This window comes from Camellia sinensis, chromosome 2 (assembly GCF_055761805.1).
Source record: "Camellia sinensis isolate YWXY chromosome 2, ASM5576180v1, whole genome shotgun sequence".
NCBI classification, from domain to species: domain Eukaryota; kingdom Viridiplantae; phylum Streptophyta; class Magnoliopsida; order Ericales; family Theaceae; genus Camellia; species Camellia sinensis.
Window position 1 is genome coordinate 23,758,431 of NC_138962.1, and position 60,948 is coordinate 23,819,378.

General features: G+C 35.6%; 2 protein-coding genes and 1 long non-coding RNA gene across 3 annotated transcripts; 2 read left to right on the plus strand and 1 right to left on the minus strand.

The window, feature by feature from the left end:
* The first annotated feature begins 8,664 nt into the window (after positions 1-8,664).
* Positions 8,665-15,727, plus strand: LOC114267148 (uncharacterized). The gene is made up of 4 exons (XM_082913943.1): positions 8,665-9,149; positions 13,185-13,301; positions 13,598-14,237; positions 15,380-15,727. Exons 1-4 carry the CDS (start codon positions 9,047-9,049, stop codon positions 15,381-15,383), a joined length of 864 nt encoding a protein of 287 aa, XP_082770069.1. The 5' UTR covers positions 8,665-9,046; the 3' UTR covers positions 15,384-15,727.
* Positions 15,728-26,323: 10,596 nt separating this feature from the next.
* LOC145819510 (uncharacterized) lies at positions 26,324-27,010 on the minus strand. Its single transcript, XR_014360259.1, has 3 exons — positions 26,920-27,010; positions 26,557-26,848; positions 26,324-26,459 (listed from the first exon to the last, which is right to left on the minus strand). It is a non-coding gene; the product is annotated as an uncharacterized LOC145819510 (long non-coding RNA).
* An 18,495-nt stretch (positions 27,011-45,505) lies between these two features.
* Positions 45,506-53,338, plus strand: LOC145788576 (uncharacterized). Its single transcript, XM_082913944.1, has 4 exons — positions 45,506-45,748; positions 50,794-50,910; positions 51,207-51,846; positions 52,986-53,338. The coding sequence occupies exons 1-4, from the start codon at positions 45,646-45,648 to the stop codon at positions 52,987-52,989; spliced, it is 864 nt and encodes a 287-aa protein (XP_082770070.1). The 5' UTR covers positions 45,506-45,645; the 3' UTR covers positions 52,990-53,338.
* Positions 53,339-60,948: the final 7,610 nt, after the last annotated feature.

Consider the following 60,948-nt stretch of genomic DNA (forward strand, 5'->3'; position numbering starts at 1 on the left):
CAGGTGATGACTTCTCATTATTTTGATTACTAGTCTGACTATTAGTTTGTCCATTATTTTGCATAGGCTGTTTATCTCGAGCCAATCTATACTGAAAGGAATTCTCGTTCTCTTTAGCCTGTCTTGTAACAGTTGGTTGATGAGAGTTCATTCGATCCAAAAAGAATGTTGCACATCTTTCCATTGTATACATTAGTTGCTGGCCCATAGTGTCTACTAAACCATCCCATAGATTTATTGGTTGGATAGAAGGGACAGTTGAAGGGACAGTTTCATGGCCCTGTCTAGTATATTAGACATGTGTTGTATATTTTGAAGTGCTGGTCTATTCGACCATTTGCGGAGGATCTGATGGGATAGGTGCATCCATTACATTATTCTCCTGGTTAGGTATTTCTACCTCTCATTTCACATCCTCTTCCAGGCGTTCATTTTCTTCTCTTGCTCTACGTCTAGCCATTTTAAATTGTCCCACTGGGCATGCCAAAAAATACATGTTGGCTTTTTTGGCTATTGTGTGTTAATAGTGTAAATTTAAGCGTGCCAGCAAGGATCAATTAGTCCTTACAAAATTTTAATTGCCAACCAATTATCAAACGATTGTGTTGAAGTTCTTTCAGCCTCAATGAAGAGGACTTTTGCTAGTGACTTGTTTTAGGAGAAAGTTATAAGAAATAACGAGTATAGAATAAATTAAAAAATTGAATTTCATTAAGTAAATAGGAACTTACAATGCAATGACCTAGCCTTGAAAATGTTTACATCAACAACTACTTAAAAATATTCCTAGGAAATGAAGTGCGGTACAGGAATTGAAGTGCTGAAATGTAAAAAACTAGAAAGAAATATGAAGTAAATAAATTAGTTTATGGATCTGAGTCTAGGTCCTTCATTCTTGGGCCTTCTCCTCTATTTATACTTCCCCATTGTAATCTTTGAAGTGGGCTTCCAACTGTCGAAATGCACTTCCATGATCTCTGGTTATGGCCCTGAACAATTTGCTCCTACGACGCCCTCTTTGCAGTTGCGCTTCCCTCTTGAATTTGAATTTGAATTGTGAGTAATAGTTGAGCCACGTCACTTCGCGTTTTCTAATTGCTTCCATGCGACATAAACCCACCAATACCAATATTGTCACGACCCAAACCCGCCCCTATAGGTTTAGCACCGTAACCGGCCAGTAATCCGAGATTACCGAAGGCCTGCTTAACAGTAATACAGTAATATAGAGTACAGGGGCATGACAGAAGCCAAAACAGTAAGTAAACAGTGTCCAATGAGCCGTGATAGTCTGTATGCAAAAAGACTTTTTCATACATATATACAATCAGTGCAAAACAGTTTGTACAACATTTATAATCATCCAGGTCAGGGACTTAATCCCTATTAAGACAGTACAGTACAGTGTTATCAGTCTATACAATAATACAAAACAGATACAGAGACAGACGGGGGAAATTAAAACGCCCCTAAGCCATAGCTTGAACGGGCTCGAAACCTCGCAGTGAGGCACATAGGTTGGCTTGACAAAACTGGAGTTTAACCCGACGTTTCTAGCAACGGTCCGGTGCCTGAACACCTATATATATATATATGAGCAGTGAGCTAAAGCCCAGTGAATAACATAATGCGTATAGAGGTTAAGAATGATTATCCTTACAGTATTGAAAGCAGTCAATTCAATCAGTATATCAGTTATTCACTCATTACAGTCATATGTGGTACATCCAGTAGCAAAACAGTACAGTAGGTCTTATCAGATCGAACAGTCAGTTGATGGCCATCATATCAGTAAACAGTAGTGGTTCCAACATGGGAACCGACAGAGATCTCTGTAACAGTAACAGTAACAGTAACAGTAACAGTAACAGTAGTTGCTAAGGATGACACAATACAGTTCACAATTAGGACATCATTCATTCAGTAACAGTAACATTTCAGAAAACAGTACAGTTCAATTGTTCAGAAGATAATCATATTTGAACATATCTTTACACAGTTGTTACTCACAGAGTTCTGGGCTACAGCTAAGTTAGAGCGCATCCTCCGAAAGCCAATCCTACACAGTTGCAGAATGAATACACACTAAGCTACACAGTTGGGAAAATAATAATTTAATCCCTATCTTGACTCGGTGTGGTTCTACATCTATATCCTCATCAAGATGCCTTAAACTAGGCCTAGGAATGTCTAGAATGGGATGAGGATGCAAAGATGCACTTTAAAAGCATTTTCAGAATTTTCAGAAAACAGGGGTCCCACTCGAGCATCGATTACTCCGCTCGAGCGGACATGTAGACAAAGGTTTCCTCTCGAGCGCAGACTTACCCGCTCGAGCGTACTGCAAAACAGTCAAAAGTGCTGGATAGATGAAAATTACCCTCGATTGGACGCTCGACATCCGCTCGAGCGTAAGACACAATGTCCCGCTCGAGCGTAAATTAACCTGCTCGAGCAGACTACAAAACAGAACAAAATGCTGGGAGCACGATTTCCACGCTCGAGCGCCAGTCACCCCGCTCAAGCGTGAGTTCAAAATCTGGAATTCCCATATTTGAACCTCAAGCTCAAATTCAACTTCAAGTGTATCAAATTCGATTCCTTTGGGCCCATTTCCTGGAAAACACTTGTAAATACATAGTATGACATGATTTAAAACTCAATTTGTAAAATCAAGGCCCAAAGGTGAGGGAATTAAACCCAAATTCAAACCAAACTTTCAAGAACATGATGAATGTGTAATATGCATGAATTCAACAACTTTAAAGCTTCAAATGCTAGCTCAATTGAGCTAATTCTTTCCAAAACCAAGATGAGTTCATGGTCCAATGAAAAAATATAAACGTGCATGTACCAAATTCCATGTATTCAACCTCAAAATGCTAGGTTATAAGCATGCATGCATGATTTATGCTACAATTCAACATATTAAGCCAATTCTAGACTCAATCCCCTAATTTTGACATGAATCATGCAAGAACAAGCTCAATTCATAAACAAGAGGGTGATTATACTACCTTAGGTCTCTAATGCAAGATAAGGGAGCTCAATTGCAATCTATACTTCAATTCTTCAAGTTCTCTAGTCAATTCTCCAAGTTCAACTCAATTCCTCTCACTTCCTCATTCTAGTCGGCTAGAACAAGGAAATGGCTGAAGAAAGAAAATGTTTTGGTCAAGTGTGTATGAGGCTCAAAGTGTTTAGTTAGTGGGTCACTAGGCATGGCAAAGTTGTGATTAAGTCCAAGTTTGCAATTTATCAATAATTAATCTAATTTAAACATACCAAATCACATTTTAATTACATATGCCATAAAATCACATAAATTCTAATGATCATAAATCATCAATCAATTTCAGATTCGGCCGCCGATAAGGCCTTCAATTTGCAGTTTAAAGCATAAAACATAAACAGATAATTTAACAATCAACAGATAGATATGCATTTAAACTAGCACATTCAATCGATCAGTTCAGTATTTCAATCGATTCAATTACTTATCATAATCAGTCTCAGTTTAACAGTAATCAGTGATTAATCGGTAAACGGTGGTGAGGGTTGTTACAAATATGAACTGCCGCGTGTCTGTCGTTGGTTGGAGACTTGCATTAATTTCCAAAATTACCCTTTTCAAGCCATGTGTTAAGCTACGATTGGCCTGTGCAAAATATGTAGCCAATAGCAGTTGATTGGATGATTATGAGAGAAAACATGAAATAATTATGGATTAGATGTAACATTTTGTTTTAGGCCTCGTTTGGGAACAGGCTATTTTAGTAACTTTTTTACTTTTTATGAAAAGATGTGCAGAAAAGTAGAGAGGTGATGTGATAACTTTTAGTAACTTTTTGGTTTTTTGGCTAAAATAGCCACTCTCCAAACGAGGCCTTATTACCTATTTTAGCTTATTTTGTCTTTTGTTATTTTAGCCTAATCATCTTCCCAACACACTCGAGGTGAGCATGGTTCGAATTGGGATAAAATCAGGACCAATTCGTTATCTATGGTTCCTGAAAAATTAGAATCAATCCAATGCGTTTAAATCGTGGAACCAATCCGAACTAATCACGAATTGGATCGATTTAGAACAACAGATTTCCATAATTAAATAACAAAAATATATATATATAACATTTTAATTTCATAAAAATATAAAAATAGTATCAAACAAAAACAATAAAGCTGGATACACATTACACAAAACAGAGTTCTCCTCTGTATTAAAATTTGACATAGCATCAAACAAAAGCGATAAAACTGGATACACATTACACAATGCAGAGTTCTCCTCTGTATTAAAACTAAACATAGCATCAAATAAAAACAATAAGAAAACTAATTTTAGACAAACATAGGCAAAAAACTCCATGAACATAAGCAAAAAAACTCCATGAACAAAAGCAACAAACAAACAAAAGCATAATAGTAGTAGCACAACAGCAACAACAAACAAAAGCACAGTAGCAGCACAATCGATATCACAGCAAGCTAAATCACTTTCTAACAACTATGTTGACATTGGTTAGAGTTGCAAAAACATTAATGTTAGTTTAAAGTAAAAAATAACACAATACATGAATGTAATTTAAATGATAAATTGAATATTGGAATTCCATTACCTTTTTTTATATCCTCCAAATCTACAAAGCTTTCTTCCATCTCAAGTAGCAATGGCAAAGCACGCAACTAATCTTGTGTACAAATTAAACTTTCAACAAGCTTTGGAGTAAGAGAACTACAAAATTGATCAAGGATAGGACCTCCAATACTGAAAATAGACTCGGAAGCAACAGTAAAGACAGGAATGGCCAAAATATCCCTTGCAACTTGAGGAAGAACTTTATATCTTGAAGAATTTGTCTTCCACCAACTTAATATGTCAAAGTTTGCAGCTTCCTTTTCACAAATTCTTCCAAATACCTATATACTTCTGACTTGCCTCCCTCATCTTCTCTTTCCTCCAAAAGCTTTTAAAATTTTGTTATAAAAGACACTTGGTTGTCACTTGCACCAATGTTTACTTGATCAATAATGTCTACCTCATGAACCATTTCATTGGAAGACAAAGCAATTGTTTCAAACTGTTTATACTCATAAAAAATGTTATTCAAAGTCTCTCTTACTTTTTGAGTGAGCTCATTCACCATGGCAAATTGATAAACTTCAAAATAACAAAACCTCACATATTTCAACTTATAACAAGGATCTAACACAACAACAATTAATAACATCATATTATTTTTTTTTCAATTTTTCCCCAATACTTGTCAAATTTAGTCTTCATTTTTATTGCCATGGCTTTTAAAGAAGGATCTAAACTCTTTCCCCATTCAGTTAAGGAACTTTCTATAGCACAAAATTTAGTGAAGTACAAGTTAGAAGTGACATACAAAGAACCAGACAAGTGAACAGTTGCATCATAAAACTTTTGCAAAAATTGTGTAAAAACACGAGCATCTTCCTAATCTTGAGTGGTAGGGGATTCATGATTAAGTTATAATTTGAAATGTGGATCCTCATCCTCTAATCTCTCAAATACTTTTGAAACTTTGTTGCAACATCTAGCATTAGATATGTGGAGTTCCACCTAATTTTGAAACGTTGTTGCAACATTTTGTAGAGATGTCCATAAATCTGTAGTGAGACAAAGTCTATAGTTTGATTTCTTCAACAATTTTTCAGTTTTCTCTACTCACTAGAATATAAATCCACAATATCCCTTGCCATTGTAAAGCGTGAAAACTTTTTGAAATTAGGTTGCATCACACTACAAAATTGACGAAATCCTTCATGTTCTACAAACCTAAATGGTAATTCATTAGTGATTACCATTTTAACAAGTGAATCCCTACATGCTTGTTGATCAAATTTTCAAACACCAAGTTTTTTTTCACCTTCTGTTACATATTGAAATGCCAAAGCCTTTATTTTTTATTTTCTTTATTGTGAGGACTCTTAGGATAGTTTGCAATGTGTTTTCTCAAAGTGCTAGTTCCATTTGCACTAATCCAAACATAAGAAGCTTTACAATGGTTACATTTAACACATGTAGCAGTCTTACTCCTTTCTTTAAAATTTTTGATAAAATGCTCCCAAACTTCAAAATATTGTCGAGCTTTTTGCTTAGGAGAAGGGGGCACACCTTTGAACCAGAAGGAGTTTCAAGCTGAGGATCATGCTCTGGCTCAGACTAAGACCGAGAGAGGTCAATGACATCATTTGTCTCTCCAATACTTGACATATATCAAACAAGAAAAAAAATATACATCAAAAAAATAGGATTAATATTATTAGAGAAAATAAAAAAATAATAAAATAAAAACAGAAATAAAAAACCAAATAAATAGATCAACATGAACTTTTTACTTACATTTACCAAATCCATTGAAGAAAAGATCAACAAAGATGAGATGAACAATCGATTTGAGAGTGTAGAGTTCGCTGCATATCTCCGATTTAAGATTAAATCCACCGATTTGGCATGAAATCCACAAATAATTAACAGAGTGTTAAAGAGAGAGAGCTCACCGAGAGAGAGAGAGAGCTTACTGAGTCTGAGAAGAAACCAACAAAAACAGAGTGTCACCGAGAGAGAGAGAGAGATAGAGAAAGAGACCAAGTTGCTACCGATCTAATCTGATGTGGAAATCCACCGATTTGATCTGAGATGAAATCAGAAGAATAGAGAGAGAAAACTCAGTCTGAAAAAGAGAAAATAGAGAGCTTACTGAGTCTAAGAAGAAAGAAACCAACAAAAATAGTGTTATCGAGAGAGAGAAAGAGAGAGAGCTCACCGAGAGCGAGATAGAGAAAGAGACCAAGCCGCTACCGATATGATCTGAGATGGAAATCCACCGATTTGATCTGAGATGAAATCACAAGAATAGAGAGAGAATTCAATCTAAGAAAAGAAGAGGGAGAGAGAGAGAGTATCGAGAGAGAGATGAGAATGTAAGAGACAGTGGCGTGTGATATGTTGAATTAGGGTTAAGGTTTAGCTTTTATATGGAATAAGAAATGATATTATGTGAAAGGGTCTATAGTAGAAATATAGACTATTTGTATACGGTCCGGATCGGTTTTAATCTGGAACTGTGGGGCTCAATTCGGAATCGATCTGTGGCCTACGGATTTTTAAATTTCCAATCTAGAATCTAACCACAAATTAAAAAAAATCAATCCAAACCTATTGGATTGTATTGAACTGGATCGGATTACGGATTATACGGATTTCTTGCTTAGCTCTACCAAACACCCCCCAATGTATATACAATTTATTACTTTTTTGCAATTTTTTTAAAACTTACACTGATTTGAAATTCTTAAAAAATATGCATATTTATTAAACGCACTCTAATATATCAACACTCTAATTAATTTCAATCTTACCTCATTCCACTCTACTCCACTCATCTATTTATCCATTCATCATTGTTGTTGACTTGTTACCCCTTTTCCATCACTACTCCTCGGATCCAGTGTCACTGTTATACGTAAAGCACAACAGTGACTATTGAGCGGCCCGTGGAACTTATTTCGGATCTTATTTTGATGATCCAAACCGTTGAAAATATAGAAAATATCGCGAACAATATACTTGTAAAAAATCAAGTTAATCAGATATCAATAACTTGTTCATCAAATAACATTTGTATTTAGTTTGATACATACATATTCATTTTTTTTATATAATGATGTTATTTGATGAATAGGTTATTGATATCTGATTAACTTGATTTTTTACAGGTATATTGTTCCCGATATTTTTAAAATTTTCAACGGTTCGAATCATCAAAATAGGATCTGAAATGAGTTTAATGGGCCGTACAATAATCACCGCTATGCTTCACACACAGTAGTGACACTGGCTCCCTACTCCTTGATACCTCCTTCGCAACGCCTCAATATTTCCTTTCCTTATCTTAATCCTACCCCTTTTGGTTCCCTTTTGAATCTCCTAGTTTTCTCTCTACCATCAATATTACCCTTTGTCGCCTCTTTCCTTTTTCTCCTTTGCATCCATCACTTAGGGTCTTCTCTCTTCACTATTTGTCATCAATATGATGTGTTTTAATATGTTAAAATTTGAAATTTAATTTGTTATAACTTGTACTAAAATTTGAGATTTTAATATATAAGAATTTTGATTGATACATTTTTAATTATGAATATTGTGAATAATCCATAATGGAATTGAATAGATGACCAAGGGAACATAGTTTGGTTGTGGAAAATTATTTGGTAGTTTAGGGGTGTTACTTGTCATTGCCTTTCACCAATCACCGATTACCAATCACCGATCAATATATCGTTATTGTTTTTTCATGACCAACACAAAATCGTGACTCTCATATTCTCTACCAATTATAACACATGTAGAGTACCATGTGATCGTATCCCAGAACTACTAAATAAATTCTCCTTAGTTGTGTAGAGACATTTATGATGTCATTAATAATGATGAAAATTAATTAAGTTCAATTATTACGATTTACGCATTGTTGAGGCAGAATACATATTTTTTATATTTGGAATAATATAAAACGGAAGTGAACGAAAAACATTTCTATGGTCAACAAAATTTACTTTTAAAAAATATTTTTTAACCTAAAATCTTGCCAATATTATCACATTACCAATCCTACTATCATCTCCGCCACCACACCATCATTATCAGTCACCACCTCCACCTTCACCCCACTGCCACCATCACCCAATATTTTCAGTAAATATTTTTATAATTTTTTTTTTTGATAGTAACTTGAGTTCATTAAAAAGTATTTTTCTTCTAAACAAACTATTATATTAAAGACTTTTATAATGAATACTAATGTTTTCATGCTATATTAATTCAAAAATACATATTACCATTTTATTCTCTCCCTGTGCATTAATTCCACAATGCCCAATCAAAACCCACACATCTTTCCATCGACGCATTGAAATTCGAGGAAAAACATAGATAATAAAGCCGAAACAAGCTGTAAGATTAGAAATCTGCTTCAGTTTTCATCTGTTTTAGTTTGGCAATTGACACTCGGAAAAAATGATCGCTGTGCAAAGTTTTGATGAACCCAAAACAACCACTTTCGGTGACCCCATTTGGCTCAGGCTTTTGGAAACTCTGTTTCCAAAATCCCACTACATTGGTTCGATTTCTTCTTTTTCTCTCTTGGGTTTTTTTCTCAGTCCCTTGATTTGATTGTATTTTTTTTGCACATTAAGAAGTTTATTTTTTACTTGTTTGTCTTTTGTGCTCCACATATGTGTAGTTAAAATCTCTTGTTAATTTTATACAAGGCTTGTTAATTTTATACTAGTGTATGTGAGTCTTGCAGATCACATGTTTGATGAAAGACTTCAATGGTTGTTGAGAACATAGGAGGACAATTCACTTTCTTTTACTCTGTTTATTGGGGCCCAATAGATTTCTAATCTCCAAATTAATGGAATTGAAATTTGATTGGAAACATGAACCTTCTGTTAAGATAGATATATGCGCGTGACGATGCATGTTTGATAATCGGTAAACGTTTTGTGGGTTTGACACGAATACCATGGGATGATGGACGGCATTAATAATAGAGTGGGGATATTTGTACTATATTTGAACTATATTTGATTATAATATGATGATGAGATAAGAGGGGAGAATTATTTTTAGATTAACAATGCCATGGGGGCGGTGGATCGCTAAACCTACCATTTTGGGTGATTAGCAATCCCATCAGGCTAGTAATCTCAAGCCTATTGCCAAACAGACACAAGTTTAGCGAACTACAAAAAATGTATGGGTTCCATGTGGTTCTACATTTTTGTTAATCTCTATCAAACTAGGTTGAAGGCCTCCAAGCAAGTTATCAAACATGGCCATAGGTGTGTAAAGCCATTGCTTATTCATCTCAAAATAGCTCAAGAATAAAGTAAAGAAGAAAAGAGAATTAATTACTTTGTTTCTTTAATGAGAAAATGATTGTTTGAATGAAGTTTAATTCTTCTTGTTTCTTCTATTTGTGTTCTATTAGATCAACAATTGATATGCAATATTTGGAGGTAAATGATGATCAAGATCACCCTGGACTGAAACTGGCCAAGTTGGTGGCCGGTTGTGATTGGCCACAGTTGTGTGATCCACAAACCTACAGCCAATTACAACTGATCACTTTGGTGTGTTTTGGCTCAGGAATGGGCCTGAATAGAAAAATTCATATTTCTGAAATAACAATAATTTTCTATAACTATGAAGCATGGACACCTTTCTGGAGGTCACATACCGGTGTCGGACACGTTTTGGAAACATACATGCTTGGACACGCTCTGGACACATGTTGGATACGCTGGAAGGAATCAAACAAGCTAGGGACACACTTGGGACATGTTATGACACACTAGGGACATATTGGGGATCCATTTTTAAAATTTTTAATTTAAAACTATTATTTTGAGTGAGGCAACATACCAAGGTTGATGAATTTGATGAGAATAAATATTTGACATAGAATAAATATATAATATTAAAAAAACGTGACATGTAATAATTATACAAAATTATATGTTTTGCATGAGTCCCTGACGTATCGTGTCCTACATTTTTGAAAATTTGCATGTCCACGTGTCCGTGTCGCGTCACGTGTCCATGCTTTGTAGGTCTGAAATGCTGATATATATATTAAAAAAAAAAAATTTATCTGAAATGATATTCTTTTTATTTTCTTCATTGTGCTTGTATCATAGACCAGTAATTTGCAGCTGTTGGAATCCTCTCCTCCTTGGAGTTGCTGGTTGCATCTTAGTGTAGACTTATTTGTTAGCGTTAAATAGAATAGTGATTCTAATTGGTTTATATCTGTTTATTTACTTATTTATTATATATATACATATCTTCCATGCATTTCCCAATTTGTTTCCTGATCCGTTGGGTATGTTAGATGCTCTTCCAATTCAAAACTTCACAAAATGTATCTTCCCCTATAGTTAGTTTTGACTTGTACTGTAAGAGTTTACGATGTTCTCCTCCTCTCTGTTTCTGATTAATGCACTGATTTCTTCAAATACTTTTCCATTTGAAAATAGACAGAAAATGTTGTTGTAAAGATCTTCTATGAACTTTGACAAATTTATTGTGAATCTAAAACCACTTTAAATTCATTTCTCATTTCTTTTACTTCCATTTTTTAGTTTCATCCATTATAGATTGCATCAACTTTTCCTTTTCTGATGGAAGTTGCCTAGTACCATGGATAACTTTTCGATTTTCCTGTATTGGTATAATCTTCTAACTTGAATTTATATCTTGTTTTTGGCTTTGCTTCTTAATTATTATTTTTATTTCTGCACATGATCAGTTTTAGACCTTTGACCAGTCTTTTATGTGAATGTTTCTCTTTGTCCCACCATTTTTTTAGTCAGGCTTTGTCTCACTTCAAAATCAGCACTTTTTCCTAGTGTAACTGCTGAAGACGTGTACTATCATTATTTTTTTTAAAGAAAATTTGATTTACACTAAACTGGTCAAAATTTGCTCTTAACGCACTTCTGATGATCTTCCTCAATTCGTGTATATCAATCTCCTCTCAATCTCTTCATAAAGTTTTTTCATTAATCAAAACTTAAATTCTCAACATATGGGAGTTTACTTCAGGGCTGGTGGTGTTGGCGTAAATTTTCTTTCCCTTCGTTTTGTAAATGACACTTGGGTATTACCTAGTGAGGTCATTAGCCGTTTCTATAGCAAGACCACTCCAATCCGGAGTTATTAGTCTTTTCGACTTCTGTTAGGGGCATACCATTGTAACCGATTATGCCGTTTTCCTCATATTCTGCTTCTTTTCAGGGTTTCTTTTCCGTTACGGACCTGTTTCATTTACTTCACCTTGTCTTTCTGTATTTCATTTTTGTAATTTAAAACACGAGCAAGGGTATTAATGGCAACTCATGCTAAAAAATAAGGTTACTTTGTGAAGATGAAAAATTGGCAAGATAATAAAACCCACCCCAAATGCTCTTTCACACCGACTCGCTTTCCCTTTTCTTCAATGACTTCTTCCTCAATTCTCAAGCCTCAAACCCTATGAAGGTCCGAGGGATTTGAATTCAACCTATATGTAGGTAAAAGGAAGAAGGTTTCAGTTGGGTAGCAACGCACTCACAATAGAAGTTTGAAATCATCAAACCCTAGCTCAAGAAGAAGATAAGAGGGATTTGATTTCCTTCCAAGTATCATGTATTCTCTTTTATTCCATCACATACACACATGCACATATTGCTTCTGATTTACTATTAGTGATTATCCCTTTTAGTTGATTTGTTTTTCTTTTTGCTAATCTTCTTGTTGAATGAAATGGTTGAATTTTTTATTTTTTATTTTTTATTGTTGAGATTTTAGGGTTTAGGCCTATATCTATGGTTCTCTCCATTTAGAGGCTAGTATATTGGAGATTTTACTAGGAAAAAATTGAACCGTTGTTATATATATATGAAGAGTGCATGGTATTTTAAAACTGTAAGCTGAAAATTCTGTCAGAAGCTGTTTCTATTCCAATGGAAAACCTAAATTGATGACAGGAACCCATTTTATCTCTTTGGTAAATTATGGTTTCATCAAACTTTTGTAAGTTCATTTAGTTTCTTTTATTCCCTTTTTGTTGCCAGTTGATGCAATTGAATTTTCAATTTAGATCTCTTGAAAATAAATATGTGACCTTGAGCTGGGCAATACTTTTTATCAGTTTCAAATTTGTTTTGTTAGTTTTCTTATCTTTCCATTAATTATTTCTCACACTGTGTTGATGAAGATTAATTTGATTTGAAACTATAGAAAGATGTGATACCGGCCTCAAATGAAGGTAATTTTTACTACTCCTAAAGGGGGGAGGTGCTGGGTTTAATTTCAATTATGCATGAAAGTGAGAGCAATAAAAAATGTAAAATTGTTTAAGCCTATTAAGTTAGGGCACACGCTAACGATATCCATTATTTATTTTTTTAATCTTGGTTTAAATTTTTTGATTGGAATGTGTTCTCTTCCTTTTGTATTTGATTTTGAGCCAAAGATATGCTAGTCCAGACCTGAATAATTTATTATTATTATTTTTTTTATAGATGTGTGAACAACTTTATTTCTTTGTCTTAACTTGCCTTCTCAAAGTTTTCTAATTTTTATTTTGTTCTGTACATTATTACAGGACAATTTCTTGCTCTCAAAGTAAGAATCAGAAGAATGACAGACCATTTCTTCCGGAGGACATCTTCTTCCACATCCTTATTTTGCTTCCTGCTGAGTTTCTGCATGACTGTGGGAGGTATGTATGCAAGGCATGGGCTAAAATTATTCGCGACCCTGCTTTTATCAAGGCACACCTCCTTCAATCGAAGGGTGGTTTGTTCATCCAAAAGTGTTGTAGGCCATATCCAGCCCTTTTCCTTGAGTTAAAAGGTGGAGAATTCAAAGAGACATCTCTTAATCGCTATTTTCCCGGCCAAATGGTCTCTAGTAGTGGGGGTTTGTCACTTTTTTATGGCTCACATCCTCAGAAATTTCTTTATGTCGGAAATTATGTTACAATGCAGTACGAGAGCTTACCTTTTCCTATTGCAGCAAATGAGCTTCTTCCCGCTTGTCATATTGCATTTGTTCCTCACACTGGGGAGTACAAGGTGGTATGCCATTGTGTAAGCTTGAGAGGAGTACATAGATGGCTCGTGTTAACTGTGGGTAAAAATATGTTGTGGAGAAAACTTGAAACTCCATTAACAGGAAACAACCTAGATTATGTGGAACGCACTTCTGTCACTATTGGAGGGGTGTTGTATTGGTCCCAGAGGAGCAGTGGAATTTATGCTATTGACCTTCGTGATGAATCTTCATACTCCATTCAAGTTCCGAATGAATATGTTGAGGAGTCCTACTGGCTACTTGAATTGGGGCATCGTTTATCTTGTCTTGTGAACCATCAGAGAGAGATTCATGTATGCATACTGAAGGACATGTATCGCAGTGAATGGGATAAACTTTACAAAGTCAGAGAAGTAATAGACACAGAGAAATTTTCATTTCAGACATTCATACCTGTTGGCTGGATGGACAATGGCCAATTATTGATCTTCATTATTCGGAGGTTTGGTAACTGGAAGGAAAGGTTGATAGGGGCTTACAATGTGAAGACGGGAGAGACAAAAGCTTTCAATGATTTCGACACTCAGTTGATACATCTTCACACCAATGGCCTAGCTTCATGGTAAATAAATATGCTTTCATTTCATAGCTATGAACATTTACTTTGGCTTATTGGCTATGAGGTCCTTTTTGTTTATACTTTTGAATCTGGGAAAATTACATTGACCTCTCCCGAGTAATGAAAATTTTACAGCTAGCTCATAGTTTTGGACTAATTACACTGTATTATCTTGAAATACAAATTCCATAGAATTTTGGCCCAAACCGTAAGAGGAAGGGGTTTGTGTCATTTGACATTAGTACATATTTAAATACAAAATACCTAAGGCTAATGCAATAATTTCATCACCTCCATTAACACCTGTAAGGTTTAACTGTGGGGTTTAACACCTGTAGTTTCTCCATTACATGAGGGAGGTCTGTGTAATTTACCTTTGAAAATTTTATAAGAAAATTTGAGAACTCTATTAAGATTTTTATTTTCTCGTAAGTTGTACCGTATTTGTAGTATCCTGTTGGGTGCAGTATAGAATATATAAGTAGATATTATGACTTCTCTTTTCCTTTTCTTTTTCTTTTGTCATTCATTACAAAAGATACAACACAAGCCAGAGGGGATTTAGAATTATGTCAAGTGTATTCCAATAGAACTCTTGATGTGCAAAGCAATCGTATTTATTTCATTAATTTGCAGACTGAAGAGTGGTGACAACATGTTTATGCTTAGAAAAATAAAGAAAAAAAAATTCAGTGATGTCTGGCATGCGAAAATGACCACTATATTGACAAGCAAACAAGCTTCAATAAGTACAAAAGGTTGGTCTCGAGACAGAAAATCAGTAAATTGTGATTAACTGCGAGCAAAAAGTCCCACAGTAGTTTGTAAATTTTTTTCTTCTTTTTTTTCTAAAACCAGTAGGTCGACTCATCTGGACTTGTTTTCTGGTATCATAGCACAGTTTATGTTGGGGTATCAATGAAAAAACTGAGAAAAATAGAACATAGATATTTACATTACATTTTCTTTGGTACATATATAGGAAACAGTTATTGTCACACCATACTTAACATTATTTTCCTCTCTCTCTCTCACACACACACAAACACGTCACATGCCCTCGTATTCAATAGGAACACATTATATTTCCTCATTGTTTTGGATCCTTAAAAATATGGATGGTCTTATTGTCGGACCACTTGCAGGTAGGCAGCGTTTGCAGTGGAAGGAAAGGAGAGAAGATTTGCAGCAGTATTTGGGGCTCGAAAGCTATTTCTCTCCGCAAGTGAATAAAAGACTATACCAGCTTGGTGTCCAAGCTGGTATGATAATTCTCTTGCAATTTGTTTTGTGTGACAAAGAGTTTGCTATATAATAGTCTTGGAAGTTACTTTAGGCAACTAGTAAGGTCTTGAACCCTAAATAGTAAGCGGTTGGTGCTTTGGTTTTTTAGTTTTTGTTTTCTGCTGTCCTAGTTTGCTTTTGTTTATGACATGTGAAGTTATTTGGTACTATCATAAAACAATTTAGTAGCTATGTGCATTTTCCTTCTACCTTAGTGTGTATGTGTTGTGCTTGCTTTTCTTATGAATGTTTCTTAGGGAGGGACTCGGAGCGGGGAGGGTTGGGAAGGAGCTGTGGGGTAGTGAGGGTGGCGGCCAAACCACCAGAGGTTGGTGGTGGGTGGTGGCTAGGTTCAAAGAAAGGGGTAAAGTTGGAAATATGATGGGGGTTCAAAGAAAAATAGGTTAGGAGCAATTTTAGTGGGTGTTTGGAAAGTTGTTATTTTAGTAGGCTATTGTAGATTTTGGTTATTGTAGTAAGTTAAAATTTTTATATTTGAGAAGATGATTGGATTTTTTTTATAGTTAGATGTGATGTTTGTGAGAGAAAAAACGAAATGATTATGGATTTGATGTAACATTATTAGCTATTTTAACATATTTTATCTTTTTGTGAATTTTAGCTCAAAAAGCAAAAAAATAGTCTTTGCCAAACAAGGCTTTAGAGAGTGGGGTCCAAACAGTGGGGGTTGTCTAAATAAATAAAAATAATAAATAAATAGAGAGGTGGCAATAGCAACACTATTTTGATGAAGGTTCACATTCCATATTCAGTTATGCTGTTTTGTATGTAAATTATGTATAATTTTTTTTTTTTCTTTTTGTATATAATTACTACTATTTTGAAAATAATAGACCACTTTGACACATTCTTTGATTTGAAATGAGAAGACCAAAATTTACCACATAATTTGCATAAATTTTCTCTTTATATATATCTATTGTTTACTTTATTCATAATGGTTTGAAATTGTACTTTGAGAGAGGTTGGTAGTGAGGAGGTTGATCGGTCTTTTAATATTTGTTAGCAGCAACACCTCTAGTTAGTCTTTCACAAAACATGTAGTTGTGTGTCTAACTAATGGTGTTTCTTAAATTTTCTAAATTATTTTTATTTTTTTCAGTCTATGTAAGTGTAGAAATTTATATCCATTTTTTATAATATTATGCATGGATTGAATATATCATGGCAAATTCTTTAGAAAAAATGGTGTTTCTACAATAAAATTTGACAAGTGAGATTTCGATTAAGTGTTTACATAATCAGTCTAACTTGAAAAAGAAAATGATCAGAAAATAGTCAAGAAAACACAGGTTGCCTTGACAGGACAAAAGGAAGATTTGTAGCTCAACATAATTCCTTACTATTGGATGGGTACATCACCAACATGACTTTTCAAAAAGATTGAATAACTTTCCCTTCTCTTGATTAGTTACAACTTGTCAATCTCATCGACTCAAATTATCAAGTCAAAGCATGAAACAACCATTCTGTACGGATCTTCTTTTTCGATGTCACATACTTATATTTCAAATCACATTTCTACCATATGATGAACTCAAAAAAGACTCATTCTTTGATAAATAGTTAGCTTGGGACAATTGAAAACTCGAACAGAGATCCTCTGTATATCCCAAGCCACATCTAACAATTAGGCCAAAGAGCCCATCTTGTGATAGAAAGCTGACTTGGGACAGTAGAGAATGCAGACAGAAAATTTGGCCTCCAACTAGAGCTGCTATTACCTGTAAATACATTATTGGACTTCCAACACCGACAGACCAATTGTCAATCTGAAAACCATAACAGCGAAGTTTTTAACCACCCATCAAATGTATGAACATGATAAAGGGAAAATAAGCCCAAAAAAAGAAAAAGTAGGAAAGGAAACAAGTAAGGTCGATGCAGATTGACTAAGGTGTAGGTATGATTTCAGTGGAGCAAAACAACTGTCTGACAGAATTTATTGAGGAAGTTGAGACGCAACTTATGGGGTTATGAATGGCTCAATCTTCCTTGTATTGGGAAACTAGGCTGATGACTTATGAAAAATATATGATGAAAGAAGTTGGCATTGCTCCATCCTCCATTCTCAATTGCCAAGGTCTGAAAAACGCATTTCTGTGGCTTAACCTTGTGGCCATCAAAGATCTGAAAAAGGTGTTTTATGGCTTAACCTCTTGGCCATCAAAGAGAGATTCAATGCAAAAGGCAAACAAAATACCACAAGAAGGTGAACTTAAATGCCAAATAAGACAATCTAGAAACATTTCAGAGACCCCCACATTCCAAAAGAATTGTGATAACCTAAATGGTCAACGATATTAATTACTGAAGAAAATCCTTACAAAATATATTCAGGAAAAAAAAAGAAGAAAAAAGAGTGAAAACGATGAGCATTCTCACAGTCCAGAATTGCAAGGGCTGTCCGTTGCTATGCCAGAAAGAACTTGCTCAGCTCCAAAATACAGTTATCAGTGCAAAGATTATCCTCCAATTCAAACTCTGACGTTCCATTTTCAAATTCAGTCTTGGCACTCGCAACGAGACGGGTTTCTGTTGACTTTTGGCTTCCACCGTAGCAGCATCTTCACTCCCAGCCTTTGATGCGACTTGTAACTGTTCAGGCTTGGGATCTTGATGATCCCGGCTCTCTGAATTGGACAGTTGAGCTGAACCCGATGTGGGTACCACTCCAGGTGCTGATGCTTGGCCAGGAGGAAACAACAAAGGTGCCAACTGATTAAAAAGGCCTTGAGAATCATGAACACCTTGATAAGATTGAGGACCCAAGGAAGTTGAAGCATCAGGGTTAGGTGGGTAAAGTGCTTGAAGCGCTGGATAAAGCGCCTGAAGTGCCGGGTAAAGCGCTTGAAGTGCTGCTTGTCCGAGCATAGCTTGGTGGCCCTGAAACCGTTTTGTGTTCGCAACATGCTTTTTACCAGTCAAATGACATTCAAAAACCACCTGCGAGTCGCACTTAACATTGCACAACTCACATACCAAGGGAACGACTTGTTTGGGTTTGGGAGGCTCAACTGGTCTTCTCAACCCTTCACGAGTTCTCATCCACTTACCGCCCCGCCCACCTCTCATCTTACGCTTGAAACCAAGCCCTCGACCTTCTGTTGATGCTGTTTCCTCTGAAATTTTTTTCTGCTCAGTCTCAACTTTATTTTCAGTAACGGCTCCAGAAGCCAAATTATCTTGTGTTGTGGGGGTTGTTTATCCTCAGCTCCCTCGACTTTCTCAGGCTGAATAGGTACTTCTTGTTTCACTTCAACAACGGTCGTTTGCTCGTTCTGTCCAACAAGGAGGCTGTTGAGTTTCTGTAACTCTTCATATACCTGCAAGTTCTTTCTATGTCTTTTACCGTTCTTATGCTGTTCGAGAATGTCAAGAGTGTTGCAATCAACCCTACAGAGTTCACACTGTTAAAATCTATCACCTACTCCACCTACTACACCTACAACCAAACCTACCATCACCTACTCTACCTACTACACCTACCACCACCTACTCCACTACACCTACATCTTCTATATAAGGAGCCCCTCACCATTTGTAATATACAACGCATTAATCAATAATATATCAATTTTTACATGGTATCAGAGCAAGGTTAAGACCTTCGTATTTCTCGCTTCACCGGCGGGCGGCAACCTCGCCTTGGCCGCCCGCCGGACCTCAACCTATTCTTATCTACACCAAGCAACAAGGCTTTTCCGATCACACCAGTCTGAAGCCCACAAACTACAGCCACGGCCCCACCTATAGCTACCCATTTCCAATCAAAGCCGCCATTATCTCTAGTGAGTCCCGCTATAAAGGCTCTGCCTTTCTCATCTTCCTTGGAAGAAGTTGGCTCCAAAGCAATCTTTGTGGTCTTACCTGCCATCACCGCGCTTCGGGACAGTGAGGCCTCTGATTTCCTTGCTTGCTGATATGCTCTGAAGGCAGAGTGCAACTTCTTCACCGTTCCCCACATCCCGTGACGGACTCCTAGCTTTGCCACATCTTTGGGGATTCCCATGTCCTCGTAATGATGGGCACTTGTACTGTTTAATATGCTCAGCCCTAGCCGGGGTAATCTTCACACACTTGCCATGGAACCACTTCTCACATATGTCACAACAGATCCAGAATTCATCCGATGCATAGTTCTCCCCACACGCCCCACACAAGGTCTCTCTCTCCTCTTTTGTAGTCTCATCTTTCTTTCTTTCTTTCATTCTTTCTTCTCTGAAACTACGTGCTTTTTCTTCACTCAAAACCTTGCAAATCACAGCAAATCACATGCATTTATTCTCTCCCTCTCGGCAGACCTATGCACATGGGCACACACTCATTCACACTGCCACATACACACACATGCACGACATCCCTCTCTCTCATCTTTTCACACTTTCAAACCCACTTCAATCATATCCCTCCTTTCTCTTAATTTATTCCACCCACGTTATTTCACCCTTTTCTTTTATTTTAATATATATATATATATTTATAATATATTTCCCCTATCCCTACCATTGTTAGTGAGCATCACCCGTTTTTCATTATCTTATTATTATTATTATTATTTTTTTATATTCCACAAAAAAAAAAAAAAAACAACACAAAAAAAAACAAAAAAACTCACACCACTGTTTTTTCTTATCACCCATCCACAAATATTTTTTATCTATTTTCTTTATCCATTGTTTTATTTTATTTTATTTTTATTATTAAACAAAACTACACCACAAATAACACCCACAACATTCCACAACCTTGTCATTTTATTCATATCAGGGGATCAAACCCGATCACAATTTTACATCAAAAAAAAAAAAAAACACAAAAAAAAAAACAACAACAATAACAACAAAACAACCACATCCACAGGCAGGATATTTCTTCTCTACTCTGCCGCCGGTCTCTTCTTCTTGCCTCCGTCCTGGACGGCCCTTGCCGGTGTTGCCTCCGTGTTTCCCACTCTACTGGGCACGATCACTACTCCCTGCTCCTCCACTGCAGTATATGGCGGCCCTCCAAATCGGAACATCACGGTGGCCTTCCGCTTCAGCTCCTTATTTTCCGCCTTTAGCACACTTATCTCTGCTCGCGCATCCTTATACATGCGCTGGAGCAGAGCCAGTTGGGCGTTTAACTGCTGCACCTCATTTGTCCTACTCTGAAGCCGGTGCGACAAGTTTGTGACCGCCGTCATGGTCTCCACGCATGACTTCAATGTATACTGATTGGCTTCCATATCCGTTTGCACTGCCATTTTTTGCTCCACAGACCGCATCGAAAAGTTCAACGGAGCAAAAGCAGAGGTGTTTGGTTGAGGTTCACTGGCCACCGCACCAGTTATCTCTCTTGTTGACTCGTTGAGGTCGGGAAAGAGAGTGAGCAGACCACGGGAAGACGAAGCCATTTTCTGGGCAACAGAGTGTTACAGAGTATTACAGAGTTTCTCTCTCAGCAACCGCAGAGTTTTTCAGAGGTTTTTTTAGCAGGTTTTGTCTCTGCCTCAGCCTCAGCATCCGTCTTAGTTAAATAGCCAAGGCAGACACGCGCATCGCGCGCCACTTGATGCCAGACGACAAAACGGGCGCGCAAGCCAAGGTAGTCCCGCGTCTAGACATCATGTCCGGCACACCTTTTTATGGATTGGGCACGTCTTTTGATAGCACGCCTTTTGACAGATTGGGCACACCTTTTGAGGGTGCGACTTTTACAACAGTCCGACATGACCCCATAAACTGTCCCGACATTTGATTCCGGTCAGCTTTTATAACGGTCCGACATGACCCCCTAAACTGTCCCGACATTTGATTCCGGTTAGCTTCTCCATCGGTCCAGTGTGACCACGTCACCTGTCCAGACTTTATCTGTTACAACGGTCTGCCACAACCATCCAGTGTCCTCTACAACGTTATGACACAACCATACAGTGTCCTCTACCACGTTATGATACCACCATACAATGCCTTCACCAACGGTCTGACACGACCATACAGTGTCTCCCATCCTCTTTTATTTTTATGTATTTTCTTTTTTTTGTTACTCTCTCCAAACTCAAGTTGGTTAGTTCCTATCCCCCTTGAGTTTGCGGGGGGCTGTTAAAATCTATCACCTACTCCACCTACTACACCTACCACCAAACCTACCATCACCTACTCTACCTACTACACCTACCACCACCTACTCCACTACACCTACATCTCCTATATAAGGAGCCCCTCACCATTTGTAATATACAACACATTAATCAATAATATATCAATTTTTACACACACCATGCCATACGTGGAGGTGGCCACACTGGAGTAGTATTTGCAGCAAACGGTGCCTGACCAGTACCTGATGATTCTTCTTGCACAAATGTTGTTAGCTCGTGCTGGAAAGGGCCCACCACGACCCCTACCCCGTCCTCTACCACGAAAAGTGGGACCTGAGCCACGCCCTCTAAATGGCCTACCACCCCTTCTACCTCCACCTGTATATGGAGTTTGCCCGATTTGCAGAATACCATTCAAGAATATATGTGTACTAAACATTTCAATGACATTTACAAGATAAAAAAAAACTAACATAAGGAGGGTAAGTAACCAATTTGAATTGCAGCATGCGGGGTCCATATCATAGAACAGCAATCAAAGGCATTTGTACCACAATCGGAAATGGTTAATGTCACGGGTTTGTCATACTTGGAAAATGTCTAAACATTAGTTTCTCATCTTATGAATTACAAAAGTTGTCCAATAAGGGGAAACCAGGTAAGTAATTACAAAATATCTAAACAACAGTAGAGCATGTGTTACGGTCTAAAATTTTTCACTTTCCAACCCTAAAGATTTAAATGAAAAGTGTAATTAAAGAACAAGTTCAACTTTCACCCAATATATGAACCATCACCAACCCCTGGGTCCACTGAGATAGGAATGTTCCTTTAATAAAAAATAATAGGAGATGAAGTTGTTCAGATAAAAATAAATAAAATTCATCCACTGTGACAATAAATAGCAGATAACACAGTCGCAAGGAACATAGAAGAGCATAAACAGAGCCTGTGAAGATATATTTATATGTTAGTGATGTTAAAAGGAGGTAGTGACTAATTATCACAATTAAATCGATCTTATCAGCCATAAAATTATAGAATTTGATACATATAGAAAATAAATAGCATAAGAGACATAAGATAAGCCCAAAGAAGGAAACTATTTTGGCCATAGGTGAATATTAATAAAACATGGTCAAATCACACGTACAAAAAACATGCCAAATGGTCCAAATATGCCAAAAATCATACAAATTCAAAAAATGGAAAAAAACAATATAAGCACATTGAAGCATGTTGTGACAGCATGCTTGATCAGTTCCAGAACGTGTACGATTTTAAATTTCTTCCCAAAAATTTTACACTCGTTAGTATTCTCATTTGTGCTTCCAAAAGTGCTTGAGTTCTATCATGTTCAACGCAGTACCATGTTTAAAATCGAAACAACTTCTCTGGATGAATCACTCGTTATAAACAAATAATATTTTTGTGGAACATCGCATTAACATGTTCCATTAACTAATCTAATGAGATGGAGTTTTGTAGTGACCTCAATCTCCACTGATAATTCATATTGTAACACATGTTACAACTAAGCCAAAAAAAAAAAAATTTGTTAGAATTAGAATATATTTATATATGTATTTTATAAAATATATACACGCTCCCATAAACACTACCAACCTTAAGAACTTCTATATGCTCTAGATCCCTCGCACCCTGCTGTTGTCCCCACCACCGCTTTGTGCAACCTAGGTATATCATTTAGAAACAAAATCAACATAATATTTGTCATGAATCATGATATTGCCGTACTTTATAGGAGTTGCATTTTGGCATATAATCCTAATGGGATATTTCTTTTTTGTGATTGTATCGGTGCTATTTTAATGCCCATGTCAAGTCATGCAAGGTGTATAAAAGCTTTCCCTCATAAATTTATGGATAATGAAAATTTTAGAGAAAGCTCTATGAAGCAACTGACTGAGTCTATTTTGCTGCATATACAAACAATATAGTCTTTGTTTGGTGCAGCTTATTGTAAGCTAAAAGTTAATAATTAGTCAGCAGAAGCTACAAGCACCACTTCCCCAACTTCTAGAGAATCAATTTTTTCAGCTTATATAAGTTATTTATGCCTAATAAGTTGTAAGTAGAAGTTGTATCAAACAATCTGATATAAATTCTCAAATTATAATAAACTATAACCAGGTCATGTAAGCTGTAACCATGGTTGTTAGAATTGTACGATTCACGATTCGATTCATATGATTTGATATGAATTTCAACAAAAACTATTTGAATCATGTTGTTGAATCAGAATTGAGTGAATCGTATGATTCATCTTTACGATTCGCTACAATTCATTGTGATTCACTGCGATTCACAGGATTTACTGCGATTAAGTTTTATTTCTATTTTCGTTTGCATAATGCATGAAACGTCATCGTTTTCACCAAACTATGAAGATATATAGAAGAAATTAATTAATTATATTGATATACGTGATTTTATATGGATATACATATATACAATTTAGTCATATTGATAATTTATTTTATTTTAAACACTATGTATTTTTATATGTATATAAATATAAAAAACTATATATCATATTAAATAAAAATAAATCTTACGACTCACAATTCGATATGATTCACGATTAACTATTTTAGCAAAATGATTAATGATTCAATTCTTGATTTGACCACATTGGCCGTAACAAACACCCCCATAAGAAGGTAAACAAAAAAAATTTGAACCGAGCATGATTTCTTGAAATTCATTTTGAACATTTTTGCCCACTTAAGAAGCACAGGTTGGACATGCAACATGGACATGTTAACATGACAATATTCAAAAAATGCAAGACATGACACGTGGGTACATGTATGAAATATTTTGTTTTATATACTTATTATATGTCATGTATGAAATATTTTGTTTTATATACTTATTATATGTCATGTATATGCATATGTCATTCAAAAATAATAAAGAAAAGCAATATAAAACTTATTCTTATAAATTTACATTTTTTTTTTCTTTTGTAATTGTATTCTCCGCTTTTTGTTCAAACTTATAATCATGGTTATCAAAATCACAATATGGAGATCCTAAACTACCAAAACAACTCAACTCGTCAAGGTTTTGAAAAGCGGTTGCGGTTGACGTAACGGTAGCGGTGATGCGGTTGCGGTTGCGGGGTGTAAAGGCCGTAGCGTAACGGTTGCGGTTACCGAAACTGTGAATTTTTTTATTTTTCGCACAATTTGCAAAAAACTTACCGATACGCATATTTTTTTTTTAGAATCATATTTATTGGGTTTTAAAATAAATTTTGATAAATTTTTCATAATTTTTAAGTATGATCCAATATATTTCATATTTTTAAATCACTACAAAATGTTTTTTTTTACATTTTATTTCAATAATTAATGACTTTATATGTCATAAATCCATATTCCACTTGTGGAAAAATTTTCTTTTATTGGACTTAGATGTATAAAATTATTTTTAATTATTATACTTGTGGAGGCATATGTACATTTTAACTCAAATAATTTTATAAAAGTATACATCCTTAATGGAAGAACTTGACAAAGTACATAACATCATAGCATAAATCACAAATAACAGAGAGTACATTTTACATAATGTTACTACTAAAATTACATAATGTCACAATCAAAATGAGTGACGTGGTGTATCTTGGGATTCAGATTGTTGAGCTTGATTGTTGCTGCTACTTTCACCCTACCAAAATGAGTGACGTGGTGCATCTTGGGAATCAGATTGTTGAGCTTGATTACTACTACCTTCACCCCATCCGGTAGGAAATGTATAAGTAAATGTGCAAATCATGTCATCCCTTTCTGTTTCGTGCACTGGGAGAGAAAATGGATACCTTCCCAGAAAAGGATCAACATACTCTTGTTGGGCTTGTTGATAATTTGGCAAACCGTATCCTACAGGACCATGTTGTTGAGGGGGCCAAGGATAATTTTGTTGAGGTGGGTAAGGATAGCTCTAGCTATCACTGCTATAGGATGGGTAAGGGTGATATGGATAACTATGGCTACTATCAGATGAATCAAGTTGTTGTTCTCTATTTCTTATTCTTCTTTCATTCCTACGTGTATCACTACCACGAAACCTCCTAGGTAGTTAGGGTAAAGGTGCAACAGGTTCTCCAATATCATAATGTTTCCCAACATCACATAATCCAAATCCTCCAATAAAATCTTCCCTTCCTGCACCAAAACTAGTACCATCACCGCCATCACCACCATTGTCACCGCCACCACCACCACCGTCACCGTGAGAAGTGCCTTCACCATCACCATCATCACCTCCTCCATCAGATGGTGTTAAACCACCACTATTATCACTTTGAGTTGGAGTAGGAGTTGAGCTTTGAGAAGTGCGTCGAGCTTGATATCTATGGGTGCCACCACCATCGTTTCCATCGTTGCCATCACCGCCATCGCCATTGCTGTCATTGCCACCACCAACATCATCATCTGAGACCAAATCTAGCCATTCAGAATTATTCACACCATCTAGTAAAGGATTTTCCCTTTCTTCTATCCATGGATTTATTGGATCATCTTCTTCAAATATGTAATCCAAGTTAATAAGATTAACACTCCTATCAACCTCCTCTTGGCTGCTTCTTTTAACGTGTCTCGATTTTAATCTCATGTTGTAGGTGATGAAGACTAATCTTTGAATTTTCTTATATTTCAATCTATTCCTCGTCTTCATATGGATGAGACTAAAAGTACTCCAATTACGTTCACAGTGAGATGATGTGGTGGTTTGACTTAATACTTTCACAGCTATTTTTTGAAGTTCAGGAGCACAACTGCCATGAATAATCCACCACTCAGCTGCACAAATTTGCATTACATTAGACATAAGTCAAAATATGATAAAAAATTATTTAAGTATTTATATATTGTAAATTTGTAATTTTGAAACTAAAACCTGGATTTGATTGTTTCCATGCTCTTTGTGCTAAAGGAGTACCAAAAGTTCCCTGTTTATCTCGAAACAGCAACAACTACAATTTGGACAATCATTACAAGTAACATTTGCAAAAGTAGATTATTACTATTAAAATTTAAATAATTGGTGCGTACTTGATTTGTTGCTTTCACTTGAGCATCCATATTAGGCTCCAGTCTGGTAATTACTTTTTTAAGTCCATTCATCACTTCTCTTATCATTTCATTGGATGAGGTAACACCATATTGGAATTGAGGATTTAAAAAATATCCTTCAAAAATAAGAAGGCAATTAATAATTGTAAATAAATATACATTTTATAATTGAAATCATAACACTTACCAGCCGCATGCAAATCTTGATGCAATTGAAAAGACCATCGAGTATCAATAATTTTCCAATACTCGGTGTAGTAGCGACAATCTCTTTTAATTACCAACTTTGCTCTATCTATAGCTTCATATATAAAACCCATTGTTGGCTTCTCATCCCATCAACCAACCTCAATACTCTGACTAGGGGCTCATGAACTTTACAAAGCTCTGTTACTTTCTGTCAAAACTCCTTTCCCAAAATAATTTTTTTCACATTGTAAGCCTGCCCAGTCTTTGCCTTCCCCCATCTAGAATTCTTCCACTCATCACTATTAAACATAGCTCTCAATTGTTGTTTATATCTAACAATACTCTCAATGGCATTAAAATTTGTAGCAAATCGAGTGATGGCAGGTCGAATCAATTCTCTACCTCCAGTGAATTTTCTCATTAAATCCAACACTCATCCACTATTATAAATGAAATTGGTGATGGTTTTACCATCTTCAATCACCTTTGCTACACTTTTCTTATTGGCTATGTCTTTTAGCATGAGATCGATACAATGTGCTGAACAAGCTGTCCAATATAAATGTTTCCTTTTTCTCATTAACATTTTACTAGCAGCTTTCAGTGCAGGTTCATTATCAGTTACCACTTCAACAACGTATTGTTCTCCAATTTCATCAACAACTTTATCTAACAACCCAAAATAATATTCAGCAGTCCTACTAATAATATTAGAGGCATCAATTGATTTGTGAAATATAGTACCTCTATTGCAGTACACTAAGAAGTTGATGATGTGTTGCCGAGTTAGACTGCTCCAACCATCACACATGATGGATACACCTCTCTCTGCCCAAATTCCCTTGAATGATCCTATCCATTCTGTCATTTCATCATGCTCCATGCCCAAATATACTTCAAAAACATCATAAGCACTAGGACCCTTTACTCCTGGCCCTACTTCAGTAGCAACATCAAGCATTGGTTGTGTATACTCTGAATCAACTGCATTGAATGAAATACGATTATAGAGTATAAACTTGGACACTGGCCGTTCCAATCTCTCTTTTAACTTCTGTAAATTCATTGTAGAGATTTTTCGCTGCTTTGTACTCTTGCACTTTTGGAGTTCTACATCCATTGCCCTCAACCTTACTTCAGGAGCATTGGGCTTAATCCAATTACGTCTACTCCCACCAGTTTCACGCACAGATTGTGATCGACGAAAAACATTAGCAATACCTGACCCCTTTGGCATTCTTTGAGCACTACCCCCTGCACCAGAACTACCGCCTACATCGTATTGTGATCCATGACCTGCAACACCTCGTCTAAATTGTTGCATTTCCTCCCATTATTGTTGTGAACGAATACTTGCTTGTCTAGCCCTGGTCATCTCTAGATCATAGTCAGAGTCATCATCTCGAAGATCTACAAAATCTCCCCCTTCATTTTCATCATAGAGATCATCTCCCCTAATATGGGCTTCCAATTCAGTTTTTCTCTTTTCCTTGTCTGCTTTACTCATTTTCTTATTTTGTAAAAGTTTCATCATTTCTTGCATCACGTCTCTACTAACATTAGGACAAGAATGCACTTGTCCTGTTTGATGTGCTAAATGTTGTTTGAAACGCGTAATCCCACCTTTAATGTGATGTCCACAAAATTTATAAATAATATGATGCCCAGTGCCTTCAACTTGAGTTTCAAATTTTCAACCAATATCATCACTTGAGGGTTCATCATTGGCACCCTTTTGTCGTGGCATTTTTGAATTTGAATTTGAATTCTGCATCATTGATACATTTTTTAAATTTATTTTTAAATGAAATGATTGTAAAAAAATATTTAAAATTAAATACTAAATAAAATAATTATAAAAAAATGCAACCGCTATTTATACATTTGGATTTTACATGCTAATATAATCATATAAAAATTAAAAAATAAATTATAAAAATATTTTTAAAAAAAGAAAATTTTGCCATAAAAATTGTTGTCACAACAATTTTTGTCATTAAAAAAAAATTGTTATCACAACACATTACAATAAAAAAAATAAAAAAATATTTATAATTAAATGTTAAATGAAATGATTATAAAAAAAATTCAACCACTATTTATACATTTGGATTTTACATGCTAATGTAATTAGGAATAAAGACATTTTTCACGGCATTAATTGAGCTATTGTTTTTATTTTTATTTTTTTATTTTATAGAAAGACATTTTTTAAAAAAATAAATAAATTTGTGCTATCAAATTTGTTGTCACAACACATTACAATAACAAAATTTTAAAAAAAAAATATTTCAAATTAAATATTAAATAAAATAGTTATAAAAAATGCAACCACTATTTATACATTTCGATTTTACATGCTAATGTAATCATATAAAAATTAAAAAATGAATTATAAATAATTTTTTTTGAGGTATTGATTTTTTTTTAAAAAAAGGCATTTTTAAAAAAAATAAAATTATGCCTTTAACAGTGTTGTAATAACAAAATAAAAAATATTTATAATTAAATATTAAATGAAATGATTATAAAAAAAAAATGCAACCACTATTTTTACATTTGGAGTTTACATGCTAATATAATCATATAAAAATTAAAAAATAAATTATAAAGAATTTTTTTTGAGGTATTGATTTTTTTTTCTTTTGAAAAGATATTTAAAAAAAAAATAGTGACTTCAACATTGTTGTCACAACACATCACAAAATAAAAAAATAAAAAATATTTATAATTAAATATTAAATGAAATGATTAAAAAAAAAATTGCAACAACTATTTATACATTTGGAGTTTACATGCTAATGTAATCATATAAAAATTAAAAAATAAATTATAAAGAAAAAAATTCTTACATAGTTATTTTTTGGGGTTCAATCACTTGAGTATTTGTTATCTTTTTGAATAGCCTGCAAGAAAAAAAAAATTCAATAAAAACTAACATATATAAAATGTATTAATATAATTATAGGTGTTATGATTTTTAGATATTATAAAAAAAATCAATCACTAATTATTATATATAAAATACTAAAAATAAATGCATAGCTCTAGATATATATATATATATATATATTTAAAAAAAATCAATCACTAATTATTATATAAAAATACTAAAAATAAATGCATAGCTCTAAATATATCACATAAATTTGGTAAGTTTTACAAAATTTAAAGTCTGAAAATCATTGTTAAAAAAAAATAATAAAAAAAAAAAATTTGCCAGACCACGGATGTATCTTCCCCAGGAAGCTGCACAAACAAAAATAAAATAAAATAAACAAATGCTATATTATATTATATAATTTATATACCTTCCCAAGGGTGTATCTTCACCAGGAAGCTGCACAAACAAAAAAAAAAAAAAAAAAGAAGAAGTAAACAGAAATGCACAGAAATGCTATATTATATTATATAATTTATATACCTTCCCAAGGGTGTATCTTCCCCAGGAAGCTGAACAAACAAAACAAAATAAAAAAAGACGTAAACAGATCAGAGGAGATGAACTTGTATCTTTCCCAAGAAGCAGCACTTCGGTTGAAAACGTAAACAGATCAGAGGCAGCACTTAAATTTTGTGTTGAAGAACAAAGGGGCAGCCGGAGAGTTACTGATTTCAACACAGAACAGAGGCAGTCTTGAAGATTCAACACAGGTTCATCTCCTCCCTTTTCCCTCTTCTCTCTTCTCTCTTCTCTCTCTCTCTCTATTTCTCACTCATATCATCCGTATTTCAGATCTAAAAATTTGTGGATGGATACGCCTCACCTCGAAGTGGTTCATGTGCTGTAAAGACAAAAGAGAAAAGAAATTGAACCAGTGCTGTAAAGACAAAAGACAAAAGAGAAAAGTGAAGATTGAACCAGTGCTTTGCTCTTTTGTCTTGAATTTGAATTTGAATTGTGAGTAACCGTTGAGCCATGTCACTTCGCGCCTTCTAACTGCTTCCATGCGACATAAACCCACCAATACCAATATTGTCACGACCCAAACCCGCCCCTATAGGTTTAGCACCGTAACCGGCCAGTAATCCGAGATTACCGAAGGCCTGCTTAACAGTAATACAGTAATATAGAGTACAGGGGCATGGCGGAAGCCAAAATAGTAAGTAAACAGTGTCCAATGAGCTATGACAGTCTGTATGCAAAAAGACTTTTTCATACATATAGACAATCAGTACAAAACAGTTTGTATAACATTTACAATTATCCAGGTCAGGGACTTAATCCCTATTAAGACAGTACAGTACGGTGTTATTAGTCTATACAATAATACAAAACAGATACAGAGACAGACGGGGGAAATTAAAACAACCCTAAGCCATAGCTTGAATGGGCTCGGAACCTCGCAGTGAGGCATATGGGTTGGCTTGACAAAACTGGAGTTTACCCTGACGTTTCTAGCAACGGTCCAGTGCCTGAACACCTACATATATATATGAGCAGTGAGCTAAAACCCAGTGAATAACATAATGCGTAAAGAGGTTAAGAATGAATGTCTTTACAGCATTGAAAGTAGTCAATTCAATCAGTATATCAGTTGTTCAGTCATTAAAGTCATATGTGGTACATCCAGTAGCAAAACAGTACAGTAGGTCTTATTAGACCGAACAGTCAGTTGATGGCCATCATATCAGTAAACAGTAGTGGTTCCAACATGGGAACCGACAGAGATCTCTGTAACAGTAGCAGTAACAATAACAGTAACAGCAGTTGCTAAGGATGCCACAATACAGTTCACAATTAGGACATCATTCATTCAGTAACAGTAACATTTCAGAAAACAGTACAGTTCAATTGTTCAGAAGATAATCATGTTTGAACACATCTTTACACAGTTGTTACTCACAGAGTTCTGGGCTACAGCTAAGCTAAAGCGCGTCCTCAGAAAGCCAATCCTACATAGTTGCAGAATGAACACACACTAAGCTACATAGTTGGGAAAATAATAACTTAACCCCTATCTTGACTCGATGTGGTTCTATATCAATATCCTCATCAAGATGCCTTAAACTAGGCCTAGGAATGCCTAGAATGGGATGGGGATGCAAAGATGCACTTTAAAAGCCTTTTTAAAATTTTCAGAAAACAGGGGTCCCGCTCGAGCGTCGATTACTCCCCTCGAGCGGACATGCAAACAAAGGTTTCCGCTCGAGCGCAGACTTACCCGCTCGAGCATACTGCAAAACAGTCAAAAGTGCTGGATAGGTGAAAATTACGCTCGATTGGACGCTCGACATCCGCTCGAGCGTAAGACACAATGTCCCGCTCGAGCGTAAATTAACTCGCTCGAGCGGACTGCAAAACAGAACAAAATGCTGGGAGCACGATTTCCACGCTCAAGCGCCAGTCACCCAACTCGAGCGTGAGTTCAAAATCTGGAATTCCCAGATTTGAACCTCAAGCTCAAATTCAACTTCAAGTGTATCAAATTCGATTCCTTTGGGCCTATTTCCTGGAAAATACTTGTAAATACATAGTATGACATGATTTAAAGCTCAATTTGTAAAATCAAGGCCCAACGATGAGGGAATTAAACCCAAATTCAAACCAAACTTTCAAGAACATGATGAATGTGCAACATGCATGAATTCAACAACTTTAAAGCTTCAAATGCTAGCTCAATTGAGCCAATTCTTTCCAAAACCAAGATGAGTTCATGGTCCAATGCAAAAATATAAACGTGCATGTACCAAATTCCATGTATTCAACCTCAAAATGCTAGATTATAAGCATGCATGCATGATTTATGCTACAATTCAACATATTAAGCCAATTCTAGACTCAATCCCCTAATTTTGACATAAATCATGCAAGAACAAGCTTAATTCATAAACAAGAGGGTGATTATACTACCTTAGGTCTCCAATGCAAGATAAGGGAGCTCAATTACAATCTATACTTCAATTCTTCAAGTTCTCTAGTCAATTCTCCAAGTTCAACTCAATTCCTCTCACTCCCTCACTCTAGTCGGCTAGAACAAGGAAATGGCTGAAGAAAGAAAATGTTTTGGTCAAGTGTGTATGAGGCTCAAAGTGTTTAGTTAGTGGGTCACTAGGCATGGCAAAGTTGTGATTAAGTCCAAGTTTACAATTTATCAATAATTAATCTAATTTAAACATACCAAATCACATTTTAATTACATATGCCATAAAATCACATAAATTCTAATTATCATAAATCATCAATCAATTTCAGATTCGACCGCCGATAAGGCCTTCAATTTGCAGTTTAAAGCATAAAACATAAATAGATAATTTAACAATCAATAGATAGATATGCATTTAAACTAGCACATTCAATCGATCAGTTCAGTATTGCAGTCGATTCAATTACTTATCATAATCAGTCTCAGTTTAGCAGTAATCAGTGGTTAATCGGTAAACAGTGGTGAGGGTTGTTACAGTCTCCCCTCCTTATAAAGAGTTTAGTCCTCTAAACTCGAGTTACCTTCATTTTGGAAGAAAACAGGATTCAAAGGGAATAGTTTAGGATATCTCTTGGCCATGTCATCTTCCCTTTCCCAAGTGGCATACACGCCACCATGGTTTTGCCAGTCAACTTTCACTAACGGAATCTCTTTGTTTCTCAACTTTTTGATCCGTCTATTTACAATCTGAACAGGCCGTTCCTCGTAAGTGTAGTCATCACTCAGCACTACACGAGTAGGTTCTATCACATGGAAAGGATCCCGGAGGTAGTTCCTCAACATAGAAATGTGGAAGACGTTATGTATATGCTCCATTTCAAGAGGAAGCGCTACTTGATACGCCACAGGATTGATTTTCTCAATAATCTCATACAGTCCGACATATCTCGGCGCTAGCTTGCCTTTGACTCCAAAACGAGTCTGGCCTGTCATCGGTGTCACTTTCACAAAAACGTGATCACCTACTTCATACTCTTTGTCTCGTCTTCTGACATCTGCATAACTTTTTTGTCGGTTCTGTGCGATTTTCAGTCTTTGGTGTATCAGTTTTACTTTTTCAATCGTTTCATATACAATCTCGAGCCCAAGTAAAGGCCCGTCTCCAACTTCTACCCAACAAATCGGAGATCTACATTTTCTGCCATACAATGCCTCAAAAGACGCCATACCAATACTTGAGTGATAACTGTTGTTGTAGGTGAATTCGGCTAATGGCAAGTAGCTTTCCCAGTTTCCCTGAAAATCAAGGACACACATTCTCAGTAAATCCTCCAGAGTCTGGATGGTTCTTTCTGACTAACCATCTATCTAAGGATGATAGGCACTACTCAGTCTCAGTTCAGTACCCAATGTAGTCTGTAGGCTTTGCCAAAATCTCGATGTAAACTTCGAGTCCCTATTAGAAACAATGGACACAGGCACTCCATGCAATCTAACAATCTCATCAATATAGAGTATAGCCAATTTGTCCGCATTATAAATTATTTTGACAAGTAAGAAATGAGCAGATTTAGTCAGTCTATCAACTATAACCCAAATTGAATCCATACCTTTACTAGAGCGAGGCAAACCAACAATGAAATTCATGGTGATATATTCCCATTTCCACTTCGGTATAGGTAAGGGCTGCAGTAAGCCTGCGGGTCATTGATGTTCGGCTTTAACTTGTTGGCAACGAAAACATTTTGATACAAAATCAACAATATCCTTCTTCATTCCCGACCACCAGAAATTCAATTTCAAGTCTTGATACATTTTTGTATTTCCTGGGTGGATAAACAGTTTCGAATTGTGGCCTTCTTACAGAATTCTTCTTTTCAGTTCAGAGTCATTCAGTACACACAATCTTCCCTGAAATTTCAGTACATTATTTTCAAATTTGAAGTCCGGTTTCGGTTTAGGTTCCCGCTCTTCAATGATCTTCTTCAAGAAGTCATCCTGTTGCTGTTTCTCTTTAATCTCTTCAATTAGTGCCGGTTGAGCAGAAATAGCAGCTATTGTTCCACCTTGTTCTCGCAAAACAATCTCAATTTCTGATTTTTCAAGGTCACAAAGCAACTCTTTCTGTCCAGTGAGTAAACAGGCTAAGTTCCCAATCGATTTCCGACTCAATGCATCGGCAACGGTGTTGGCTTTCCCCGGATGGTACAAAATCTATAGGTCATAGTCTTTAATCAATTCTAGCCATCTCCGCTATCTCATGTTCAGTTCTTTCTGTGTGAAGAAATATTTCAAACTCTTATGGTCAGTATATACTTCACATGTAGCCCCATAAAGGTAGTGACGCTAGATTTTCAATGCAAATACTACTGCAGCAAGTTCCAGATCATGGGTCGGGTAGTTCTTTTCATGCGGTCTCAGTTGTCGGGAAGCATAGGCAATAACTCTCCCATTTTGCATTAAAACACATCCCAAACCCTTATGAGAAGCATCACTAAAAATGGTAAAACCATCCGCACTTGAGGGTAGGGTAAGAACCGGTGTAGTCACAAGCCGAGTTTTCAACTCTTGAAATGCTGATTTCCTTTGGTCAGTCCAGTCAAATGATATCCCCTTTTGAGTCAATTGTGTCAACGGTAAGGCAATTTTGGAGAAATCTTTGACAAATCTTCTGTAATATCCAGCTAATCCCAAAAAGCTTCGGACTTCTGTAACATTTGTTGGTCTAGGCCAATTCACTACTGCTTCAACCTTCTGTGGGTCAACTGAAATTCCATTCTTGCTAATAACATGTCCCAAAAACATAACATGATCAAGCCAAAATTCACATTTAGACAGTTTAGCAAAAAGTTTCTATTGTTTTAGGGTCTGTAAGGCAAGTCTCAGATGATGTTCATGTTCTTCTTTACTCTTGGAATAAATCAGAATATCATCTATGAATACAACAATAAAGTCATCGAGGAATGGTTTAAAGATTCTGTTCATGAGGTCCATAAATGCAGCAAGTGCGTTGGTAACTCCGAAAGGTATAACTAAAAATTCGTAATGTCCATACCTCGTTCGGAAAGTAGTTTTATCAATGTCTTCTAGTTTAACTTTCAGCTGATGATAATCGGATCTGAGATCAATCTTAGAGAAAACTTGGGCACCCTGTAATTGATCAAATAAGTCATCAATACGCGACAATGGATATTTATTTTTCACAGTTACCTTGTTCAATTCACGGTAATCGATACAGAGTCTCAGTGAGCCGTCTTTCTTTTTCACAAATAAGACAGGTGTGCCCCGCGGTGAAGTACTAGGCCTGATGAACTTTTTGTCTAACAGTTCTTGCAGCTGAACTTTCAGTTCTTTCAATTCGGTAGGTGCCATTCTGTATGGAGCTTTAGATACTGGCTGTGTACCCGGAATTACATCAACAGTGAACTCAATCTCCCTATCAATCAAATCCCCTGGGAGACTATCTGGGAAAACATCTGGGAATTCTTTGACTATAGGAATACTGTTCACATTAGCATTATCATCAGTAGGTACAGCCAATACATAACACAGATACCCTTTACATCCCTTCTTAATCAATTTGCAGGCTTTCATGGATGAAATCAGATATGGGGGAGGTACTACTCCAACCCCGTTAAACACAAATTCGGGTAAACCAGGTGGATGAAAAATCACTTGTTTAGTTACACAGTCGATAGTAGCATGATATTTTTGTAACCAGTCCATCCCCAATATTACATCAAAATGGTTAATGTTCAATGGCAGTAAATCAATATACAGATGCATATCCCCAACAATAATTTCACATGTAGGGTATATATAAGCACAAGTCATAGATCCCCCAACAGGTGAAGATACAGCTAACAGATAATTCATGGGTTCTAATGGTCTATTCAATTTTCGCGAAAAGGCATGCGACACGTATGAATGTGTAGACCCCGAATCAATCAGTACATAAGCATTTTGAGTACAAATTGAGAGGATACTTGACACAACGGTCTCGGTATTTTGTACGTCTCCCGGTACGAGTGCGAACATTCAGCCTTGCCTCATAGGCTCTTTCCCAGTAGCTTTGGGGTTGGGTTTTGGTGGAGCAGTTGATGCTGTGCCGCTGGCTGCAACTTTACTATTGCCCTGAGGAGCAGAGGGGCAATCTTTTACCATGTGGCCCACCTTGCCACACCTGTAACAAGCACCAGATAATTTATAACAAACCCCTTTGTGTTTCTTACCACATTCGAAGCAGGGCGGTATGGAACCACTTCCCTGACTGGAATTGGTGGTTGACCCTGAGTTTAGCTTTTTGTTCAATGAATTGTTTCTGCCCTTCTTGAATTTAAAACCTCATTTCCTCCCGCGTCATTCAGTTCCTGATGTTTCAGTCTGTTTCAATGCCTCAATGTTTGCTTCAGCCATGATGGCTCTGTCAAGAACATCTACATACTTCAACAGTTTCAGTACATTTATTATGTCAAGAATTTCCACATTCAGGCCGCCTTCAAACTTCTTAGCCTTTTTGTAGTCGGTGTCCACCATGTGTGGTGCATATCTAGCAGGTTCGGTGAACTTTGTTTCATACTCAGCAACAAACATAGTACCCTGTCTTAGCTGTTCAAACTCAGTCACTTTTCTGTCCATGACACATTGAGGGAAATACTTTTCGAAGAAGGACTCCTTGAATTGAGCCCAGGTCATGACAGTATTTGGATCACGGATTAACATCCACTACCTTCTAGCTTCTTCTTGCAAGGTGAAGGTAGCTAGCAATACTTTATGTGCTTCAGAGCACGGAAACACTTCAAATAATTTTTCTATTTCAAGAACCCAAGCTTCAGCCTTTAAGGGTTCAAGGCCTCCCTGAAAGGATGGCGGTTTCATCTTGCTAAACTTCTGGGTAAGAGCAATTATATCCCCATCATTAACATTCGGTTCCAGCTGTACCGGAGGAGGAGGTGGGGGCTATTGGTTCTGTTGTTGTTCTAGTCTTGCGGTTAGTAGTTCCACCATTCTCTTCAACCTCGCCATTCTTGCCTCAGAGGATTCAGTTTCATTAGTAGTGCTTGCATTATCCATTTCACTATATGCAACATAGTAATAATAAACATAGGAAGTTGCATACTTTAAACATTTAAACATAAGCAGTTATATGTTTCAACACATTAACACATATCCATGTCATGTCCACACACACTTTTCATGCTCATGTGATGCCCTAATTGCTCTTCTAGGACACCCTATAGCTCATTTGGACACGTGTGTGCGGTATAACTCGTGGTTAAGTATCGCTCTGATACCACTCTGTCATGACCCAAACCCGCCCCTATAGGTTTAGCATTGTAACCGGCCAGTAATCCGAGATTACCGAAGGCCTGCTTAACAGTAATACAGTAATACAGAGTACAAGGGCATGACGGAAGCCAAAACAGTAAGTAAACAGTGTCCAATGAGCTGTGACAGTCTGTATGCAAAAAAGACTTTTTCATACATATATACAATCAGTGCAAAACAGTTTGTATAACATTCACAATCATCCAGGTCAAGGACTTAATCACTATTAAGACAGTACAGTACAGTGTTATCAGTCTATACAATAATACAAAACAGATACAGAGACAAACGGGGGAAATTAAAACACCTCTAAGCCATAGCTTGAACGGGCTCAGAACCTCGCAGTGAGGCACATAGGTTGGCTTGACAAAACTGGAGTTTACCCCGACATTTCTAGCAACGGTCCGGTGCCTGAACACCTACATATATATATAAGCAGTGAGCTAAAGCTCAGTGAATAACATAATGCGTAAAGAGGTTAAAAATGAATGTCTTTACAGTATTGAAAGCAGTCAATTCAATTAGTATATCAGTTATTCAGTCATTACAGTCATATGTGGTACATCCAGTAGTAAAACAGTACAGTAGGTCTTATCAGACCGAACAGTCAATTGATGGCCATCATATCAGTAAACAGTAGTGGTTCCAACATGGGAACCGACAAAGATCTCTGTAACAGTAGCAGTAACAGTAACAGTAACAGTAACAGTAGTTGCTAAGGATGCCACAATACAGTTCACAATTAGGACATCATTCATTCAGTAACAATAACATTTCAGAAAACAGTACAGTTCAATTGTTCGGAAGATAATCATATTTGAACATATCTTTACACAGCTGTTACTCATAGAGTTCTGGGCTACAGCTGAGCTAGAGCGCGTCCTCAGAAAGCCAATCCTACACAGTTGCAGAATGAACACACATTAAGCTACACAGTTGGGAAAATAATAACTTAATCCCTATCTTGACTCGGTGTGGTTCTACATCTATATCCTCATCAAGATACCTTAAACTAGGCCTAGGAATGCCTAGAATGGGATGAGGATGCAAAGATGCACTTTAAAAGCATTTTTAGAATTTTCAGAAAACAGGGGTCCCGCTCGAGCGTCGATTACTCCGCTCGAGCGGACATGCAGACAAAGGTTTCCGCTCGAGCGCAGGCTTACTCGCTCGAGCGTACTACAAAACAATCAAAAGTGCTCGATAGGTGAAAATTACGCTCGATTGGACGCTCGACATCCGCTCGAGCGTAAGACACAATGTCCCGCTCGAGCGTAAATTAACTCGCTCAAGTGGACTGCAAAACAGAACAAAATGCTGGGAGCACAATTTCCACGCTCGAGCGCCAGTCATCTCGCTTGAGCGTGAGTTCAAAATTTGGAATTCCCAAATTTGAACCTCAAGCTCAAATTCAACTTCAAGTGTATCAAATTCGATTCCTTTGGGCCCATTTCCTGGAAAACACTTGTAAATACATAGTATGACATGATTTAAAGCTCAATTTGTAAAATCAAGGCTCAAAGGTGAGGGAATTAAACCCAAATTCAAACCAGACTTTCAAGAACATGATGAATGTGTAACATGCATGAATTTAACAACTTTAAAGCTTCAAATGCTAGCTCAATTGAGACAATTCTTTCCAAAACCAAGATGAGTTCATGGTCCAATGCAAAAATATAAACGTCCATGGACCAAATTCCATGTATTCAACCTCAAAATGCTAGGTTATAAGCATGCATGCATGATTTATGCTACAATTCAACATATTAAGCCAATTCTAGACTCAATCCCCTAATTTTGACATGAATCATGCAAGAACAAGCTCAATTCATAAACAAGAGGGTGATTATACTACCTTAGGTCTCCAATGCAAGATAAGGGAGCTCAATTACAATCTATACTTCAATTCTTCAAGTTCTCTAATCAATTCTCCAAGTTCAACTCAATTCCTCTCACTCCCTCACTGTAGTCGGCTAGAACAAGGAAATGGCTGAAGAAAGAAAATGTTTTGGTCAAGTGTGTATGAGGCTCAAAGTGTTTAGTTAGTGGGTCACTAGGCATGGCAAAGTTGTGATTAAGTCTAAGTTTACAATTTATCAATAATTAATCTAATTTAAACATACCAAATCACATTTTAATTACATATGCCATAAAATCACATAAATTCTAATGATCATAAATCATCAATCAATTTCAGATTCGACCGCCGATAAGGCCTTCAATTTGCAATTTAAAGCATAAAACATAAACAGATAATTTAACAATCAACAGATAGATATGCATTTAAACTAGCACATTCAATCAATCAGTTCAGTATTTCAGTCGATTCAATTACTTATCATAATCAGTCTTAGTTTAGCAGTAATCAGTGGTTAATCGGTAAACAGTGGTGAGGGTTGTTACAAATATGAACTGCCGCGTGTCTGTCGTTGGTTGGAGACTTGCATTAATTTTCAAAATTACCCTTTTCGAGCCACATGTTAAGCTACGATTGGCCTGTACAAAATATGTAGCCAACAGTAGTTAATTGGATGATTGTGAGAGAAAAAATGAAATAATTATGGATTAGATGTAACATTTCGTTTTATTACCTATTTTAGCTTATTTTGTCTTTTAGTGTGTTATTTTAGCTCAATCATCTTCCCAACACACTCGAGGTGAGCATGGTTCGAATTGGGATAAAATCAGGACCAATTCGTTATCTACGGTTTCTGAAAAATTAGAATCAATCTAATGCGTTTAAATCGTGGAACCAATCCGAACTAATCACGGATTGGATCGATTTAGAACAACGAATTCCCATAATTAAATAACAAAAATATATATATAACATTTTAATTTCATAAAAATATAAACATAGTATCAAGCAAAAGCAATAAAGCTGGATACACATTACACAAAACAGAGTTCTCCTCTGTATTAAAATTAAACATAGCATCAAACAAAAGCAATAAAACTGGATACACATTACACAAAGCAGAGTTCTCCTCCGTATTAAAACTAAACATAGCATCAAATAAAAACAATAAGAAAACTGATTTTAGACAAACATAAGCAAAAAACTCCATGAACAGAAGCAACAAACAAACAAAAGCATAGTAGTAGTAGCACAACAGCAACAACAAACAAAAGCACAGTAGCAGCACAATCGATATCACAGCAAGCTAAATCACTTTCTAACAGCTATGTTGACATTGGTTAGAGTTGCAAAAAAATTAATGTTAGTTTAAAGTAGAAAATAACACAATACATGAATGTAATTTAAATGATAAATTGAATATTGGAATTCCATTACCTTTTTTTATATCCTCCAAATCTACAAAGCTTTCTTCCATCTCAAGTAGCAATGGCGAAGCACGCAACTAATCTTGTGTACAAATTAAACTTTCAACAAGCTTTGTAGTAAGAGAACTACAAAATTGATCAAGGATAGGACCTCCAATACTGAAAATAGACTCGGAAGCAACAATAAAGACAGGAATGGCCAAAATATCCCTTGCAACTTGAGGAAGAACTTTATATCTTGAAGAATTTGTCTTCCACCAACTTAATATGTCAAAGTTTGCAGCTTCCTTTTCACAAATTCTTCCAAATACCTATATACTTCTGACTTGCCTCCATCATCTTCTTTTTCCTCCAAAAGCTTTTAAAATTTTGTTATAAAAGACACTTGGTCGTCACTTGCACCAATGTTTACTTGATCAATAATGTCTACCTCATGAACCATTTCATTAGAAGACAAAACAATTGTCTCAAACTGTTTATACTCATAAAAAATGTTATTCAAAGTCTCTCTTACTTTTTGAGTGAGCTCATTCACCATGGCAAGTTGATAAACTTCAAAATAACAGAACCTCACATATTTCAACTTATAACGAGGATCTAACACAACAACAATTAATAACATCATATTATTTTTTTTTCAATTTTTTCCCAATACTTGTCAAATTTAGTCTTTATTTTTATTGCCATGGCTTCTAAAGAAGGATCTAAACTCTTTCCCCATTCAGTTAAGGAACTTTCTATAGCACAAAAATTAGTGAAGTACAAGTTGGAAGTGACATACAAAGAACCAGACAAGTGAACAGTTGCATCATAAAACTTTTGCAAAAATTGTGTAAAAACACGAGCATCTTCCCAATCTTGAGTGGTAGGGGATTCATGATTAAGTTCTAATTTGAAATGTGGGTCCTCATCCTCTAATCTCTCAAATACTTTTGAAACTTTGTTACAACATCTAGCATTAGATATGTGGAGTTCCACCTAATTTTGAAACGTTGTTGCAACATTTTGTAGAGATGTCCATAAATCTGTAGTGAGACAAAGTCTATAGTTTGATTTCTTCAACAATTTTTCAGTTTTCTCTGCTCACTAGAATATAAATCCACAATATCCCTTGCCATTGTAAAGCGTGAAAACTTTTTGAAATTAGGTTGCATCACACTATAAAATTGACGAAATCCTTCATGCTCTACAAACCTAAATGGTAATTCATCAGTGATTACCATTTTAACAAGTGAATCCCTACATGCTTGTTGATCAAATTTCCAACCACCAAGTTTTTTTTCACCTTCTGTTACAGATTGAAATGCTAAAGTCTTTATTTTTTATTTTCTTTATTGTGAGGAGACTTAGGATAGTTTGCAATGTGTTTTCTCAAAGTGCTAGTTCCATTTGCACTAATCCAAACATAAGAAACTTTACAATGGTTACATTTAACACATGTAGCAGTCTTACTCCTTTCTTTAAAATTTTTGGTAAAATGCTCCCAAACTTCAAAATATTGCCGAGCTTTTTGCTTAGGAGAAGGGGGCACACCTTTGAACCAGAAGGAGTTTCAAGCTGAGGATCATGCTCTGGCTCAGACTAAGACCGAGAGAGGTCGATGACATCATTTGTCTCTCCAATACTTGACATCTATCAAACAAGAAAAAAAAAACACATCAAAAAAATAGGATTAATATTATTAGAGAAAATAAAAAATAAATAAATAAATAAAAACATAAATAAAAAACCAAATAAACAGATCAACATGAACTTTTTACTTATATTTACCAAATCCATTGAAGAAAAGATCAACAAAGATGAGATGAACAATCGATTTAAGAGTGTAGAGTTCACTGCATATCTCCGATTTAAGATTAAATCCACCGATTTGGCGTGAAATCTACAAATAATTAACAGAGTGTTAAAGAGAGAGAGCTCACCAAGAGAGAGAGAGAGAGAGAGAGAGAGAGAGAGAGAGCTTACTGAGTCTGAGAAGAAACCAACAAAAACAGAGTGTCACCGAGAGAGAGAGAGAGATAAAGAAAGAGACCAAGTTGCTACCGATCTAATCTGATATGGAAATCCACTGATTTGATCTGAGATGAAATCACAAGAATACAGAGAGAAAACTCAGTCTGAAAAAGAGAAAATAGAGAGCTTACTAAGTTTAAGAAGAAAGAAACCAACAAAAATAGTGTTACCGAGAGAGAGAAAGAGAGAGAGCTCAACGAGAGAGAGATAGAGAAAGAGACCAAGCCGTTACCGATCTGATCTGAGATGGAAATCCACCGATTTGATCTGAGATGAAATGACAAGAATAGAGAGAGAATTCAGTCTAAGAAAAGAAGAGGGAGAGGGAGAGAGAGAGTATCGAGAGAGAGATGAGAATGTAAGAGACGGTGGCGTGTGATATGTTGAATTAGGGTTAAGGTTTAGCTTTTATATGGAATAAGAAATGATTTTATGTGAAAGGGTATACAGTAGAAATATAGACTATTTGTATACGGTTCGAATCGGTTTTAATCTGGAACTGTGGGGTTCAATTCGGAATCGATCTGTGGCCTACGGATTTTTAAATTTCCAATCTGGAATCGAACCACAAATTAAAAAAAACCAATCCAAACCTATTGGATTGTATTGAACTGGATCAGATTACGGATTATATGGATTTCTTGCTTAGCTCTACCAAACACCCCCCAATGTATATACAATTTATTACTTTTTTGTAATTTTTTTAAAACTTACACTGATATGAAATTCTCAAAAAATATGCATATTTATTAAACGCACACTAATATATCAACACTCTAATTAATTTCAGTCTTACCTCATTCCACTCTACTCCACTCATCTATTTATCCATTCATCATTGTTGTTGACTTGTTACCCCCTTCCCATCACTACTCCTCGGATCCAGTGTCACTGTTATGCGTAAAGCACAACAGTGACTATTGAGCGGCCCGTGGAACTCATTTCGGATCTTATTTTGATGATCCGAACCGTTGAAAATATAGAAAATATCGCAAACAATATACTTGTAAAAAAAATTAAATTAATCAGATATCAATAACCTGTTCATCAAATAACATTTGTATTTAGTTTGATACATACATATTCATTTTTTTTATATAATGATGTTATTTGATGAATAGGTTATTGATATCTGATTAACTTAATTTTTTACAGGTATATTGTTCTCGATATTTTTAAAATTTTCAACAGTTTGAATCATCAAAATAGGATCTGAAATGAGTTTAATGGGCCATACAATAATCACTGCTATACTTCACACACAGTAGTGACACTGGCTCCCTACTCCTCAATACCTTCTTCCCAACGCCTCAATATTTCCTTTCCTTATCTTAATCCTACCCCTTTTGGTTCCCTTTTGAATCTCCTAGTTTTCTCTCTACCATCAATATTACCCTTTGTCGCCTCTTTCCTTTTTCTCCTTTGCATCCATCACTTAGGGTCTTCTCTCTTCACTATTTGTCATCAATATGATGTGTTTTAATATGTTAAAATTTGAAATTTAATTTGTTATAACTTGTACTAAAATTTGAGATTTTAATATATAAGAATTTTGATTGATACATTTTTAATTATGAATATTGTGAATAATCCATAATGGAATTGAATAGATGACCAAGGGAACAAAGTTTGGTTGTGAAAAATTATTTGGTAGTTTAGGAGTGTTAATTGTCATTGTCTTTCACCAATCACCAATCAATATATCGTTATTGTTTTTTCATGACCAACACAAAATGGTGACTCTCATATTCTCTACCAATTATAAGAGTACCATGTGATCGTATCCCATAACTACTAAATAAATTCTCCTTAGTTGTGTAGAGGCATTTATGATGTCATTAATAATGATGAAAATTAATTAAGTTCAATTATTACAATTTATGCATTGTTTAGGCAGAATACATATTTTTTATATTTGATACAATATAAAACAGAGTAATGATTCATCCCCCTTTTCCCCCACCCCCTTTGACCCTTCTCTAAACAAACTATTATATTAAAAACTTTTATAATGAATACTAATGTTTTCATGCTATATTAATTCAAAAATACATATTACCATTTTATTCTCTCCCTGTGCATTAATTCCACAATGCCCAATCAAAACCCACACATCTTTTCATCGACGCATTCGAGGAAAAACATAGATAATAAAGCCGAAACAAGCTTTAAGATTAGAAATCTGCTTCGGTTTTCATCTGTTTTGGTTTGGCAATCGACACTCGGAAAAAATGATCGCTGTGCAAAGTTTTGATGAACCCAAAACAACCACTTTCGGTGACCCCATTTGGCTCAGGCTTTTGGAAACTCTGTTTCCAAAATCCCACTACATTGGTTCGATTTCTTCTTTTTCTCTCTTGGGTTTTTTTCTCAGTCCCTTGATTTGTTTGTATTTTTTTTGCACATTAAGAAGTTTATTTTTTACTTGTTTGTCTTTTGTGCTCCACATGTGTAGTTAAAATCTCTTGTTAATTTTATACAAGTGTATGTGAGTCTTGCAGATCACATGTTTGATGAAAGACTTCAATGGTTGTTGAGAACATAGGAGGACAATTCACTTTCTTTTACTCTGTTTATTGGGGCCCAATAGATTTCTAATCTCCAAATTAATGGAATTGAAATTTGATTGGAAACATGAACCTTTTGTTAAGATAGATATATGCGCGTGACGGTGCATGTTTGATAATCGGCAAACGTTTTGTGGGTTTGACACGAATACCATGGGATGATGGACGGCATTAATAATAGAGTGGGGATATTTGTACTATATTTGAACTATATTTGATTATAATATGATGATGAGATAAGAGGGGAGAATTATTTTTAGATTAACAATGCCATGGGGGCGGTGGATCGCTAAACCTACCATTTTGGGTGATTAGCAATCCCATCAGGCTAGTAATCCCAAGCCTATTGCCAAACAGACACAAGTTTAGCGAACTACAAAAAATGTATGGGTTCCATGTGGTTCTACATTTTTGTTAATCTCTATCAAACTGGGTTGAAGGCCTCCAAGCAAGTTATCAAACATGGCCATAGGTGTGTAAAGCCATTGCTTATTCAAAAAGTGTAAGTAACATAGAATCTAAAAGCATATCTATGTGACCTTCCAATTGTGTGAAGCAAACTTTTTGCACACTTTTACACGTATGATATGTGTGTCAGAGGTGTAGTTACACATTAACCAAGACAGCATGTTTGGTAATTTGTGTTTACTAGTAATTAAGATCTGTATGAAGAAGAAGAGAGAAGAAGGATGAAAAAAAGAAGAGAGAGGTACAGAGCGAGTGAGAGTATAGTGTACCCCTTGTTCATTCTTGTGTTGGAAATTTCTTTCAAATTATTGAGTCTATAGTTCTTTTTTATAGTTGAGTTTGGAGAAGATTGAAGTTGAAGACTAAAACTATAATTAGAAAACACAGACAGACTTTGTTGAGAAGGTAAGATGTATTGCATTTGCGTCATTTAGTGGCTTTTTATCTAATGCTAGGCTAGTAGGGTTCGATTTAAATTGAGTTGATAACCTTAGATAATTTAGTTTTGAACCTAAGAAACATGGGTTCGTACACACGACATGACACATACAAGCTAGAGTGCCAATTTTTAAAACAACACGCCATGTGGTAAATGTGCACAAAATGTATGGCTTTATATATTTATTATGTGTCATCATGAATATTTCATCTAAAGATATGAAAAATAGAAGATAACACTAATTTCTAAAGTTTAAAAGACGAGTATTTAATAGGTATAAATCTATGTTGTTATTCTTTTATCACTAGATCCCAAATTATTTTGTTCAAACTTATAATGAGTTTCCAAGTATGTCTAAGGGATGGACACATGTGTCTCCCAAGTGTTTGAAATGTGAAGGGAAAAGATATAAAAAATAAAAAGGTATGTTTGTGTCTGACACATGCTATGAAGTGTCCAACGAGTGTCAGTGTTTGACATAGACATGCCACCTTCAAACACATTGGTATTGGTGCAATACAATCAAAAATTGAAAAATACCTATTTAATTAATTGTGGTTTTTTTTTTTTTTTAGACTTTAGTGGTAGAGGTCTCTTGTTGTCTGTTCTCTCTGTTACTTTCCGATTTATGTAAATATGTTTGGTTATATCGTAATCAATATTCATCTCAAAATAGCTCAAGAATAAAGTAAAGAAGAAAAGAGAATTAATTCCTTTGTTTCTTTAATGAGAAAATGATTGTTTGAATGAAGTTTAATTCTTCTTGTTTCTTCTATTTGTGTTCTATTAGATCAACAATTGATATGCAATATTTGGAGGTAAATGATGATCAAGATCACCCTGGATTGAAACTGGCCAAGTTGGTGGCCGGTTGTGATTGGCCACAGTTGTGTGATCCACAAACCTACAGCCAATTGCAACTGATCACTTTGGGGTGTTTTGGCTCAGGAATGGCCCTGAATAGAAAAATTCATATTTCTGAAATAACAATAATTTTCTGTAACTATGAAGCATGGACACCTTTTTGGAGGTCACATACCGGTGTCGGACACGTTTTAGACACATACATGCTTGGACACGCTCTGGACATGTTGGATACGCTGGAAGGAATCGGACAAGCCAGGGACACTTGGGACACGTTATGACACACTAGGGACATATTGGGGATCCATTTTTAAAATTTTTAATTTAAAACTATTATTTTGAGTGAGGCAACATACCAAGGTTGATGAATTTGATGAGAATAAATATTTGACATAGAATAAATATATAATATTAAAAAAACGTGACATGTAATAATTATACAAAATTATATGTTTTGCATGAGTCCCTGACGTATCATGTCCTACATTTTTGAAAATTTGCATGTCCACGTGTCCGTGTCGCGTCACGTGTCCATGCTTTGTAGGTCTGAAATGCTGATATATATATTAAAAAAAAAAAATTGTCTGAAATGATATTCTTTTTATTTTCTTCATTGTGCTTGTATCATAGACCAGTAATTTGCAGCTGTAGGAATCCTCTCCTCCTTGGAGTTGCTGGTTGCATCTTAGTGTAGACTTATTTGTTAGCGTTAAATAGAATAGTGATTCTAATTGGTTTATATCTGTTTATTTATTTATTTATTATATATATACATATCTTCCACGCATTTCCCAATTTGTTTCCTGATCCGTTGGGTATGTTAGATGCTCTTCCAATTCAAAACTTCACAAAATGTATCTTCCCCTATAGTTAGTTTTGACTTGTACTGTAAGAGTTTAGGATGTTCTCCTCCTCTCTGTTTCTGATTAATGCACTGATTTCTTCAAATACTTTTCCATTTGAAAATAGACAGAAAATGTTGTTGTAAAGATCTTCCATGAACTTTGACAAATTTATTGTGAATCTAAAATCACTTTAAATTCATGTCTCATTTCTTTTACTTCCATTTTTTAGTTTCATCCATTATAGATTGCATCAACTTTTCCTTTTCTGATGGAAGTTGCCTAGTATTGGTATAATCTTCTAACTTGAATTTATATCTTGTTTTTGGCTTTGCTTCTTAATTATTATTTTTATTTCTGCACATGATCAGTTTTAGACCTTTGACCAGTCTTTTATGTGAATGTTTCTCTTTGTCCCACCATTTTTTTAGTCAGGCTTTGTCTCACTTCAAAATCAGCACTTTTTCCTAGCGTAACTGCTGAAGACGTGTACTATCATTATTTTTTTTAAAGAAAATTTGATTTACACTAAACTGGTCAAAATTTGCTCTTAACGCACTTCTGATGATCTTCCTCAATTTGTGTATATCAATCTCCTCTCAATCTCTTCATAAAGTTTTTTCATTAATCAGAACTTAAATTTTCAACATATGGGAGTTTACTTCAGGGCTGGTGGTGTTGGCGTAAATTTTCTTTCCCTTCGTTTTGTAAATGACACTTGGGTATTACCTAGTGAGGTCATTAGCCGTTTCTATATCAAGACCACTCCAATCCGGAGTTATTAGTCTTTTCCACTTCTGTTAGGGGCATACCATTGTAACCGATTATGCCGTTTTCCTCATATTCTGCTTCTTTGCAGGGTTTCTTTTCCGTTACGGACCTGTTTCATTTACTTCACCTTGTCTTTCTGTATTTCATTTTTGTAATTTAAAACACGAGCAAGGGTATTAATGGCAACTCATGCTAAAAAATAAGGTTACTTTGTGAAGATGAAAAATTGGCAAGATAATAAAACCCACCCCAAATGCTCTTTCACACCGACTCGCTTTCCCTTTTCTTCAATGACTTCTTCCTCAATTCTCAAGCCTCAAACCCTATGAAGGTCCGAGGGATTTGAATTCAATCTATATGTAGGTAAAAGGAAGAAGGTTTCAGTTGGGTAGCAACGCACTCACAATAGAAGTTTGAAAACATCAAACCCTAGCTCAAGAAGAAGATAAGGGGGATTTGATTTCCTTCTAAGAATCATGTATTCTCTTTTATTCCATCACATACACATGCACATATTGCTTCTGATTTACTATTAGTGATTATCCCTTTTAGTTGATTTGTTTTTCTTTTCGCTAATCTTCTTGTTGAATGACATGGTTGAATTTTTATTTTTTATTTTTGAGATTTTAGGGTTTAGGCCTATATCTATGGTTCTCTCCATTTAGAGGCTAGTATATTGGAGATTTTACTAGGAAAAAATTGAACCGTTGTTATATATATAGGAAGAGTGCATGGTATTTTAAAACTGTAAGCTGAAAATTCTGTCAGAAGCTGTTTCTATTCCAATGGAAAACCTAAATTGATGACAGGAACCCATTTTATCTCTTTGGTAAATTATGGTTTCATCAAACTTTTGTAAGTTCATTTAGTTTCTTTTATTCCCTTTTTGTTGCCATTTGATGCAATTGAATTTTCAATTTAGATCTCTTGAAAATAAATATGTGACCTTGAGCTGGGCAATACTTCTTATCAGTTTCAAATTTGTTTGGTTAGTTTTCTTATCTTTCCATTAATTATTTCTCACACTGTGTTGATGAAGATTAATTTGATTTGAAGCTATAGAAAGATGTGATACCGGCCTCAAATGAAGGTAATTTTTACTACTCCTAAAGGGGGGAGGTGCTGGGTTTAATTTCAACTATGCATGAAAGTGAGAGCAATAAAAAATGTAAAATTGTTTAAGCCTATTAAGTTAGGGCACACGCTAACGATATCCATTATTTCTTTTTTTAATCTTGGTTTAAATTTTTTGATTGGAATGTGTTCTCTTCCTTTTGTATTTGATTTTGAGCCAAAGATATGCTAGTCCAGACCTGAATAATTTATTATTATTTTTTTTTTATAGATGTGTGAACAACTTTATTTCTTTGTCTTAACTTGCCTTCTCAAAGTTTTCTAATTTTTATTTTGTTCTGTACATTATTATAGGACAATTTCTTGCTCTCAAAGTAAGAATCAGAAGAATGACAGACCATTTCTTCCGGAGGACATCTTCTTCCACATCCTTATTTTGCTTCCTGCTGAGTTTCTGCATGACTGTGGGAGGTATGTATGCAAGGCATGGGCTAAAATTATTCGCGACCCTGCTTTTATCAAGGCACACCTCCTTCAATCGAAGGGTGGTTTGTTCATCCAAAAGTGTTGTAGGCCATATCCAGCCCATTTCCTTGAGTTAAAAGGTGGAGAATTCAAAGAGACATCTCTTAATCGCTATTTTCCCGGACAAATGGTCTCTAGTAGTGGGGGTTTGTCACTTTTTTATGGCTCACATCCTCAGAAATTTCTTTATGTCGGAAATTATGTTACAATGCAGTACGAGAGCTTACCTTTTCCTATTGCAGCAAATGAGCTTTTTCCCGCTTGTCATATTGCATTCATTCCTCACACTGGGGAGTACAAGGTGGTATGCCATTGTGTAAGCTTGAGAGGAGTACATAGATGGCTCGTGTTAACTGTGGTTAAAAATATGTTGTGGAGAAAACTTGAAACTCCATTAACAGGAAACAACCTAGATTATGAGGAACGCACTTCTGTCACTATTGGAGGGGTGTTGTATTGGTCCCAGAGGAGCAGTGGAATTTATGCTATTGACCTTCGTGATGAATCTTCGTACTCCATTCAAGTTCCGAATGAATATGTTGAGGAGTCCTACTGGCTACTTGAATTGGGGCATCGTTTATCTTGTCTTGTGAACCATCAGAGAGAGATTCATGTATGCATACTGAAGGACATGTATCGCAGTGAATGGGATAAACTTTACAAAGTTAGAGAAGTAATAGACACACAGAAATTTTCATTTCGGACATTCGTACCTGTTGGCTGGATGGACAATGGCCAATTATTGATCTTCATTATTCGGAGGTTTGGTAACTGGAAGGAAAGGTTGATAGGGGCTTACAATGTGAAGACGGGAGAGACAAAAGCTTTCAATGATTTCGACACTCAGTTGATACATCTTCACACCAATGGCCTAGCTTCATGGTAAATAAATATGCTTTCATTTCATAGCTATGAACATTTACTTTGGCTTATTGGCTATGAGGTCCTTTTTGTTTATACTTTTGAATCTGGGAAAATTACATTGACCTCTCCCGAGTAATGAAAATTTTACAGCTAGCTCATAGTTTTGGACTAATTACACTGTATTATCTTGAAATACAAATTCCATAGAATTTTGGCCCAAACCGTAAGAGGAAGGGTTTTGTGTCATTTGACATTAGTACATATTTAAATACAAAATACCTAAGGCTAATGCAATAATTTCATCACCTCCATTAACACCTGTAAGGTTTAACTGTGGGGTTTAACACCTGTAGTTTCTCCATTACTTGAGGGAGGTCTGTGTAATTTACCTTCGAAAATTTTATACGAAAATTTGAGAACTCTATTAAGATTTTTATTTTCTCGTAAGTTGTACCTTATTTGTAGTATCCTGTTGGGTGCAGTATAGAATATATAAGTAGATATTATGACTTCTCTTTTCTTTTTCTTTTTGTCATTCATGACAAAAGATACAACACAAGCCAGAGGGGATTTAGAATTATGTCAAGTGTATTCCAATAGAACTCTTGATGTGTAAAGCAATCGTATTTATTTCATTAATTTGCAGACTGAAGAGTGGTGACAACATGTTTGTGCTTAGAAAAAATAAAGAAAAAAAAATTCAGTGATGTCTGGCATGCGAAAATGACCACTATATTGACAAGCAAACAAGCTTCAATAAGTACAAAAGGTTGGTCTCGAGGCAGAAAATCAGTAAATTGTGATCAACTGCGAGCAAAAAGTCCCACAGTAGTTTGTAAATTTTTTTCTTCTTTTTTTTCTAAAACCAGTAGGTCGACTCATCTGGACTTGTTTTCTGGTATCATAGCACAGTTTATGTTGGGGTATCAATGAAAAAACCGAGAAAATAGAACATGGATATTTACATTACATTTTCTTTGGTACATATATAGGAAACAGTTATTGTCACACCATACTTAACATTATTTTCCTCTCTCTCTCTCTCTCACACACACAAACACATCACATGCCCTCGTATTCAATAGGAACACATTATATTTCTTCATTGTTTTGGATCCTTAAAAATATGGATGGTCTTATTGTCGGACCACTTGCAGGTAGGCAGCGTTTGCAGTGGAAGGAAAGGAGAGAAGATTTGCAGCAGTATTTGGAGCTCGAAAGCTATTTCTCTCCGCAAGTGAATAAAAGACTATACCAGCTTGGTGTCCAAGCTGGTATGATAATTCTCTTGCAATTTGTTTTGTGTGACAAAGAGTTTGCTATATAATAGTCTTGGAAGGTACTTTAGGCAACTAGTAAGGTCTTGAACCCTAAATAGTAAGCGGTTGGTGCTTTGGTTTTTTTTGTTTTTGTTTTCTGCTGTCCTAGTTTGCTTTTGTTTATGACATGTGAAGTTATTTGGTACTATCATAAAACAATTTAGTAGCTATGTGCATTTTCCTTCTACCTTTGTGTGTATGTCTTGTGCTTGCTTTTCTTATGAATGTTTCTTAGGGAGGGACTCAGAGCGGGGAGGGTTGGGAAGGAGCTGTCGGGTAGTGAGGGTGGCGGCCAAACCACCAGAGGTTGGTGGTGGGTGGTGGCTAGGTTCAAAGAAAGGGGTAAAGTTGGAAATATGATGGGGGTTCAAAGAAAAATAGGTTAGGAGCAATTTTAGTGGGTGTTTGGAAAGTTGTTATTTTAGTAGGCTATTTTAGATTTTGGTTATTGTAGTAAGTTAAAATTTTTGTATTTGGGAAGATGATTGGATTTTTTTTATAATTAGATGTGATGTTTGTGAGAGAAAAAACGAAATGATTAGGGGTTTGATGTGACATTATTAGCTATTAGCTATTTTAACATATTTTGTCTTTTTGTGAATTTGAGCCCAAAAAGCAAAAAAATAGCCTTTGCCAAACAAGGCTTTAGAGAGTGGGGTCCAAACAGTGGGGGTTGTCTAAATAAATAAAAATAATAAATAAATAAAGAGGTGGCAATAGCAACACTATTTTGATGAAGGTTCACATTCCATATTCAATTATGCTGTTTTGTATGTAAATTATGTATAATTTTTTTTTTGTTTGTATATAATTACTATTATTTTGAAAATAATAAACCACTTTGACACATTCTTTGATTTGAAATGAGAAGACCAAAATTTGCCACATAATTTGCATAAATTTTCTCTTTATATATATCTATTGTTTACTTTATTCATAATGGTTTGAAATTGTATTTTGAGAGAGGTTGGTAGTGAGGAGATTGATCAGTAACACCTCTAGTTAGTCTTTCACAAAACATGTAGTTGTGTGTCTAACTAATGTGTTTCTTAAATTTTCTAAATTATTTTTATTTTTTTCAGTCTATGTAAGTGTAGAAATTTATATCCATTTTTTATAATATTATGCATGGATTGAATATATCATGGCAAATTCTTCAGAAAAAATGGTGTCTCTACGATAAAATTTGACAAGTGAGATTTCGATTAAGTGTTTACATAATCAGTCTAACTTCAAAAAGAAAATGATCAGAAAATAGTCAAGAAAACACAAGTTGCCTTGACAGGACAAAAGAAAGACTTGTAGCTCGACATAATTCCTTACTATTGGATGGGTACATAACCAACATGACTTTTCAAAAAGGTTGAATAACTTTCCCTTCTCTTGAGTAGTTACAACTTGTCAATCTCATCGACTCAAATTATCAAGTCAAAGCATGAAACAACCATTCTGCACGGATCTTCTTTTTCGATGTCACATACTTCTATTTCAAATCATATTTCTACCACATGATCAACTCAAAAAAGACTCATTCTTTGATAAATAGTTAGCTTGGGACAACTGAGAATTCGAACAGAGATCCTCTGTATATCCCAAGCCACATCTAACAATTAAGCCAAAGAGCCCATCTTTTGATAGAAAGCTGACTTGGGACAGTAGAGAATGCAGACAGAAAATCTGGCCTCCAACTAGAGCTGCTATTACCTGTAAATACATTATTGGACTTCCAACACCGACAGACCAATTGTCAATCTGAAAACCATAACAGCGAAGTTTTTAACCACCCATCAAATGTATGAACATGATAAAGGGAAAATAAGCCCAAAAAAAGAAAAAGTAGGAAAGGAAACAAGTAAGGTCGATGCAGATTGACTAAGGTGTAGGTATGATTTCAGTGGAGCAAAACAACTGTCTGACAGAATTTATTAAGTTGAGACGCAACTTATGGGGTTATGAATGGCTCAATCTCCCCTGTATTGGGAAACTAGGCTGATGACTTATGAAAAATATATGATGAAAGAAGTTGGCATTGCTTCATCCTCCATTCTCAATTGCCAAGGTCTGAAAAAACGCATTTCTGTGGCTTAACCTTGTGGCCATCAAAGATCTGAAAAAGGTGTTTTATGGCTTAACCTCTTGGCCATCAAAGAGAGATTCAATGCAAAAGGCAAACAAAATTCCACAAGAAGGTGAACTTAAATGCCAAATAAGACAATCCAGAAACATTTCAGGGACCCCCACATTCCAAAAGAATTGTGATAACCTAAATGGTCAACGATATTAATTACTGAAGAAAATCCTTACAAAACATATTCAGGAAAAAAAAAGAAGAAAAAAGAATGAAAACGATGAGCATTCTCACAGTCCGGAATTGCAAGGGCTGTCCGTTGCTATGCCAGAAAGAACTTGCTCAGCTCCAAATAAAGTTATCAGTGCAAAGATTATCCTCCAATTCAAACTCTGACGTTCCATTTTCAAATTCAGTCTTGGCACTCGCAACTGGTTCAGCTTCAGGCTTTATCGAGAATCTGAGACTTGTTTCTGTTGACTTTTGGCTTCCACCGTAGCAGCATCCTCACTCCCAGCCTTTGATGCGACTTGTAACTGTTCAGGCTTGGGATCTTGATGATCCCGGCTCTCTGAATTGGACAGTTGAGCTGAACCCGATGTGGGTACCACTCCAGGTGCTGATGCTTGGCCAGGAGGAAACAACAAAGGTGCCAACTGATTAAAAAGGCCTTGAGAATCATGAACACCTTGATAAGATTGAGGACCCAAGGAAGTTGAAGCATCAGGGTTAGGTGGGTAAAGTGCTTGAAGCGCTGGATAAAGCGCCTGAAGTGCCGGGTAAAGCGCTTGAAGTGCTGCTTGTCCGAGCATAGCTTGGTGGCCCTGAAACCGTTTTGTGTTCGCAACATGCTTTTTACCAGTCAAATGACTTTCAAAAACCACCTGCGAGTCGCACTTAACATTGCACAACTCACATACCAAGGGAACGACTTGTTTGGGTTTGGGAGGCTCAACTGGTCTTCTCAACCCTTCATGAGTTCTCATCCACTTACCGCCCCGCCCACCTCTCATCTTACGCTTGAAACCAAGCCCTCGACCTTCTGTTGATGCTGCTTCCTCTGAAATTTTTTTCTGCTCAGTCTCAACTTTATTTTCAGTAACGGCTCCAGAAGCCAAATTATCTTGTGTTGTGGGGGTTGTTTATCCTCAGCTCCCTCGACTTTCTCAGGCTGAATAGGAACTTCTTGTTTCACTTCAACAACGGTCGTTTGCTCGTTCTGTCCAACAAGGAGGCTGTTGAGTTTCTGTAACTCTTCATATACCTGCAAGTTCTTTCTATGTCTCTTACCGTTCTTATGCTGTTCAAGAATGTCAAGAGTGTTGCAATCAACCCTACAGAGTTCACACCATGCCCTACGTGGAGGTGGCCACACTGGAGTAGTATTTGCAGCAAACGGTGCCTGACCAGTACCTGATGATTCTCCTTGCACAAATGCTGATGGGTTGTTAGCTCGTGCTGGAAACGGCCCACCACGACCCCTACCCCGTCCTCTACCACGAAAAGTGGGACCTGAGCCACTCCCTCTAAATGGTCTACCACCCCTTCTACCTCCACCTGTATATGGAGTTTGCCCGATCTGCAGAATACCATTCAAGAATATATGTGTACTAAACATGTCAATGACATTTACAAGATAAAAAAAACAAACATAAGGAGGGTAAGTAACCAATTTGAATAGCAACATGCGGGGTCCATATCATAGAACAGCAATCAAAGGCATTTGTACCACAATCGGAAATGGTTAATGTCACGGGTTTGTCAAACATTAGTTTCTCATCTTATGAATTCCAAAAGTTGTCCAATAAGGGGAAACCAGGTAAGTAATTACAAAATAACTAAACAACAGCAGAGCATGTGTTACGGTCTAAAATTTTTCACTTTCCAACCCTAAAGATTTAAATGAAAAGTATAATTAAAGAACAAGTTCAACTTTCACCCAATATATGAACCATCACCAACCCCTGGGTCCACTGAGATAGGAATGTTCCTTTAATAAAAAATAATAGGAGATGAAGTTGTTCAGATAAAAATAAATAAAATTCATCCACTGTGACAATAAATAGCAGATAACACACTTGCAAGGAACATAGAAGAGCATAAACAGAGCCTGTGAAGATATATTTATATGTTAGCGATGTTAAAAGGAGGTAGTGACTAATTATCACAATTAAACCGATCTTATCAGCCATAAAATTATAGAATTTGATACTTATAGAAAATAAATAGCATAAGAGACATAAGAGAAGCCCAAAGAAGGAAACTATTTTGGCCATAGGTGAATATTAATAAAACATGGTCAAATCACACGTACAAAAAACATGCCAAATGGTCCAAATATGCAAAAAATCATACAAATTCAAAAAATGGAAAAAAAACAATATAAGCACATTGAAGCATGCTGTGACAGCATGCTTGATCAGTTCCAGAAACGTGTACAATTTTAAATTTCTTCCCAAAAATTTTACACTCGTTAGCATTCTCATTTGTGCTTCCAAAAGTGCCAGAGTTCTATCATGTTCAACGCAGTACTATGTTTAAAATCAAAACAACTTCTCTGGATGAATCACTCGTTATAAACAAATAATATTTTTGTGGAACATCGCATTAACATGTTCCATTAACTAATCTTATGAGATGGAGTTTTGTAGTGACCTCAATCTCCACTGATAATTCATATTGTAACACATACTACAACTAAGCCAAAAAAAAAAAAATGTTAGAATTAGAATATATTTATATATGTATTTTATAAAATATATACACGCTCTCATAGACACTACCAACCTTAAGAACTTCTATATGCTCTAGATCCCTCGCACCCTGCTGTCGTCCCCACCACCGCTTTGTGCAACCTAGGTATATCATTTAGAAACAAAATCAACATAATATTTGTCATGAATCATGATATTGCCGTACTTTATAGGAGTTGCATTTTGGCATATAATCCTATTGGGATATTTCTTTTTTGTGATTGTATCGGTGCTATTTTAATGCCCATGTCAAGTCATGCAAGGTGTATAAAAGCTTTCCCTCATAGATTTATGGATAATGAAAATTTTAGAGAAGCTCTATGAAGCAACTGACTGAGTCTACTTTGCTGCATATACAAACAATATAGGCCTTGTTTGGTGCAGCTTATTGTAAGCTAAAAGTTAATAATTAGTCAACAGAAACTACAAGCACCACTTCCCCAGCTTCTAGAGAATCAATTTTTTCAGCTTATTTAAGTTATTTATGCCTAATAAATTGTAAGTAGAAGTTGTATCAAACAATCTGATACAAACTCTCAAATTATAATAAACTATAACCAGGTCATTTAAGCTGTAACCATGGTTGTTAGAATTGTACGATTCACGATTCGATTCATATGATTTGATACGAATTTCAACAAAAACTATTTGAATCATGTTGTTGAATCAGAATTGAGTGAATCGTATGATTCATCTTTACGATTCGCTACAATTCATTGTGATTCACTGCGATTCACAGGATTTATTGCGATTAAGTTTTATTTCTAATTTCGTTTGCATAATGCATGAAACATCATCGTTTTCACCAAACTATGAAGATATATAGAAGAAATTAATTAATTATATTGATATACGTGATTTTATATGGATATACATATATACAATTTAGTCATATTGATAATTTATTTTATTCTAAACACTATGTATTTTTATATGTATATAAATATAAAAAACTATATATCATATTAAATAAAAATGAATCTTACAATTCACGATTCGATATAATTCACGATTAACTATTTTAGCAAAATGATTAACGATTCAATTCTTGATTTGACCACATTGGCCGTAACAAACACCACCATAAGAAGGTAAACAAAAAAAATTTGAACCGAGCATGATTTGTTGAAATTCGTTATGAACATTTTTGCCCACTTAAGAAGCACAGGTTGGACATGCAACATGGACATGTTAACATGACAATATGCAAAAAATGCAAGACATGACACGTGGGTACATGTATGAAATATTTTGTTTTATATACTTATTATATGTCATGTATATGCATATGTCATTCAAAAATAATAAAGAAAAGTAATATAAAACTGATTCTTATAAATTTACATTTTTTTTTTTCTTTTGTAATTGTATTCTCCGTTTTTTGTTCAAACTTATAATCATGGTTATCAAAATCACAATATGAAGATCCTAAACTACCAAAACAATCCAACTCGTCAAGGTTCTGAAAAGCGGTTGCGGTCGCCGTAACGGTAGCGATGACGTGGTTGCGGTTGCGGGGTGTAAAGGCCGTAACGTAACGGTTGCGGTTACCGGAACTGTGAATTTTTTTATTTTTCGCACAATTTGCAAAAAACTTACCGATACGTATATATTTTTTTTTAGAATCATATTTATTGGGTTTTAAAATAAATTTTGATAAATTTTTCATAATTTTTAAGTATGATCCAATATATTTCATATTTTTAAATCACTATAAAATATTTTTTTTTACATTTTATTTCAATAATTAATGACTTTATATGTCATAAATCCATATTACACTTGTGGCAAAATTTTCTTTTATTGGACTTAGATGTATAAAATTATTTTTAATTATTATACTTGTGGAGGCATATGTACATTTTAACTCAAATAGTTTTAAAAAAGTATACATCCTTAATAGAAGAACTTGACAAAGTACATAACATCATAGCATAAATCACAAATAACAGAGAGTACATTTTACATAATGTTACTACTAAAATTACATAATGTCACCACCAAAATGAGTGACGTGGTGTATCTTGGGATTCAGATTGTTGAACTTGATTGTTGCTGCTACCTTCATCCCACCAAAATGAGTGACGTGGTGCATCTTGGGAATCAGATTGTTGAGCTTGATTACTACTACCTTCACCCCATCCGGTAGGAAATATATAAGTAAATGTGCTCATCATGTCATCCCTTTCTGTTTCGTGCATTGGGAGAGAAAATGGATACCTTCCCAGAAAAGGATCAACATACTCTTGTTGGGCTTGTTGATAATTTGGCAAACCGTATCCTACAGGACCATGTTGTTGAGGGGGCCAAGGATAATTTTGTTGAGGTGGGTAAGGATAGCTCTGGCTATCACTGCTATAGGATGGGTAAGGGTGATATGGATAACTATGGCTACTATCAGATGAATCAAGCTGTTGTTCTCTATTTCTTATTCTTCTTTCATTCCTACGTGTATCACTACCACGAAACCTCCTAGGTAGTTGGGGTAAAGGTGCAACAGATTCTCCAATATCATAATGTTCCCCAACATCACATAATCTAAATCCTCCAATAAAATCTTCCCTTCCTGCACCAAAACTAGTACCATCAACGCCATCACCGCCATTGTCACTGCCACCACCACCACCGTCACCGTGAGAAGTGCCTTCACCATCACCATCATCACCTCCTCCATCAGATGGTGTTAAACCACCACTATTACCACTTTGAGTTGGAGTAGGAGTTGAGCTTTGAGAAGTGCGTTGAGCTTGATATCTATGGGTGCCACCACCATCGTTTCCATCGCTGCCATCACCGCCATCGCCATTGCTGTCATTTCCACCACCACCATCATCATCTGAGACCAATCTAGCCATTCAGAATTATCCACACCATCTAGTAAAGGATTTTCCCTTTCTTCTATCCATGGACTTATTGGATCATCTTCTTCAAATATGTAATCCAAGTTAATAGAATTAAAACTCCTATCAATCTCCTCTTG

Coding starts and splice junctions, on each gene's coding strand:
- LOC145788576 (XM_082913944.1), top strand. CDS start 45,646: ATGATCGCTGTGCAAAGTTTTGATGAACCCAAAACAACCACTTTCGGT. Junction 45,749..50,793: donor TCCAAAATCCCACTACATTG/GTTCGATTTCTT, acceptor ACATTATTATAG/GACAATTTCTTGCTCTCAAA. Junction 50,911..51,206: donor TTTCTGCATGACTGTGGGAG/GTATGTATGCAA, acceptor TTCCTATTGCAG/CAAATGAGCTTTTTCCCGCT.
- LOC114267148 (XM_082913943.1), top strand. CDS start 9,047: ATGATCGCTGTGCAAAGTTTTGATGAACCCAAAACAACCACTTTCGGT. Junction 9,150..13,184: donor TCCAAAATCCCACTACATTG/GTTCGATTTCTT, acceptor ACATTATTACAG/GACAATTTCTTGCTCTCAAA. Junction 13,302..13,597: donor TTTCTGCATGACTGTGGGAG/GTATGTATGCAA, acceptor TTCCTATTGCAG/CAAATGAGCTTCTTCCCGCT.